A 70240-nucleotide genomic window follows, 5' to 3' on the forward strand; every position below is an offset into this window, starting at 1 on the left:
CGCCGGATCTCGTGTGTGCGGACCTTTGTAGCAATAGGTTAGTGCCCTGGTAGTTTACGTTTGGGCCGTTTGACGTCTTGGCTTCGGCGACCATGATGGCAGAGCTGAATAAAGAGGCTTCAAATCCTTCTTTGACGATGTGTTATGTTTCATGGTTGGCTATGGACTTGGTAACTAATCTGTTCAAGAAGGGATAGAGCAGCGGCGACGGCATCCTTGTGGTGGACTCGCATCCTTGGGCTCTGTCGTTGTGATGGTGTTTGCTCCAGCGCCGGTACGGAGTTTGGAAGGTAGTTCAGGAGCGGAAGCAGATTGTGGTCGGCGTCGATGGAATCTGAAAGACGGTGGATCGTGCGCTGGGTTCGTGGTTTGCAGCATGCAAGTGTGGTTTCCTCTTCCGATGTTTAGTCGAACGGGGCATCAGGTCTGGAGTTCGATGGCGTGTTCAGGGTGCTGCCCCGGCCAGATTTTTTAAATGGCAATGGCTTCACCTTTTGTAAGCCACTTTGAAGGTCTGAGAAGCTACACATTAGCGATGGAGCCGTGTCAAGGTCGGGCAAAGAGATGATTCGGCACGGTTTTCTTCGATCGTTGTTGCGGTGGTGCCGAGGGAAGGTGATGGACGTTGGCGTCAAACTCAAGGGATTTTTCGGCCCCATTGTTTTCCTTCTTGGCTGGTGGTCCTTTGTGTAAAGGATAGTGTTTTGTTGCTTTTTTAGTTTTCTCACGTCAGTGTATACGTGGTTTGTAATTTGACATTTAGTATATATAAATGAAACGCGTACTACCACGCGAAAATAAAATGACAAAGCAAAACCAATCAGCAGAAGAAGCTTCCCTGTAAATAAGAAACTGAGTCGATGTGTGCTAGTGCATAGCAATGTCCGGTTGCTCCAAAGATAACGACAAAGCAATCATCATCCCTCGAATCCTCGGTTAATTTAGGATTGGTTTGCTCTGGTCACTTGTATTGTCTCTCCTACTTAAAAGCCATTTGAAGACTTCCGTTTTCCCGGCATTTTCTTCATCGTTTGTTCTTAGAAATTGTCATAGCGAAGCTAATGTTCATTTTTGATACACAGTCACATTAATATTAGTAATAAAGTGTCAGGTAAATTATAGTACTTATAAAATATTTATGTCCCATTGCAACTCACAAACAAATATCTAATTTGTGAACAAAATTACACTCGAGTATGCACCATGTTTCCTTCTCATTTTTCCTCGATAAAGAAAAATACGGACTACTCACTTCGTCGCATAATAATATAAGAATGTCTTTAACGCTCCACTGTCTTCTACTATTATTAAATCGGAGGGAGTACATCATCACAACATAAATATACGGTATCATCAGTAGTAACGAGCAACGGTGGTCCAACATTCCTTGTACCTCCTGCCACACCGAGGAGGAGCTCACCATGGAGCTCGTCCTCTTCGCAACGTGCACCCTTCTTGTTGTCTCCTCTCTTTACGTCATCTGCCACTTCGCTGGCGCCCGCCGCAACCTGCCGCCGGGTCCTCATCATGGCCTCTCATCGGAAACCTACTCGACCTCGGCGCCCAGCCGCACCGCTCCCTCGCGCGCCTCGCGGAGCGCCACGGCCCGCTCATGACGCTCCGCCTCGGCGCCCTTACCACCGGCATCGCCTCCTCCGCGGACGTCGATGAAGAGTAGCGTAGATCGGAAGAATTCAACCTGAAAACACCTGAACGTAGACGAACTACAACCAGATCCGGCCAAATCCATCAAGGACAGATCCGCCGAAGACACACTTCCACATGCCCACCGATGATGCTAGACACACCATCGGGACGGGGGCTAGGCAGGGAGAACCTTATTCCATCTTCAGGGAGTCATGCCGTCTCATCTTTCTGAGCAGAACATGAACTCTGACAAAACTCGAAGAAACAAGTGAAAAAATAGCCCTCCCGCCGGCAAGGGCCAAAATTCACCGCGTCTCCATGGCACTAAGACCACCAAACACAAGGCGGACCGACGGCAGCGCCGGCGAGAGGCAGGGGAACCCTAGACTTTTCTTGAGGAGGAGGCAGCCCGCTTGGGTCCGTGTTGGACCGAGGACAGCTAATGTTCATTTTTTATACATAATCACATTAGTATTAGTAATAAAGTGTCAAGTAAATCACAGTACTTAATTATAAAATATCTAATTTATGAACAAAATTATACTCCAGTGGGCACCATGTTTCCTTCTCATTTTTTTTCCTTGTTAAATAAAGATACGGACTATCATCACAGCATAAATATACGGAGTAATGAGCAACGGTGGTCCAACATTCCTCGTACCTCCCGTCACACCGAGGAGGAGCTCACCATGGAGCTCGTCCTCTACGCAACGTGCATCCTTTTTGCCGTCTCCTCTCTGTACGTCATCCGCCACTTCGCCGGCGCCCGCCGCAACCTGCCGCCGGGTCCCCCATCATGGCCTCTCATCGGAAACCTACTCGACCTCGGCGCCCAGCCGCACCGCTCCCTCGCGCGCCTCGCGGAGCGCCACGGCCCGCTCATGACGCTCCGCCTCGGCGCCCTCACCACCGTCATCGCCTCGTCCGCGGACACCGCCCGCGACGTCCTCCAGCGCCACGACGCCGCCTTCTCCGCGCGCTCCGTGTCCGACGCCGCCCGCGCGTGCGCCTACGACAGCCTCTCCATGGGCTGGCTCCCGCCCAGCAGCCCCCACTGGCGCGCCCTCCGCAAGCTCTGCTCGGGGGAGCTCTTCGCGCCGCACCGCCTCGACGCGCACCAGTCCATCCGCCGCGAGAAGGTGCAGCAGCTCGTGTCCCACGTCGCTCGGCTGTCGCGAGAGGGCGCCGCCGTGGTCGTCAGCCGCGTCGTGTTCACCACCGCGCTCAACCTGCTCTCCTGCACCATATTCTCAGCCGACATCGCCGACCTCGACGACAGAGAAGGGACGGGGCAGTTCAGGGCCGTGATCGCAAGCTTCACGGAAGTCGCCGGGCTGCCCAACCTGTCGGACTTCTTCCCAGCGGTCGCGCCGCTCGACCCGCAACGGCTGAGGAAGCGCCTCGCCGCGGTGTTAAAGCGGCTGCATGCCATATTCGACGAGCAGATCGAGAGGCGCATGCGGGAGCGCACCGCCGGCGAGCCGCCCAAGGATGACTTCCTCGACGTGCTGCTGGACTACCGCGGCCTGGAAAATGGCCGGGGACTCGACCGGGGAATGCTGCGCGCATTACTTTCGGTAGTATCTTCTTTCTCTCTCAGTAATTCTCGGTGGACAATAAGCCACTTAAAATTGACACTGTCATGCCTAAAGTTGCACTGTTTGAAGTTTGCAATTACGGTCAAATGCTAACGCAATTCTGGATTTATAGTTTAGAACTTTAGATACAGTGTAACTTTGATACGATCATGGATTCATGGTTACATGAGGGATCTAAAGACTTAGAAGGTGGCTGGGATTTTTTAATGGGGCAACTTATAGATTGAAGGTTCCTCGGTCAGGCTAATTCTCAGTGCGGACCAAGAACTATCCCTGAAAATACACGCACTTACGATAAAGTTTCATTATCTGAGGTTATGTGATGTTTGTGTAATTTAACTTTACTTCATAGTTTATATACATGTGATGTGACTGCCATTAAGAAAGTAAATAGCCAATTTGCACGATAGATGATCTCTTCTTAAGTGACATGTGATGACTGGATGAGGAATTGTGAATGTTGAATTAAAAGTTTAGGCATGTGATGTGACTGCATTAAGGAAAAAATCAGCCAATCTGCAAATAGATGATCTCACCTTCTATACCCAACGTGCTCCTTAACGAGTTAAGGGCTCTTCTCAGTCTTCCAAAACATGTGCATGTTCGGATATGAATACTCATGTTTAGATTCTATTCTCCATTTTACTTGGGCGTTTGTTAATTTTGCCCTTGGTTATCTTAATGGAAGATGGAAGATGGCCCTGAACCACATGGAAGGTTCGAGGGAAGAGGGGGGGGGGGGGGGGGGCATAATCAAAGTGATGAGTAAAATGGACCAAATGACCAACAGAAAAGTAGAGCCAGAAAATATATCCCATCTCCCAATAAAAAGAAAGAATATATCACATTACTATTTTTAGACTCGATTAATCCCCTCGTTTTTATCAAACAGGATTTGTTTATAGCTGGAAGCGATACAAGCGCAACAACCTTCGAGTGGGCAATGGCTGAGTTGCTACAAAACCCATCAGCCATGGCGAAAGCTCGTGAAGAACTCGCGCAGGTCATTGGCTCCAAATCAGAAATCGAGGAATCGGACATTGGCCAGCTCGAATACATCCAGGCCATTGTGAAAGAGGTGTTCCGCCTGCACCCTGTTGCTCCATTCCTTATACCCCGCCAAGCCGAAGCGACCACGGAGTTAAGAGGTTACACAGTGCCCAAGGGCGCGCGCGTGATGGTGAACGTCTGGGCGATTGGCCGAGACAGCGAGTTGTGGTCCGAACCAGAGAGGTTCATACCGGAGAGGTTCTTGGGGAAAGACATGGATTACCGAGGCCGACACTTTGAGCTCCTTCCGTTTGGTTCTGGCCGACGGATCTGCCCGGGGATGCCGCTGGCTGTGCGCATGGTGCATCTAATGCTTGCGACACTGCTGTACCGGTTTGAGTGGAGGCTTCCAAGAGAAGTGGAGGGAAATGGGGTGGACATGAGGGAGAAGTTTGGGATTGTGCTAGCATTGGCCACCCCTCTCCAGGCCATAGCTGAACCAATGTAACTCAAACGGTGCTATTTCTGTTGGCATTCCGGTACTTTGAATTCCATGGAGCATGGAGTCCCTGCACTAAGAGAATCGAGAACCAACACATTCAACCAATCCACTACTTCCTTTCTCTTGTTGGCACATTAGAATAACTATGATATCTCAATTAGTGCAGGTTGCTAGACAATAATTTCAATCTTAAATACCTGCTCTTTTGACTATAGTGCATTATCATCTTTAGAAGGTCTAGATGGACGATATTCAGACATTTCACAGTGGATAGTATCATAGACATGTTGGAAATATGCCCTAGAGGCAATAATAAAGTGGTTATTATTATATTTCCTTAATCATGATACAAGTTTATTATTCACGCTATAATTGTATTGATCAAAAACTTAAATACATGTGTGCATCAATAAACAAATACTAAGTCCCTAGTAAGCCTCTACTAGACTAGCTCGTTGATCAAAAGATGGTTAAGGTTTCCTGACCATAGAAATGTGTTGTCATTTGATAACGGGATCACATCATTAGGAGAATGATGTGATGGACAAGACCCATCTGTTAGCATAGCATATGATCGTTCGGTTTTTGCCACTGCTTTCTTAATGTCAAATACATATTCCTTCGACCATTAGATCATGCAACTCCCGGATACGGGAGGAATACCTTGTGTGCTATCAAACGTCATTTCGTAACTAGGTGATCATAAAAGTGCTCTACAGTTATCTTTGTAGGTGCCTGTTGAGTTGACATGAATCAAGATTGAGATTTGTCACTTCGTATGACGGAGAGGTATCTCTGGGACCTCTCGGTAATACATCATCACAAGAAGTTTGCAAGCAAAATGACTAAGGAGTTAGCTACAAGATGATGTATTACGGAACGAGTAAAGAGACTTGTCGGTAACGAGATTGAACTAGGTATGGAGATACCCATGATCGAATCTCGGGCAAGTAACATACTGACGGACAAAGGGAACTACATATGTTGTCATAAAGGTTTGACCGATAAAGATCTTCGTAGAATATGTAAGGACCAATATGGGCATCCATGTCCCGCTATTGGTTGTTGACCGGAGTGAAGAAAATATGCCCTAGAGGCAATAATAAAGTTATTATTTATTTCCTTATATCATGGTAAATGTTTATTATTCATGCTAGAACTGTATTAATCGGAAACATGATACATGTGTGAATACATAGATAAACAGAGTTTCACTAGTATGCCTCTACTTGACTAGCTCATTGATCAAAGATGGTTATGTTTCCTAACCATAGACAAAGAGTTTTCATTTGATTAATGAGATCACATCATTAGGAGAATGATGTGATTGACTTGACCCATTCCGTTAGCTTAGCACTCGATCGTTTAGTATGTTGTTATTGCTTTTATCATAACTTATACATGTTCCTATGACTATGAGATTATGCAACTCCCGTTTACCGGAGGAACACTTTGTGTGCTACCAAACGTCACAACGTAACTGGGTGATTATAAAGGTGCTCTACAGGTGTCTCCGAAGGTACTTGTTGGGTTGGCATATTTCGAGATTAGGATTTGTCACCCCGATTGTCGGAGAGGTATCTCTGGGCCCTCTCGGTAATGCACATCACTTAAGCCTTGCAAGCATTGCAACTAATGAGTTAGTTGCGGGATGATGTATTACGGAACGAGTAAAGAGACTTGCCGGTAACGAGGTTGAACTAGATTTGAGATACCGACGATCGAATCTCGGGCAAGTAACATACTGATGACAAAGGGAACAACGTATGTTGTTATGCCGTCTGACCGATAAAGATCTTCGTAGAATATGTGGGAGCCAATATGAGCATCCAGGTTTCGCTAGTGGTTATTGACCGGAGACGTGTCTCGGCCATGTCTACATAGTTCTCGAACCCGTAGGGTCCGCATGCTTAACGTTTCAATGACAGTTATATTATGAGTTTATATGTTTTGATGTACCAAAGGTTGTTCGGAGTCTCGGATGTGATCACGGACATGACGAGGAGTCTCGAAATGGTCGAGACATGAAGATTGATATATTGGAAGCCTATGTTTGGATATCGGAAGTGTTCCGGGTGAAATCGGGATTTTACCGGAGTACCGGGTGGTTACCGGACCCCCCCCCCCCCCCGGAGCTTAATGGGCCATAGTGGGCCTTGTGGAGAAGAGGAGAGGCGACCAGGGCAGGGCCGCGTCCCCTTCTGATAACCCACAAGTATAGGGGATCGCAACAGTTTTCGATAAGTAAGAGTGTCGAACCCAACGAGGAGCTAAAGGTAGAACAAATATTCCCTCAAGTTCTATCGACCAGCGATACAACTCTACGCACGCTTGACGTTCGCTTTACCTAGAACAAGTATGAAACTAGAAGTACTTTGTAGGTGTTGTTGGATAGGTTTGCAAGATAATAAAGATTACGTAAATAAAAAGTAGGGACTGTTTAGATAAAGAAACAATAAAGTAAATATAGCGAGTGTGGAAAAGTGGTGGTAGGAGTTGCAAAATTGTCCCTTAAGCAATTGACTACTTTACTAGACCGATAGCAAGTATTATGTGGGAGAGGCCACTGCTAGCATGTCATCCCTTACTTGGAATTCTATGCACTTATGATTGGAACTATTAGCAAGCATCCGCAACTACTAATGTTCATTAAGGTAAAACCCAACCATAGCATTAAGATATATTGGTCCCCCTTCAACCCCGTATGCATCAATTTCTATGCTAGGTTGAAGCTTCTGTCACTCTTGCCCTCCAATACATAGTCCTATCAACATACAACTAACCCTATGGTGTGATCCACGCGCGCGCTCATATGATGGGCACCAAAGGACAGTAACATAACCACAAGCAAATTAAATCAATCATAGCAATTCATCAACCACCGATAGGACAACGAAAATCTACTCAGACATCATAGGATGGCAACACATCATTGGATAATAATATGAAGCATAAAGCACCATGTTCAAGTAGAGGGTACAGCGGGTTGCTGGAGAGTGGACCGCTGTAGATAGAGGGGGGAAGGTGATGGAGATGTTGGTGAAGATGGAGGAGGTGTTGGTGAAGATGGCGGAGGTGTTGGTGAAGATCGCGGTGATGATGATGATGGCCACGGCGGCGTTCCGGCGCCACCGGAGGAGAGGGGGAGAGGGGCCCCCTTCTTCCTCTTCTTCCTTGACCTCCTCCCTAGATGGGAGAAGGGTTTCCCCTCTGGTCCTTGGCCTCCATGGCATGGGAGGGGCGAGAGCCCCTCCGAGATTGGATCTATCTCTATGTTTCTCTCTGGTTCTGCGTTCTGTCCTGGCTCTGTTTCACCGTTTCGTATCTATATGGAGATCCGTAACTCCGATTGGCCTGAAACCTTTGCCGTGATTTTTTTTCCCGAGTATTAGCTTTCTTGCGGCAAAAGAAGAGCGTCAACCGCCTTACGGTGGGCTCACGAGGGTAGGGGGCGCGCCCTAAGGAGGGGCGCCCCCCTGCCTCGTGACCACCTCGGGCACTGGTTCGCGTTGATTTTCCTTCCGAATTTTCCATATTTTCCAAAAATAAGCTCCGTCCGTTTTTATCCCGTTTAGACTCCGTTTGATATGGATATTCTGCGAAACCAAAAACATGCAACAAACAGGAACTGGCACTGGGCACTGGATCAATATGTTAGTCCCAAAAATAATATAAAAAGTTGCCAAAAAGTATATGAAAGTTGAATAATATTGGCATGGAACAATAAAAAATTATAGATACGACGGAGACGTATCACCCTCCCCCCTAGTCTGAGTAGGACAAGGAGAGGGGGCCGACGCCCCCCCTTTCCTTACTCTCCCCCTCTTCTTTCCCCCTCCTCTCCTAGTCCAACAAGGAAAAGGGAGGGAGTCCTACTCCCGGTAGGAGTAGGACTCCTCCTTGGGTGCCCCCTCTAGGCCGGTCGCACCTCCCCCTTGCTCCTTTATATACGAGGGCAGGGGGGCACCCTAGACACAACAATTGATCATTTGATCTTTTAGCTGTGTGCGGTGCCCCCCTCCAACAATGTCCACCTCGATAATACTGTAGCGGTGCTTAGGCGAAGCCCTGCGTTGGTAGAACATTATCATCGTCACCACGCCGTCGTGCTGACGAAACTCTTCCTCAACACTCGGCTGGATCGGAGTTCGAGGGACGTCATTGGGCTGAACGTGTGCTGAACTCGGAGGTGGCGTGCGTTCGGTACTTGATCGGTCGGATCGTGAAGACGTACAACTACATCAACCGTGTTGTGCTAACGCTTCCGCTTTCGGTCTATGAGGGTACGTTGACAACACTCTCCCCTCTCGTTGCTATGCATCACCATGATCTTGAATGTGCGTAGGAATTTTTTTGAAATTACTACGTTCCCCAACACGGAGAAGCGTCTCAAACATGTCGACATCATTCTCGAGCCCATAGGGTCCGCACGCTTAACGTTCGTTGACGATATAGTATTATATGAGTTATGTATGCTGGTGACCGAATATTGTTCGGAGTCCCAGATGAGATCACGGACATGACGAGGAGCTCCAAAATGGTCCGGAGGTAAAGATTGATATATAGGATGATATGGTTGGGCCAAGAGGTAAGGCCCACGGGGCTTTAGGCCGGTGCAAAAGGAAGTTTTGCGAAGGTCAGGGACCCTGGCGTCTGGCCCTGGGCCACATGCTGAGGACCATGGCATCTGGGCCACACGCTGAGGACCGTGGCATCTGGTACTGGAATCCGAGAAGGACTCTTCCTTGCGTTCCAAACCGACTTTGGGGAGGCCCTCTCCCCAAGTAACGACCCCAGGGATCAACATATAAATAGAGGAGCAGGGCTAGCCCCTGGAACACAAGTTTTTGAGCCTCCTCTAGTTGGTCCTAGTTGACTAATTAGAGCTAGCCCTAGCTAGCTCTAATCCTCATAATTAGAAGCCCAGTGTGATTCTAATCTCCTCCCTCAAGTTCATCTTCCGCTCTAAATCCGTTGTGCTTGGCGAAGCCCTGCGGAAATAGTTTCACCACCACCGTCACCACGCCGTCGTGCTGCCAGAACTCATCTACTACTTCGTCCCTCTTGCTGGATCAACAAGGCGAGGACGTCATTGAGTTGAACGTATGCTGAACGCGGAGGTGATGTACGTTCGGTGCTTGATCGGAGAAGATTGTGAAAGTGTATGAAAGTGCGTTATATCGACTAGAGGGGGGGTGAATAGGCGATTTTTATGAAAGTCTTCAAAACGTGAGAGTTGTGAAGACAAACAGTGAAGATCATGCCTATTACTATGCAGCGGAAGTTAGATTACACTAGGCCAGCCATGGTCATGTATTCAATAGAGAGAAAGCGCAATGACAAACAACTTCAGTGTAATAAGGATCAGGTAGGAAGAAGTTATGAAGCCGAACAGATCATACATTCATGTTGTGAAGACAAAAGATAAAGCAAGCATGCAATGGCTTCACAATGAATAACTGTAAGTGAAAGGAAGTGAAGATGAAACCAGTGACACGTTGAAGACAATGATTTGTTGGACCAGTTCCAGTTGCTGTGACAACTGTACGTCTGGTTGGAGCGGCTAGGTATTTAAACCAAAGGACACACAGTCCCGGACACCCAGTCAAGGACACTTAGTTCAAGACACCCAGTCCTCACCATTTTCTCCTTGAGCTAAGGTCACACAGACCTCGCCCAATCACTCAGGTAAGTCTTCAAGGTAGACTCCCAAACCTTCACAGACTTCGTTCACTGGCAATCCACAATTTCTCTTGGATGCTCAGAACGCGACGCCTAACCGTCTGAAGGATGCACAGTCCTCAAGTGTAATAAGTCTTCAAATCACACAGACACGAAGACTTAAGTGATGCCCAATTTACTCTGGCTCTGGGTGGTTAGGGCTTTTCTCCTCACTGGGAATTTTTCTTTCAAAGGCTTCGAGGTGGGTTGCTCTCAAACGACAAAAGCCGTGCACTGAAATCTGAGCAGCCAACCGTTTATGGTTGTGGGGGTGGACTATTTATAGCCACTTGGCAACCCGACCTGATTTGTCCAAAATGACCCTGGGTCACTAAGGAACTGACACGTGTACCAACGGTCGAATTTTGAACTCACACGACAACTTTACTTGGGCTACAAGTAAAGCTGACTTGTCTGGCTCTGGACAAGATTTTCTCTCAAAGTCTTCGCTCGAAGACATAGGATTTGAATTAGGCATCACTACAGTCATTCTGACTGGTTCTTTTGGACCCCACTTAACAGTACGGTGATTCCTATGACACTACATAAATGAAATAAAACTACGAAGGATCTAAGTCTTCGAGTTCCATAAGCTTCATAGGGAGTCTTCTCATGTCATTATCTTCAATATGAATATCTTCATAAACCACCATTGTCTTCAATGTCTTCGTACATTTTTAGGGGTCATCTCTGGTAATAAAACCGAATCAATGAGGGACTTCTACCTGTGTTTCCCTGCAATTCTCACAAACACGTTAGTCCCTCAACTAGGTTTGTCGTCAATACTCCAAAACCAACTAGGGGTGGCACTAGATGCACTTACAATCTCCCCCTTTTTGGTGATTGATGACAAACTAGTTGAAGTTTTCAACGGGGAACATAATTTGTGAAATAGTAAAGGAATTTGTCTTCATAAGTTGCAAGGGCTCCCCCTGAAGATGTGCATATAAGTAATTTGCCTTTTGAATGCAAATGCACATGGCAGGTTGTACTTGTGGAGATCCACTTCAACTTATGATGACAATCCACTATGCATGTGAAAGTATATGAAGATAATGACATGCATAATGGAAAATGGACGTCTGCAGTAAGAGATGAGTGCGGAATTTATCGTCGCACATGCGGAATTTATCTTCGCATAACGGAGTGACAAGCAGGTAGCAGACGGCCATCAAGGCTAAGTGTTACAACTCAAAGAAGCAAATGTAGCAAAAACGGGAGTTGTAAGCACGAAGCAAAAATGTAGCAAAATATAGTGGCCCGCTTGAAGACTATAAACATCATTTTTCTCCCCCTTTTGTCAGTGATGACCAAAAAGGTTTGAAGACATAGAGTTTCCTACGCGTTCCCAGGCGCAGCAGGGTCGGTGGAGTTGTTTGGTGGTGGTGCAGATGAGCTTGGTGCAGATTCGACGTGTGTTGAAGCAGGTGGAGATGATGTCGCGTCGTCGTCTTCTTCAATAATCCGGGCAGACACGGTGGCAGCAGAAGAAGAGAATTCTGACTCTTCAAGTGATGGTGTGCTTCGCATCACAGCTCTTCTTGGAGGCGTGGAGTCAAATTGGAATCTCTCTCTGAAGCCATCCTCTTGCAGTTCAGCTTCATTGCTCATCATGGTGAGGCCTTTCCAAGTGCGGCGACAGGTCTCGTGTGCGACAAACGCATTCTTGGTTGCCAGATTTCTGATGCGATTGACGTCTTACATGATGCTTCTCATCTGCCGTTTGAGCCAGTCGTGATGCCTATCTTGCTTTTGGTGAAGAGCCACAAGAAGCTCTCGGTCATTAAGTGTTCGAACGCGCTTCTTGGGTCTCTTGGCAGCTGTGCTGTCAGTGGCTTCAGTTGATGCAGGGGCACGTGTGGTGCCAGCCATTGGATACACTCGGGAGACAGCTTCAACACCTTCAATATTTTGAGTGAAGCTCTGGTGTTCTGCATTTTGAAGACTTAATGGTTGCTTGCCAGGCTCTGGATATATTGCTTCAGCAGATGTGTCCACATCTGGCAAGAATATCCTATGGTTGCGGGCTGAGGGTTGATAGGAGATTGCAGAGTGAAGCTTGATTAGCCTCATAACCCAAGGAGCATAGAACTTTAATCCAAACAGTTCTGAGGCAGACGCTGCAAAGTGACGGATGAAGAGATCCTGTGCATTGAAGCATTTGCCATGAAGAATGCAGAAGATGAGAGTCTTCATTGCACCATCAATTGTAGCATATCGAGAGTGTCCCTTTACAGGCCATAGAGTCCGCCTTATGATATGATATATTGTTCTGGGCAGGTACTCTAAGTCTTCAACGAAGAATCTAGTTGGATAGGGTGCATTCGGAGGCAGTGGCTTCATCATTGAGAGCATCTGACTCATATCTGGCTCAGGACGCTGAAATATGCTCTCAATTGCTTCAGCATGGAGTTGGCACCCTTCTTCAAAGAATTCGCCAGGAGTGGGAAGGCCGGTAAGCTCAATTAGGTCGAAAGCATTGGCTTCATGATGGATATTGCCTGTCATCCACTCCAGAATCCATGCCTTCGGATCTCTGTTATAGCCTTTGATATGTACAGTGGCATAGAACTGGAGCAGAAGCTCTTCGTTCCAATGCTCTTCATCAGTGATAAATGGCAGCAAACCCACTTGCTTGAAGCAATCCAGTGCTTCTTCCAGACCAGGCAGACCAGCAACAGCTTCAACCTCAAGGCGCTTGTGAGGAAAGATGCGGCCTTGGTTGTAAAGGATGCATGAATAATAGCTGCGCTGTTGATGGCTCCAGAACCTATCTGATACAATCCGTTCCCTTGAATAAGAGTTCTTGGAGCGGTCGAAAAACATGTTATCTGCCCTGAAGCCGTTGATGTTGAAGGAACCAGGAGCTAATGCAGGACCTGGGAACCTTGGCAGTCGTGGGATCGGCTTCTGGACCTGGGGTCTGTACGCAATATGATAGTTGAATTGTGGTCCTGCAGCAGACTCAGGCACAGAATGTTCAGGAGCAGTAGCTTCATTGTCCTCTGAAGCTATTGTTGGGTTGGGCTCCACATTTGCTTCGGCGTTGTTTGTGGCAGCCTCAACATTTGCAGACTCAGGCACGTTCTCCTGGAGAACTGCTTCTTGTTGGTGTGGGGGAGTTGGAGCTTGTGGTATCTCTGCATGCTCTTCGGCTGATGCAGCCGGAATGTCGTCAGCAGCCTGAGCCCTTGGCCCTTTGCGAAGCCTACGGAATTTGGGCGACGCTTTTGGAGTTGCAGTGGGCTGTGGCTCATCTTCCTGTGGGCGAAATGCCCATGATGCTGCTTGTGTGATTGGCGTCAAGGGACGACCAATACTGATCAGTTCGCTTGTCTCAAGCTGAGGAAGGGCTGCATCACCTTGCACATTGTCTTGGAGACCAATGTCTTCAGCAGCGTAGGGTTCGTCTGCTGGAATGTCTTCAGTGTTGGGTTCATGCACAGTCAACTGATGATCTGTGTCAGGATAGCGGACGCAGAGGGGTTCAACTATCAGGGGCTCTGTGGGAGCAGCCCGAGATTTCTTGGTCTTGCGCTTCTTGATGATGGGTTCAGAAGGAGAGGCATCAGAATGTTTTCTCTTCTTAGCTTCAGCCTCTGCAGTCCGTGTCTTCTTGTGCTGTGAGGCGGTTGATCGACTCTTTGGCTTCGAGCCAGTCGTTGCAGCGGGGAAGACAATCGGAGCAGTTTCTGACCTTGGCGCTTCAGGTTCGGGCACAGCCGCCTTCTTTTTCTTCTTCGCGGCCATCCTGGGGTCAATGCCGGGACGCCCAAGTGCCTTGCACTTTTCTGCCTCATTGTAGGCTTGCACGCAGCGATCAGCCAAAGTCTTCATGCGTTCTCGCGAGCCTTGAGCTTCGGCACGCGTCTTCAGGAAGTTCTCTTTCAGCTCGTGCAACATGATCTTGAAGTTTTTCACTTCTTGCACACTGAGCTTGGCCACGTGCTTCTTGAACTGAGCCTTTTCATGATCAATTTTCTGCTTCAGTTCTACAATTCGCTGGGCTATTGCAAGTTCTGAAGCAATTGCTCCTTGAAAGACAACGCTGAGGCCTATGGGTAGCTGCAGATCATTGAAGTTTATGTCTGGTGTGTCAAACCATTCATCGATGAAGTTGTGGATGATGGCGACATCAAACAGAGGCAGATTGTTGAAGATTTCAGCCTCCTCCTTGCTCTTGATGAGCTGCTCAAGAGCATCATCTTCAAGATCTTCATCGCTTGAGAGATCAATGGCTTCGCAGCGCAGAATGTCAGCAGCTGTGAACTCTTTGCCTGTGTGTGGCTGAGGCTTCTTGGCTTCTTGGGGCTTGGACACTCGTGATAAGCCTTCTGACTCCACACTAGCTTCAGGAGGTGCAGTTGCTAAAGGCTTCACTCTTGCGATCTTGGGAGAAGCGGCTGGCTTTGAAGCTTTTGGAGCTTTTGGCTTCTTCTGCTTTGGCTTCGGAGCAGCAGGGGCGTCATCTGACTCAGTATCTGCTGGAGGGTCATTCACAGTAGTCCCTTGGACTAGGATGCGAGTGATGAGGCCTGCAAGATTGGCATACGGCCCGATGATATTGGGATCGGCGTTGCGTGTGCCATCTGCCCTTGGTGAGGAGGGACCAGGGTTGAAGTCAAGCCCAAATTTCTTCTTGTTTATCTTCGCTAATTGTTGTGCAAACTGAAAGTTGCGCTTGAAGAGATTATCATCGCGGCACCGGAGAAGTGATGACGGATGTGCTTCAGCTGGCTGTGGTCCTCTCACCATGCATGGATAGAAGCCTTGAGCAATGGCTTCGACTCTGGACCTGGGTACGAGATTTTTGTATAGTACGTCTCCCCACGGTCTCTTGATGGCGCACTTCTCCGCATATTCCTGAGTGACGAAGCGGTAGTGGAACCATTGCTCTGCCCAATATCTTCGAATCCATTGGATTCGTGTCTTGCGCTGACCATAGCTTTCTTCAGGATCAGTTTTGTACATCTCTGCCAATTCATCAGGCAGATCTTTGGACGTTTCACCACGTCGCTGTCTGCCTCCCTTCCTTGCTGCTGTTTCTGAAGCCATGAATAACTTGGAAGGCTTCAAGATGTTCAAAGGCTTCAAAGGCTTCCTTTTGCAAGAACTGGCTTCAGGAGAGTTGATGTGATGCTGCAAGTACTCTGCAAATGAATGCAGACTATGAGAACCAAAGGATTCTCCCACGGACATGTACCTGTGACAGCATTAAGGTGCGAGGGAAGGGGAAGAGGTCATATGCATTCTCAGAAGATTTTGAAGATAAATCGGTTTAGAAGACATAGACCTCATTGTGCGAAGACATTCACTCACAGATAAGAAGTTGGTTCCAGATTTGTACGAACCCACAGATCAGTACAAGTGAGGAATCTAACTACCTTATGAAGCACAAGTGAATATACTAGGCATGTCATGAGATGTAGCGAGATAACTAACTGATGTGAAGAGAAACTCCTTATGGCAGAAAGTGACTGAACTATGGGATCAAAAGAGGCTGTAAAAAGAGATTTTATTTACAACACTTGGAACTGCTAGACAAGGTGAGAGTTGAGGCCGAGCAGTTCGATCCTCCGTGCCCTAACTTGGCGACGGAAGACACCTACGGCGACGGCGGAGAGAGCGATGTCCGCTGTCGGCGTGAAAATGGCGTCGGAGAGGTTGCGGCAGTGAAGCGCTTCGTCGCCGGCGTCGTCGAGTGCTAGCGGTGGCGCTAGGGTTCGTGCGAGGGTGGAAGAAGGAGATAATGACCGCAGTGAATCGTATATTTATAGGGATAGAGGCGGCACTGCGCTATTACGCAGGTACCCCTGGCGGTTCGCATTTGTGGCACGCGTGGCCAGTTAGAGGACGATTGGGATTTGTTCCACGTCCCACGCACGCCTAAATTGTCGGGCGGTCGTTCCTGCTTCTTCGGATCTTATGTGGAGGAATGAGCATTAAAAACGGACTTTTATGGTTGTCACTATGTCTTCAGCTGACAAGGACACAGTGAAGACATTTGACAGTTACAACAGAATGCATATGACTTGGAGAGATAGAGTTTGAGATAGAAAGCATAGATAGGTTAGGGTCCGATCACATTCACTTAGTTCAAAAGATTCAACCAAGAAGACATAGCTATAAGTGAATGCTGTAGAGGACAGAACATCAGTACATATATATCCATATAATCAACGCAGTGAAGATAATCATGAAGACATATTGAGAATGAAACCAAACCAATTGTGAAGACATTGAGAGGTAACGCCATGAGAGAAACACTTCAAAATGGAACGTTTGGTGGTGGCGTTACCCACCGTATAGGAAGTATTAGACCCAGACACGACGCACAATTATCGTGGCGCTCCGAAGTCAAATTCCACATTAATGTATTCACACTTAGAATGTATGTATTCATTGTTTGAAGATATACGCTACTTCTTGTGTTGCACATCTAAGTCATCAATATGCTTAAGTGTTAGGATGTGTGCCTGATCACAGGACATTTGAGGATTCCAAGATATTTAGCTCACACCGTAACTTGCAAAATCTCTTCTCATCCAAGGGCTTTGTGAAGATATCTGCCAATTGCTCTTCAGTGTTGACGTGTATGATAACAATGTCTTCCTTCACAACATGATCTCTGAGAAAGTGATGACGAATTTCAATGTGCTTTGTCTTCGAGTGCTGAACTGGGTTGTTGGCAATCTTGATGGCGCTTTCGTTGTCGCAGTAAAGTGGCACTTGCTTCAGATGAATGCCATAATCCTTGAGTGTTTACTTCATCCACAGAAGCTGAGCGCAGCAAGATCCAGCAGCAATGTATTTAGATTCAGCAGTGGAAAGTGATACACAGTTCTGCTTCTTTGAAGACCAACATACAAGTGATCGTTCCAGAAAGTGACATGTGCCTGATGTAGACTTGCGATCAACTTTGTCACCAGCATAATCAGCATCCGAAAATCCAACTAAATCAAACTCTGAGCCCTTTGGATACCATAATCCTAGAGTTGGGGTGTGAGCCAAATATCGAAGAATTCGCTTCACAGCTAAGTGATGCGACTCCTTTGGTGTCGCTTGAAATCGAGCACACATGCAAACACTAAGCATGACATCTGGCCTAGATGCACATAAATAAAGCAAAGACCCAATCATGAAGCGGTATACCTTTTGATCGAACTCTTTACCATTGTCGTCGGGACCCAGATGATGCTTGGCTGGCATTGGTGTTGTGAAGCCTTTGCAGTCTTGCATACCGAACTTCTTCAGGCACTCTTTAAGATATTTCTCTTGAGATATGAAGATGCCGTTGCGTTGTTGCCGTATTTGAAGACCGAGAAAGAACTTCAGCTCCCCCATCATGGACATCTGATATTGCTCTTGCATCATATATCCAAACTCTTCACTATACTTCTGATTGGTGCAGCCGAAGATAATGTCATCCACATATATTTGGCACACAAACAGTTCACCATCATATGTCTTCGTGAAAAGAGTGGGATCCAGGGAACCAGGTATGAAGCCTTTGCTTTTCAGAAAGTACTTGAGTGTATCATACCAGGCCCTAGGGGCTTGTTTGAGGCCATACAGTGCCTTGTTGAGCTTGTATACCATATCAGGATGTTTTGGATTTTCAAAGCCAGGTGGTTGTGCAACATACACTTCTTCTTCAATCTTGCCATTGAGAAAGGCACTTTTCACATCCATCTGATAGAGAAGTATGTTATGATGATTTGCATAGGCCAGCAGTATGCGTATGGCTTCAAGCCTAGCCACAGGAGCAAATGTTTCATCGAAGTCAATGCCCTCCACTTGAGTATATCCTTGAGCAACGAGACGAGCTTTGTTTCTGACAACTAGACCATGCTCATCTTGCTTGTTGCGGTATATCCATTTGGTGCCTATTATGTTGTGCTTCCGTGGATCAGGACGCTTAACCAGTTCCCATACATTATTCAGCTCAAACTGTTGAAGCTCTTCTTGCATAGCTTGAATCCATTCAGGTTCCATGAAGGCTTCTTCAACTTTCTTGGGTTCTGATATTGAGACGAATGCGAAACGCCCACAGAAGTTTGTTAGCTGAGTTGCCCTTGAACGAGTGAGTGGACCAGGTGCATTGATGCTGTCCAGTATTTTGTCAATTTGTACTTCATTTGCAACACGAGGGTGTGTGGGGCGAAGACTTTGCTCTTGCTGATCTATGTGGTCATTTGAAGGTATATCGTCAGGCTGAGCATTGTCTTCATGTGGATCAGGTGCTGAGATGATAAGTTCTTCTTCAGGATGAGCTTCAGAAGGTACAATTTCTCCAGTTCCCATAAGCTTGATTGATTCATTTGCTGGAACTTTATCTAGCACATTTGGCAATTGCTCTCTTTGTGATCCATTGGTTTCATCAAATCGCACATCCACTGTTTCAACCACTTTGTAGTGGAAGAGATTGAAGACTCTGTAGGAGTGCGAATCCTTTCCATATCCAAGCATGAAGCCTTCATGTGCTTTTGGTGCAAACTTTGAGGTGTGGTGTGGGTCCTTGATCCAGCATTTTGCGCCAAATACTCTGAAATAACTGACATTTGGCTTCTTGCCAGTTAGGAGTTCATAGGATGTCTTGTTCAGAAGCTTGTGAAGATAAACACGATTGATTGTATGGCATGCAGTATCAATGGCTTCAGTCCAGAACTTTCTTGGAGTCTTGTATTCATCTAGCATTGTTCTGGCCATCTCAATGAGTGTTCTGTTCTTGCGTTCGACGACGCCATTCTGCTGTGGCGTGTATGGAGCTGAGAATTCATGTGTGATGCCCAAGGTATCCAGATATGTATCAAGGCCAGTGTTCTTGAATTCAGTGCCATTGTCACTTCTGATGTGCTTTATCTTGGCGCCAAAATTGTTCATAGCTCGATTTGCGAAGCGTCTGAAGACATCCTGCACTTCAGTCTTGTAAAGGATTATGTGCACCCAAGTATATCTAGAATAATCATCAACAATTACGAATCCATAGAGGCATGCAGAAGTAGTAAAAGTTGAGTAGTGAGTGGGACCGAAAAGATCCATGTGGAGCAGTTCGAAGGGTTGAGTAGTGGTCATGATTGTCTTCGAAGGATGTTTTGCCCTTGTCATCTTCCCTGCTTCACAGGCACCGCATAAGTGATCTTTCTTGAACTTGACGCCCTCGATGCCTATGACGTGCTTTTTCTTCGCAAGGGTGTGGAGATTCCTCATGCCAGCATGCCCAAGCCTTCGATGCCAAAGCCAGCATTCTGAAGCTTTTGCAAGAAGACATACTGCAAGTTGTGGTCCTGCTGAGAAATCTACCACATATAAATCACCTTTCCTATACCCTTCAAACACTAGAGATTTTTCAGATTCCATTAGCACCAGGCAGCGATATTTGCCAAACATTACAATCATATTCAAATCGCAAAGCATTGAGACAGACATTAAGTTGAAGCCAAGGGATTCAACAAGCATGACTTTATCCATGTGTTGATCCTTTGAGATTGCAACTCTACCTAGACCCAATACCTTACTTTTACCAGTGTCAGCGAATGTAATGTGGCTCTTGTCGGATGGACGTAAAGTTGAGTCCATAAGAAGGCTTCTTCTGCCAGTCATGTGATTTGTACACCCACTGTCAATAATCCATTCTGAAGACTTTGAAGTCGCTGGTGTCGTACCCTACAGTGCAGTTAGGGGGATAGGCTTCACGAAGAGTGTTGTGAAGCATAAACATTTGACGAACCAGTGGGTTATGAAAACTTAGATCCAGATTAGGACTAATGGGGAGAATAGCATGCGATTCAGGAACAAAGTACATAATGATGCCATTTGGGCAGTTTATCTTGCGCCCCACAAGATTTTTATGGTCCCCAGCAATAGCATCAGACGATTTTGTTTTTGTGTTGGAGACCTTTCCCTGCAAAAGAGAGTTAAGCTTTCTTAACCACCCACATCTTCAAGGGTGGCTTAGAAGCTATGAGTCTAAGTGCAGCATCTGAGAATTTTGGCTTTGAAGCCTTAGCAAACAGTCTAGCAGGGGGACAATAATACTCATAGGCATAAGCAGAATAATTTTTGGTCATATGAACATAACGGTTCGATGAACCGCTCTCATATTCATATGCCTGAGTGTGGTTTCCCTGCAAAACATTTGCGTTAGTGTGACTCAGGTGAGTCCTTTGTCTGTATGAAGCCTTTGGACCGAGGTTTGTCTTCTTCAAGTGAGGTGTCATGAAGACATTCACAGGAAGATTTTCCAGACATGTTTTCGGAACCCAGATCTTCTTCATAGGCGGTCCATTCCTGCAGTTAGTACCAATGTACCTGGCAAACACTTCACCATTCTGATTCTTAAACAGTTTATAGTTTGCATCAAAGGATTCATCAATGATAATTGGGTTAGCACAAGTGAAGCCAGATAAATTGGATGGATCTGCTGAAAGTTCCTTTGCAGCAACCCATGTAGTTTTGGGGTACTGCTCAGGTTTCCAGTAAGAGCCATCTGCATTGATTTTCCTCACGAACCCAACACCCTCTTTCCTAGGGTTTCGGTTCAGAATCTGCTTCTTAAGGACATCACATAATGTTTGATGCCCTTTCAGACTTTTGTACATCCCTGTTTCAAGCAATGTCTTCAACCTAGCATTCTCATCAGCAATAGCAGTGGTATCCTCAGCAGAGGGGTTAGTTGCCACATCAACAGTTGAAGATATTGGAACAGTAGTAGCAGTGGAACATTCAGCAACAGAATTAGCATTATTACGCTCAATGCATTTAAGACATGGTGGTTCAAATCCTTCCTGAGCGGAACTGATCTGTTCGGCGCGAAGTGACTCGTTTTCCTTTTGAAGATCTTCATGAGCCACCCTCAATTTCTTAAGTTCTTGCTTCCTTTGAAGATAGTCATAGGAAAACTTTTCATGAGTTGTTGAGAGAGTATCATGACGATCTTCAAGTTCCTGATACTTAACGTGAAGGTTTTTTATGTCTTCAATTAAGGATTCAGATCGAGTCATTTCAGCACCCAACAGATCATCGCTTCTGTCTAACAGTTTTTGAATGTGTTCCATAGCTTTCTGTTGTTCAGTTGCAATTTTAGCAAGTGTTTTGTAGCTAGGTTTTGAATCACATTCAGAGTCATCGTCACTGGATGTTTCATAGCGAGTGGTGCGTGTGTTTACCTTGGCACCGCGTGCCATGAAGCAGTAGGTAGGAGTGGAGTCGTTCTTGTCATTTGCGTCGGTGTCGGTGATGCAATTATTGACTTCAGTGTTGAAGATGGACTTGGCGACGTATGCTGTAGCCAGACTCGCAATGCCAGAATCAGACTCCTCCTCAGATTCCACCTCTGACTCCTCAGATGCGGATTCCTCCTCTGAATCCATTTCCTTGCCTACAAACGCACGCGCCTTGCCAGATGAGCTCTTCTTGTGTGATGAAGACTTTGATGAAGATTTGGAAGAAGACTTTGAGTTTTTCTTCTTTTTCTTGTCGTCAGAATCATATTCCTTGCTCTTCTTCTTCCTTCTATTCTCATTGTCCCACTGTGGACACTCAGAGATGAAGTGCCCAGTTTTCTTGCACTTGTGACATGTTTTTCTTCTTGTAGTCATGAGCAGAAGCTTCATCATTCCTTGAGCTTGATCGTGAAGATTTTCTGAAGCCTTTCTTCTTGGTGAATTTTTGAAACTTCTTCACTAGCATTGCAAGTTCTCTTCCAATGTCTTCAGGATCATCAGAACTGCAGTCAGATTCTTCTTCAGATGAGGAGACAGCTTTTGCCTTCAAGGCACGAATTCGCCCATAGTTTGGACCGTAGATATCTCTTTTCTCAGAAAGCTGAAACTCATGTGTGTTGAGCCTCTCAAGTATGTCAGACGGATCGAGTGTCTTGAAATCAGGACGTTCTTGAATCATCAGGGCCAGAATGTCAAACGAACTATCAAGTGATCTCAGCAGCGTCTTGACGATTTCATGTTTGGTGATCTCAGTAGCGCCGAGGGCTTGAAGCTCATTTGTGATGTCAGTGAGCCGATCAAAGGTGTGCTGGACATTCTCATTGTCATTTCGTTTGAAGCGGTTGAAGAGATTGCGAAGGACACTGATTCTTTGATCTCTCTGGGTTGATATGCCTTCATTAACTTTGGAGAGCCAATCCCAGACCAGTTTGGATGTCTTCAAGGAACTCACACGGCCATACTGTCCTTTGGTCAGATGACCACAGATGATATTCTTGGCAGTAGAGTCCAGTTGAACGAACTTCTTGACATCAGCAGCAGTGACACCTTCTCCAGCCTTGGGAACGCCGTTTTCGACGACATACCATAGGTCGACGTCAATGGCTTCAAGATGCATGCGCATCTTATTCTTCCAGTAGGGATATTCAGTTCCATCGAAGACGGGACAAGCAGCGGAGACTTTGATTATCCCTGCAGTCGACATAGCTAAAACTCTAGGTGGTTAAACCGAATCACACAGAATAAGGGAGCACCAAGCTCTGATACCAATTGAAAGTGCGTTATATCGACTAGAGGGGGTGAATAGGCGATTTTATGAAAGTCCTCAAAACTGAGAGTTGTGAAGACAAACAGTGAAGATCATGTCTATTACTATGCAGCGGAAGTTAGATTACACTAGGCCAGCCATGGTCATGTATTCAATAGAGAGAAAGCGCAATGACAAACAGCTTCAGTGTAATAAGGATCAGGTAGGAAGAAGTTATGAAGCCGAACAGATCATACATTCATGTTGTGAAGACAAAAGATAAAGCAAGCATGCAATGGCTTCACAATGAATAACTGTAAGTGAAAAGAAGTGAAGATGAAACCAGTGACACGTTGAAGACAATGATTTGTTGGACCAGTTCCAGTTGCTGTGACAACTGTACGTCTGGTTGGAGCGGCTAGGTATTTAAACCAAAGGACACACAGTCCCGGACACCCAGTCAAGGACACTTAGTCCAAGACACCCAGTCCTCACCGTTTTCTCCTTGAGCTAAGGTCACACAGACCTCGCCCAATCACTCAGGTAAGTCTTCAAGGTAGACTCCCAAACCTTCACAGACTTCGTTCACTGGCAATCCACAATTTCTCTTGGATGCTCAGAACTCGACGCCTAACCGTCTGAAGGATGCACAGTCCTCAAGTGTAATAAGTCTTCAAATCACACAGACACGAAGACTTAAGTGATGCCCAATTTACTCTGGCTCTGGGTGGTTAGGGCTTTTCTCCTCACTGGGAATTTTTCTTTCAAAGGCTTCGAGGTGGGTTGCTCTCAAACGACAAAAGCCGTGCACTGAAATCTGAGCAGCCAACCGTTTATGGTTGTGGGGGTGGACTATTTATAGCCACTTGGCAACCCGACCTGATTTGTCCAAAATGACCCTGGGTCACTAAGGAACTGACACGTGTACCAACGGTCGAATTTTGAACTCACACGGCAACTTTACTTGGGCTACAAGTAAAGCTGACTTGTCTGGCTCTGGACAAGATTTTCTCTCAAAGTCTTCGCTCGAAGACATAGGATTTGAATTAGGCATCACTACATTCATTCTGACTGGTTCTTTTGGACCCCACTTAACAGTACGGTGATTCCTATGACACTACATAAATGAAATAAAACTACGAAGGATCTAAGTCTTTGAGTTCCATAAGCTTCATAGGGAGTCTTCTCATGTCATTATCTTCAATATGAATATCTTCATAAACCACCATTGTCTTCAATGTCTTCGTACATTTTTAGGGGTCATCTCTGGTAATAAAACCGAATCAATGAGGGACTTCTACCTGTGTTTCCCTGCAATTCTCACAAACACGTTAGTCCCTCAACTAGGTTTGTCGTCAATACTCCAAAACCAACTAGGGGTGGCACTAGATGCACTTACAGTGTACGACTACATCAACCGCATTGATAGACGCTTCCGCTTAGTGATCTACAAGGGTATTTAGATACTCTTCCCCTCTAGTAGCTATGCATCTCCATGGATAGATCTTGCGTGTGCATAGAATTTTTTTATTTTCCATGCAACATTTTCCAACAAGACCAGTATTATAATGCATTATACCACTTTAATTGCTACTCTTTTTTGAACGAGGGAGAGGTCTAGTAGGACCTAAATCTGTGTTAATATTGAAACAATGGTACACGACGGTTTACAAAAGGACTCTGAGTTAAACCTAAATAACAAACATGCCCCAAATTTTACATAGTGGACCTAACAACTAGTGGAAAACGCAATCAGGTCCCTAGCATCTTACTCACGGATGTAATCTCGTCCGCTCGTTGTCGCCGGGGACGACACGACGAAGTCTCCATGAAACCTAGTCGCACGCTCCATAGTGAAGATGTAGTGCCTCCCTTTTAGTTTCTTGGTCGGGACTCCGGGAACATGAAGAATGGCTATCCTTTGACCATCAGATTCGATGGTGTGATGAAGCCGTCTCGCAGCCAATCGTCATGGTTAGCATCATAGCCACTCCAAAGCAGCCACTATATTTTAGAGGAATTACCATATGTTCATTATTAAACAAACAAATTACAATGAATACATATGTGGTCACTTCATGAGACGAACAGAGGGCCCGGTGTCTTGGAGATTCATATGTCCAATCTAACCACCCCCTATCGTTGATTACCGCTGCCACCATGGCACCACGGGAGAAAGACGTGAGCAACCTTCACACCAAGACCTAGAAGAACTCCATTGCAGACCACACTGCTTTGTAAACCAATTAAACGGCCTGCCGGAGGTGATGGAATCGAGTCTTTGTGGCACGTCGGTCGAGGATCATCCTCAAGTCTACCAGATCCTGACGGCGTCGTCTTCATCCAAAGTGATCGAAGAAGAAGAACGTCACCGCCAACCGCCATCCGCACATCACACTCCAAGATACACGCATACTCAACACTACCCGAAGTTGTCGCCCGAGAAGACGCCAATCACTAGCCACCACAACCTAACATCGTCAAAACCAAAGTCCGACGAGATACAGAGGCTACCTGCTTCCCGGCGTTCCTGATTGAAGCATCAACAGGGTGGAGAAGAAGCGGAGCCAATTTATTTGCGTCGTTGATTCCACTACCAATGCAACACCTCCCAGGAAAAAATTAAGCTTACTATCTAGTTGCTAGGGTCCCCAGCCCGTCGGCCCGCCAGAGTGGCAGCCGAAGGGGCCTAGGACCCGCAGCCACGCTAGCGAAGAAAGGAGGCAGAAAAGGTTTACCTCCGGATCTCCCCTGCTACATCAGCCAAAAAAATGTTTCAATGCTCCAAACCATATCCCAAGCTAAATTCATTTCATTTCATTTCAGCCCCGTTCGCTTCATAGGATTTGTGGAGGAATTTTAAAGGAGTACCGTTCATAGAGGTTTTCTTCCCTTTGTAGCGTTCGGAATACAGGAAAAGTGTACAGTAAAGTAGAGGAAATATGCTCTTACAATGCCGATTCCAAAGGAATCCAAACATCCACCTCGAGCTCATATTTCTCGCCGAAGACCGAGGTGAGGCACTCTGTCCATCATCGTCGGCTGATTTAAAAAGTGAATGTGTGACATGATAATGTGAGAGATAGAGATAAAGCTGCGTTGCTTCATTTAAAAAAAGGCTGAATACTACTGTTTGCACAATGCTGTGCTGCCCCATGGTTTTTACGATGCTCTAAGGGCTCTTTTGATTCAAAGGATTTTTATAGGATTTCTGAAGGATTGAAATCCTTAGGATTTTTTTGCTATATTGGTCCTTTGATCCACATGATTAGATCTAATACGAATTTTTTCTATGAAATCTTTTGTACTACATTTGGTAGGAAATCTAACATCCACTCCAACCGCTTTTCACAATTTTTTTGTGTTTCCTGTGACATCAACACACTCATTGTCAATCCTATAGAATTCAAGTGGACATGCCACTCCAGCCCTATACTTTTCCTATCCCCGCGTTTTCAAAATCCCATGAATCACAGAGGCCCTAAGAATTTCCCTGTGTTTTTTGTTCCGCCGTCTTGCACATGCGTTCCTTTTTGTTTTTGGTTCCTACGTTTTCTCTTGCTCTTGTGTTTCGTGTTCCTTTGAACCGAACGGGGCCTTCATTTTAATTCACGAGAACCCTGCTTCTGCCCCGTACCACGGCGTAACTTCTTCCACGGCCTCACGTAAGGCGCAGCGCTGCTAGTGACAGAAGGAACAAACGACGCCCGAGTACGATCACCCGATCACACACACAGTCACAGTCACGGTCACGCGACGCGCCGCTCGACCGGGACCGGGACCGGGACCAGACCGGGCGGGCTGGCTGGGCTGACCGAAACCCTCGCCGCGTCACGCCCCCGTCTCCCGAAATTTCAAACGCGGGCCAGCCACGCGGCCCCCGCCGCGACGCCATAACGTGCACTGACGCCGCGGGCCCCGCCGCCAGTCACTCACCCCACCGCAAAATCCCCGCCTCCGTCCGTCCCCGCACCGCACGCACGCACGGGCTAGTACGCGTCCCCAGCCAGCTCACTGCCTCCGCCACCCCCACCCCTCGCCTAAAACCCTCGCACCGCCCCTCCCCTCCCCCCAGCGCCGCCGCTCGCCGGCGGTGAGGCCCGGGCCCCCGCCATGGCCTCCTCGTCCGGCGCGCTGCCGCCGACCCGCCGCCCGCGCCCCGGCCCCTGGCCCCCGGCGCCGCCGCCGCAGCCGCAGGCGCAGCCCCTCTCCTGGGCCAAGCGCACCGGCTTCCAGCCCCGCGTCTCCGGCGAGTCCAGCGCCACCGCCTCCGCCCCGAGCTCCGGGCAGGCCCCGCTCCCCCGCCCGCCCGGCGCCCCCGCCGATCTGGAGTGCGGCCCGCCGGCCCGGCCCAGCCCCGCCCTGCCGCCCCCTCCCGCCGCCGCGGCGACCAATGCCAAGCAGCAGCAGCCGCCGCCGCCGCCACAGCAGCGACAGCAACCGCCCGCAGCGCCTCCCGCGAGGACGCGCAGGAGGGATTCGGATGGAGGGAGGCCGAACGGGCAGCCGGCCGCGGCGCCGCTGCCGCAGCTGCAGGAGGAAGAGGATGTGCCGGAGCGGCCGGCGCACGTGAAGTACGAGCTTCGTGACTCTCCTGGAATATGTAAGTGCCCGAAGGAGGAAAGCCGAAACATCCACGGTTCCGATGAGAGTTATACAGCTTGCTAATGTGTGGATTTTTGAGCTGTGCTGCAGTTCCAGTAGTGATATACGGATTCCAGCATTACATCTCCATGCTCGGGTCGATCATCCTGGTCCCGCTCGTGATGGTTCCTGCAATGGGTGGCTCAGCCGTGAGTTCATCATTGAATTTTTACTAGTATTTCATTTTCATATAGCATGGTTGTTCAGTTGGTGTGTTGCTTAATAGGTGCTGTTTGGATGCATATCTTTTAGGATGACACGGCAGCGGTGGTATCGACGGTGTTGCTAGTTTCGGGATTAACCACATTGTTGCACACATTGTTCGGAACGAGGTTGCCACTTGTGCAGGGGCCATCCTTTGTGTACCTTGCCCCCGCTCTTGCAATTATCAACTCCCCTGAATTCTTTGGGCTCAATGACAATGTATGCATTTCTTTCTGTTTATGTTATAGTGACACAACGCGGTCTCTATAACATGCTCGTGGCACATCTTGTAATGCAGGGCCTGTGAAATAAGTTATCTAAGATTAACTCAAATTATATCACTGCAGAACTTTAAACACATTATGAAGCACCTGCAGGGAGCTATCATAATAGGAGGTGTATTTCAAGTGCTGCTGGGATATACAGGCCTCATGTCACTATTTCTAAGGTTTCGTCCCCTTGCTTCTAATAAGATACATTTCATTTTCATCTTAGCTGTCTGCTGCCGCTCTGACATGTCCATATGCTAATAGGATTTCGCCATGGACCTGATTGACCTAGGTAGTGAATAAATCGAGATTTGAACGATGCATGATCATAGGTAGCGAAATTTACTCTGGTAGTTTTGTGTTGCCGGCTTACCGCAAAGTAATTTATATTTCCAATATGAAGACGCAACTTTCACATAGCTCTACTGCGTAAAGAGTAATTTTAGCATTGTGTGATATCAACATAAATAAACATTTTAATGATCATTTCCCACTTTTGAGTACCATATTTATGGATTTGTATCTGAGTTAACTTTGTTTACAACTGCTGAAGCATGAGTATAGGATCGGCCTTTCCTTACCAACTTAGGCTTTTGGGCTAACTGGTTGGTGCATGCAAGTATGCAACTCAATACGGTATCAGAGCCAAGTTGTCACAACTTCAAAAGCAGTCTTTCAATTTTTTTAGAAAATATCTGTAACCCACTATAGTCCACGTCATAGGCTTGAGGGGGAGCCTAGATATATCCCAGTATCATAAACATCTTTCTGTATGATGAATTCATTTGCTGGTGAAATAGATTGGCTTGGCATTGTGACCATGACCAAGCTAATATCGTTCTTTTGTTCTACAATTCAATATCTGTTTATTTCAGGTTGATAAATCCAGTTGTCGTCTCACCAACGGTTGCAGCTGTTGGACTTTCGTTTTTCAGTTATGGGTTCACTAAAGTAGGGTCATGTATAGAGATGGGCCTCTTGCAATTAATGATGGTCATTATCTTTGCACTAGTGAGTACACTAGAAATCTTGTTAAATGTTGTAATGTCTTCTGCACTACTAATAGTTTATGCTGATATTTTTGTATTTCCCTTGGTGCAGTACTTTCGGAAAATAAAGTTATTTGGCTACCGGGTTTTTTTAATTTATGCGGTAAGATGGGCTAAAAGTATTGACCTGTTGTCTTCATTTATGCTGCATTACGGTTACTGTGATTGCATGAGATACTAACCTTTGAACTACTGATGTGCTGCCCCCTTAGGTTCCTCTTGGTCTAGGAATCACATGGGCTGTTGCTTTCGCTTTGACAGCAAGTGGAGTTTACAGCTACAAAGGTTGTGATGCAAATATTCCTGCTTCAAACAATATATCAGCCTTTTGCCGGAAGCATGTATTGAGGATGAAATCTTGCCGTGTAGACACTTCACATGCCTTGAGAGTTTCTCCTTGGTTCAGATTTCCGTATCCGTTGCAATGGGGCACTCCAGTTTTCAATTGGAAAATGGGCCTTGTGATGTGTCTTGTATCAGTTATTGCATCAGTTGATTCTGTAAGTTGGGATTTGTTTCAAATCTTCATCATATTGGCTTTACTTTATTTTATATGTTCTTCAAATAAGCTTGCAATGTAATCACAATTTTAGTGATCTAAAACGTCTTATGTTTGTCTACTGAGGGAGTATTACACTGTGTCTGTAGACATAGTTAACTTACTTGAAATGATCTACACTATAAAGAGTCTTTGTTAACCATCAACTCGAAATAAGCTTCCTTCCCAGACACATGTCTTACTATTGTTCTGATTACCTGAAATTGGATCTTTATGTAGATAGTATACTGATGGAACCATTGAACGCTCATCATAATCAAAAATCCTATCTTCTAACAATTCTGCTGTGTTCACTTGACTTAAGGTTGGTTCCTACCATGCGTCATCTTTGTTTGTGGCCACAAGACCACCAACAGTTGGAATTGTTAGCAGGGGTATAGGCGTTGAGGGTATCTCCACAGTCTTGGCTGGCCTGTGGGGAACAGGAGTTGGATCAGCAACAATAACAGAAAATGTACACACGATCGCTGTGACTAAAATGGGTAGCCGCAAGGCAGTTGGATTTGGTGCTATTGTACTTATACTTCTCTCTGTTGTTGGTAAGTAACTACGTGCATTTGTCTTGAGTCTTGACATAAAATGCTCTTACACAATATTGTAAGAGCAAACATCATTTAGTCAGGTGATAGCATGCATGGTTCTTGCTGACAACTATTTCTCTATCTCATTTGTAGGAAAAGTTGGTGGTTTCATTGCTTCCATCCCTGATGTTATGGTTGCTGCCCTCCTTTGTTTCATGTGGGCCATGCTCTGTGCTCTTGGCTTGTCCAATCTTCGTTATGGTGCCACAGGAAGCTCGAGAAACAGTATTGTAGTTGGGCTAGCATTGTTTTTATCCCTATCAGTTCCTTCATACTTCCAACAGTACGGATTACTTCCGAACACAAACTCATCAGTTCCAACCTACTTTCAGCCATATAATGTTGCATCACATGGGCCTGTAGACACTGGATTTGTTGGGGTATGTACTGAACTTTCCATCTTTTGCATCAGTATGTTTTACTCTCTACTGTTTAAATGACAATTGCATGGTTATATCTTCATACTATAGTTTAAATGATGATTGCATGATTGTGTTTTGTTGATAAAAATGCACAAATTCTATTGTCAATTAGAACTCTTCATGCCGTTTGACTAGTAGAAAAGAAGATATTTGGTTTGGACCAAGCATATGCTAGGGTACTGGGATTGTCCTATGGATCACTTGATATATTTGGAATTGCTACTAAAGAACTACTACCATTTTGACAAACAATCTTATGTACAACTTTTTTTTGATAATTTGCTACTCAAAGTCACGCTTCAACTGAAAACTGATCCAGCCTATGTTGTCTCAACATAGCCATAGCCGGTCCCAAGCCTAGGTAGGAGGGTTGTGATAGACTTGGTGAGCCAACGTCATAACTCAACCACTCTTATGGATGTGAAACCTAGAAGAACATCCTTGGGGCGTAACTGTAAAGCCCCGGCCAAACCCACTCGTTCCTTGTCGTTGTGCCTGGCTACCACCTAGGATCTAGACTGGCCCCACTGACCAACACTAGTCTTTCCTGCGCACTTTGTCCTAAGTCCTAACTCGTGCGCACCCGGAATCAACTTCCCAGTCGGTCACCCATCCTTTCGGATGGGCTCCCAGAAAAGAAGGTGCACTTTGTTGATATGAGTGGTCTATCATTCCTATTAAGCCAGGATGCCACATACACCCCCACTCAAAGGAACCAACGTCCTCATTAGCGCAGCAGGAGCACATGTATCATGGCGTGTGCCATGATGGGCCACACGCGCCATGCGCCACATGCCCACAAACCTGACCCGCACACGCTCCTGTAACCATGAGGGGCGGCTCTGATACCAATTGTAACGCCCCGGCCAAACTCACTGATTCACTGACCGGTTCCTGGTCGTTGCTCCTGGCTACCACCTAGGATTTAGACTAGCCCCACCGACCAATACTAGTCTTTTCTGCGCACTTTGTCCTCACTCGTGCTCACCCGAGATTAACTTCCCAGTCGGTCACCCATTCTCAAATTGCTCCAAGCCAAGCACTCGTAACTTTGAGGTTCCTTTCGGATGAGCTCCAGGAAAAGGTGCACCTTCTTGATATGAGTAGTCTATCATTCCTATTAAGCTGGGATGGTCATAATAACCCTCTTAGTGGCGCCATATTGGAACCCAGGTGGGTCTTAAATGGGCAAGGGCTGGGCCGTCACCCCCTTGTCGCGCCGTATCTTGATCTAGATACAGTGATAAGTGAGCAAGGATCGGTCATCGCATCCTTAGTGGCACGCTACATTGATGCTCGGGTGTAGTGAAAAATGAGCAAGGCTCTAGTAGGACGCATGGGTAGCTGGAAAGTAGGGTCCCTAATGGGTAAGTTACGGGAGTTAGTTGATACAATGGAGGAGAGACGTTGATATCCTATGCATCCAAGAAACCAAATGGAAAGGGACAAAATGCTATAGGACGGCAATTTGACCTCCGATGTTGTATGGTGTTGAACGTTGGCCAACTAAAAGGCAACATGTCCAATAGTTAGGTGTAGCGGAGATGCGCATGTTGAGATGGATATGTGGTCACACAAGAAAGAATCAAGTCCGGAATGATGAGATACGTGTTAGAGTTGGGGTAGCACCAATTGAAGAGAAGCTTGTCCAACATCGTCTGAGATGGTTTGGGCATATAACACATGCCCCTAGAAGCGCCAGTGCATAGCGGACAGTTAAATGTGCTGATAATGTCAAGAGAGGTCGGGGTAGACCAAACTGACACGTGAGGAGTCTGTAAAGAGAGACCCAAAGAACTGGAATATCACCAAGAACAAGCCATGGACAGGGGTGCATGGACGCTAGCTACCCAGAACTGTGACTTGGTTTCGAGATCTTACGGGTTTTAACTTTGGCCTACCCCAACTTGTTTGGGACGTATGGCTTTTTTATTGCTGTTGTTGTTGAGTGTGTTTTTACTTTGTAGTGAATTTAAATACTTGTAAGGTAAATGTTCACTATTGTGGATTGTCGAGTGACATCTAGTGAAGTGTAGTTTGTGACCTGTATGCTTGGGTTGAGGCCCAAAATGCTAATTTAGTTGTGCTTTCGTGTGAAAAAGGCATTTGGCGGACGGGCTCCAGGTTGCACTTTATTCATTTTTCTCAAAAGCTTTATTTCCAGAGCGCAAAAAAATCTGAAAAGTGTGCATAAGCATATTACATGTATTAGTATTTACGTAGGAAGTTTAATCGTGATTCTCTATTTACCCGCATCTCAGGTAAACTACGTCCTCAATACGGTACTGTCACTCAATATGGTGATTGCATTTCTGGTTGCTGTCATACTCGACAATACAGTCCCTGGTGGGCGCCAAGAGCGGGGCTTGTATGTATGGTCAGAAGCAGAGGAGGCGACAAGAGAACCATCCTTCTTGAAAGACTATGAACTTCCTTTCAAGATAGGGCGGGCGTTCAGGTGGGTCAAATGCATGGGCCTATAGCATGTGTGTGACTCTCCGGAGTTTGAATGGGTCTACTTGCGACATCACACGCGAAAGAAATGGAGCCCGTCATGTTCCATGACGGACCGTTTCCCCAGCAGAGGTACTGAGTGTATATTCCGAAGAATTGCTCCTTAGGTTAGTTCTCCTGTCCTGACGCATGACGCATGGGACGAATTTTCCTAGTATTATTATCTTGACTAGTGTGTATTATAATTGAGGGATTTTGCTCTTTCTATATTAGTAGCTTTAGGGGGTAATCATATGTATATGTGGATGCGGTAAGTGGTCTGAACTAAGCATGGATACAGGAATCAAATATCTGACTTCCAACTTGGTCAAATCGGAGGTCTCTTTGCATACAATATTCTGTGCTGAATTTGGAGTGTAGGTGTATGGTCTTACTGGCATTTGAATCAACTCTTTAAGTCTCTTTTCCAATCTCTCAGCTAGGGATGCAAAGTTGTGACCCCCACGGCACCCTCTGTTGAACTAAAATTTCAAAAGTTATGCGACTTTGGAAAATTCAGTTCATTTATTTGAACTAAAGAGGTTCAGAGAATACCCTAAAGTTCCAGCGAAGGCAGACTGGAGGGGCAGCTGCAGCGCACAGCTCGAGCGTAGCACTTGAAGCGACACGCCATGATGGCTGTTGCAACTGGAGGCAACACACGTGAGATGCATCCACCACGGCGAGATTGCTCCAGAAGCAAAGGTCACGCACTTGGCTGTCCTGTCATCATGAGTGTTGTGGATGCCTTTAGGCCAACTCCACCGCGTGACCGTATCCTGTCCGCCCCCGTCCGTTTGGAGTAAAACGGACGAATAGCGCAACCCAGCGCACGGCCTTAAACGGACAAATGTCTGGATTCCGTCCGTTTTCGACTCATCCTCGGCCCAAACTTGCGCTCGGTTTGGGGTGAAACGGACGCGCGCGGACGGCTTGGACGCACGCCCTTGTCCCTCCCTGGCCCGCCTGTCGGGGACACTAACAGTCCCTCCGCTCCCAACGCTTCCACCCTCTCTTTCGCCCCGCCCCGCCGCCGCTATTCTCTGGCCGCCTTCTCACCGCGCAGTCTTCGGCCGTCCCTACCAAACCACTTCTCGACATGGCCGTCACCACGCCCGTGCTGTGACCGTAGTTTTGGCCGTCGATCGAAGGTTTGGCCTTCGACGTTTTGCTGGCCGCAGAGGGGACAAGACCGTCGGCGGCGCAGCACGGCGTCCTCGGCAGCTCCCGACGAGAGCTCCACAACGGCCAGTAGCCGGCTGGCAACCACCCCTGCTGCGTCGAGGTGATCATCGCGGCCTCTTCGCCACCACGCCCGCAAGGTATTCGGCATTTTGCCCACAAAGGTATGGACAGTGGAGACGAGTTTTTCTTCCATCACTTTCTTTGTTCATCGGACGATTCGTCATCAGATGATGAAGATATTGTGGTGGCTGCACTGGTCGTTCACGACCACATTCAACGGCAGCTTCCTCGGTACAGGGGGTCACTCCCTGGCCGTGCTCCCAACCTGAACCGCAACAGGGAGAGAGGGCACGCCCTGCTCTATGCCGATTACTTTGCCAACACCCCGCTCTTCAAGCCGGATAAATTTCGTTGCCGTTTTCGAATGTCAAGTCATGTGTTCAATCGTATCCGAGAGGGAGTGGTTGCTCATGACCCATACTTCGAGTGCAAGATGGATGCTCTTGGCAAGTTTGGATTCTCCTCTTACCAAAAATGCACCGCGGCCATCCACATGCTTGCATATGGAATTCCAGGCGATCTGGTGGATGAGTATGTGCGTATGAGTGAGACAACATGTCTGATGTCAATGTACAAGTTTTGCCAGGCTGTGATCGAGGTGTTTGGCCCAGAGTACTTGAGGCAGCCAACTGTCGCTGATACAGAGAGATTGTTGGCGACCAACGCAGCTAGAGGCTTTCCAGGCATGCTTGGCAGCATAGATTGTATGCACTGGGAGTGGAAGAACTGTACATTTGCTTGGCAGGGCCAGTACAAAGTGCATGTCAAGGCGTGCACTGTCATATTAGAAGCGGTGGCATCACATGATCTTTGGATATGGCATTCTTTCTTCGGCATGGCAGGTTCTCACAATGATATCAACGCGCTGCAGCGTTCTCCAGTCTTCGCGAGGCTTGCAGAAGGCCACTCCCCACCCGTCAACTTTGAGATCAACGGCCACCATTACAACAAGGGATACTATCTAGCAGATGGTATATATCCTTAGTGGTCAACTTTTGTGAAGACAATCTCGAAACCCCAAGGTGAGAAGAGAAAGAGATTTGCCCAAATGCAAGAGAGTGTTAGAAAGGATGTGGAACGTGCTTTTGGTGTGCTTCAATCCCGGTGGGGTATCGTTCGAAACCCTGCACTGTTATAGGATGAAAAGAAGCTTTGGGAGGTGATGACTGCTTGTGTGATCATGCATAACATGATCGTCGAGGACGAGCATGATGAGAGTATCTTCGACCAAGGATTTGACTATCAAGGTGAAAATATTGAGCCCCTGCATCAAGACCCGGCCACATTTGAACAGTTTGCTCAATTTCATCGTGAAATGCGTGATTGACACTCTCATTTGAATCTTTAAAATGACTTGGTTGAGCACGTGTGGGATCACATTGGCAACCAATAGATGTATTGGTCCATTTTATTTTAGTCATGACAATTTTGATTTGGTTGTAAAAATATTTTATTAAAGACAATTTCAATTGGGTTGTAAAATTATTTTAATTTTTAGACAAATATTTGGGTTGTAAACTAGTTTTGATGAAAATTTGGGTATTTTTGGCCCTGACGGACAGGATAGGGCAAAAGAATGCGTCCGCGCTGTGGGCGCACGGCCACCACATCTCAGGACACGCCCGGACACGACCCCAAATTACTACTCAAACGGACAGAATCTGAACAAAACGAACGTCCGTTTGGAGTCACGCGGTGGAGTTGGCCTTACAAACGCCGAGAGAGGATGGGCCAAGGGCCGGAAATGGAGCAGGCACGCCAGGATGAGTGCGTCGCCGGCAGCCTGCCGGAGACGACCGGCCAGACGACAGCACTCAAACTGGCCGTTTCAGTTTCAGTCACCTGCAGGCTGCCTGCAGGGTCGCACTAACGCATGCAACCGGCCAAAAGCGACGCAACTTTTCCTGTCTTGCCTTGGGCGAGGTTAGCACGGATGTCAAGCAAGCAATGGCATCTTTACATCCACTGCCGGTGATTCCGGTGAACAAACTGGCTGTGCTTGCTTGACAACGCTGCTGCAGATCATAGCATACACGCCACTGTCTGTCATCGGACCACAAGAAAAAGCCGACCAACACACGCTACAGACAAACAATCAACGGCAAACACACGCTACAGCATCAACTTGTTAGAAATGGTGCACCCGCAGCCGCGGCTGCATGAGCAGGTCCGCGTCCCCGAGAGGGCCTCCTCCTTTTCTCGGATCCTCCGGGAGTCCTGGGATCCCGGAGAGGAAGCCTGAGCCCGGTGGAACATTGCACCTACCAGAAGTAGGAGGATCATACAACTGCTTCGCTGAAGCTGAAACCCCAGCACCATCATCATCTCTGTATGTGTCGTGTCGAGCAGCCACAACCTCAATCGACCTGAGCTCTGCATCGTGCCCGTTACTAATTGCTGGCAGCGTCTCGTCCTTTGGGAATGAGTCTGTCGGCAGCCGGAACAGGCCCGGACTGCCGACGGGGACCTTCACCTCGTCCTCTCCGTCGCCATCGTCGTCGCCCGGGGCCGGGAGAGCCAGGATCTCCTGCTGAGGTGGGCTCGGGTTCTCCGTGAGTGCAGTATCGGCGCCATCGGTCGAGCAGTTTGCGCTTCCATGGTCATGGTAACCATGGTAGTCCTCCGGCGCTGGGAGGGCCAGTATTTCCTGCCGAGACGGGCTCGACCCAACGTGTCCATCCCTGTACGAACTGCTGCCGTCGTCGTCGTCGTTGTAGAGGTCGGTACGGCACTCATCACCCGGCGCCGGGAGCGCCAGCGTCACCTGGCTGGGCGGGAGCGGCCTGTCCAGCTTCTGCCTCAGGGAGATCCTGGCGCGCTGCAGGGCCTGGAGAACGCTCTCCACATCGATGTTGCCCTGCTGATCGTCGGCGTGGTCGTGGAAGCGTGACGAGCTCCAGTCCGAGACCTTGCTGACCGACGGGCTCGACTCCGATGGCGCCTTGACGGCGCCGAGCCCGGACGATGACGCGGAGGTCGTGTATCGGCTCGAGCAGCCGTCTGAGTTCGCGTCTCCTTGCTGGTCTTGGCTTCGTCTTGTGGCCGTGCTATAGCTGGAGCTTCCTTGTGCTGATATGGCAGGGGTCGGCGCCATTTCTTCTGATGAATTCTTGGGTGGTCTGGAAACGACGAGTTTTTCACCACCTGATTTGGTCTGTAAATGGCAATCTGCCTCGACATCACCCTGCAGTTTGGAAAGCAAAAGGTATGGGTCAAATCGGTGTAAGAACTGTCGGCAACATTCATCATGTCAAATCTCCAATGCTCGACGAAAAAACATCAAGGCCACATCCATATCATTCATGATGCTAATAGCTCTGCGATATTTTGACAGAATAAATGAATTTGTTGCTAATCTCATTCTCAATTTCCATGCACGATCGGTAGTAGCAGTAGTAGTGGTACCTTGTTGGGTGAGCTCCGGGTGTCGTTGAATTTCTTCTCCCAGTCGGTCTGAGCCTTCTCCTCGGCCTCGTACTGCCCGATCAGCTCGGCCTGCTTCTCCAGCACCCTCTCCATCTCCCCGTCACCATCGTCGCGCCTCATCACGTACTGACCACCACCGTCCCCCGAGCTCCGCCGGTCGTCTCCGCCCACCTCGCCGTCAAACTCGGTCCGGCCATCATCATCGGCGCAACGCGGTCCGTCTCGCTGTTCCTTCCGACTCTCCGCGACCACGGCAGCAACGCTACTGCCATCGTTGAGCATAACAGAAGTGCACGGTGTCAAATTTTTTGACAAGAATGGCATTGTAGAGTTCAATCTTTAATTGCTCATCTACGAACGAGACGAGAAGGAGAGTCAATGGCGGGACCTGAGCTCCTTGCGCTTGTTCTTCCGGCAGGACTGGCCCATCCGGTACTTGGGCGAGGGGTCCGACTGCGAGGCCAGGAAGTAGACGTAGCTCCGGCGGTGCCGCTGCTTGAGCTGCCTGGCCCTCCGCGGGCTGGCGCACCGCCCTTTCCACGACAGCCCGCCGGGCTGCAGCGCCGTCCCGGAAGTCGCGTCCTCCTCCTCCTTCCTTTCGCCCTTCGCTGGCGGCTGCTCCTGCTCCTGCTCCGGTCCCTCCTCGCCGTGGGAGCGGGGCGCAGGATCGCCGCCGGTGACCGTGGCGTCGCATGGCTCGTCCCGCTCCTCCTCCTCGGCGTCGTCGGAGCCCGAGTCGAGCACGTCCGAGAGGCTGCCGCAGAAGCCCCGGGACTCCAGGACTGCCAGCACCTCCGCGGCCTCCCGCTCGGCTTGCCGCCGCTGCGCCGTCACCGCCCGCACCTGCTCCTCCAGCTCCGCGACCTGAACGAAACGCACGAATCAATGGCACTGCCACAGCGACACTGATATTGACAAGAATGCGCGCGCAGCATGCGTACCCTGGCGGCGAGCTGGTCGGCGCGCTCCTTGGATGCGCGGGAGACGGAGCGCTCGGAGAGCAGGCGCGCCCGGAGGAAGTCGATGGTCATGGGCGCCGCCGCCGCCGCAGGGTCCGCCATCCGCACGCTCAAAGCCTCAGCATGCACACGCCAAAGCTGCAGCACCAGCACAGCCCGCTGTCGCCGGCCCGGTGGTCGCCTGCCGCACTGGACGAGAGCTACCCGAGCCGCACGTACGACGTGCTACTGAAGTGGACTTCCGAACTCACTCCCGGGGAGCGGGGCGTGGGGCAAGAATACAATACAATTGACAACAACTCCACGCTCCTCGACGCTGTACGGTCTACACCAACACGGCACCCACCGGCCACCGTCACGCCACGGCTTGGTCCTCTCGCGCCGGTGCTCGTGCTCGTACGTATTAAAAAAGTGGCATGTCTTTCTGCGAGGAGGCGCACGCGGTCGCCCCCACGCGCGCGCGCACCGACAGCGCGTAGCGGTCGTTCCACGAGGGCCATGGGATCGAGCCCCAAGCTAGCGCAACGGTATCGCTGGCTGTTCCGTCAATTCACAGTGGCGAATGGCGATGCCTCACCTGTCGCCCCTGCCGTGCTGTGGACAAACGATTTTCTGGCTGGACGGAGGTCCTCCCTCCCTCCTTGCATTGGGGTCCGTAGTTTATATCATGTCGTGCGCGGTACAGCGGAACTGCTGTGCTGTCCAACTGGCTGGGCTGCAAAATCCAAAATGTCGCTGGGATCACGCACGATTGTCATGCCCCGCCTGGAATCTTTTTGTGCCTGGATTGGATCCAGCGCCTCACCAACCAGCCTCCCTCATATATACGGCCGCACGGAAAACCTCCAACGACTTGCTATGACCTCATTTAAATCAAGCTCGCCGTTTCCAACAACAAGACGAAAATCAAGGTCAGCTCCGCGTACCACACCAAACAAAGAGGCCAGGACGAAATTGCAGTGCACCGAGTAAATAATAATATCAAGCACGCACGTTTCTATTAAGCCATTATAAATGCACACCCGCACTTCTTCTCTCATACAGTACTAGATCTGTGCGCAACTTCAGGCCTTCCTAGGATGATAATGATGAAGCAATGGATAAAAACTGGATGAACGATTGTGTACAGACTACAGCCGCAACAGATATCTGCCAAGTGCTTACATTACAGGACGACTGTTCTTTACTAAAGAACACGATTAAGAAATAACCAGAGTGCTCACTTTAGAACCATAGATTCGACGACACATAATGAATGCACATAACTAGTCAGTTAGTCGCCGCTGGCACATCCCTTGCAGCCACAGTGGACACATTCGATCACCTGCTCCTCCCTCAGGTGCTTGGGGACCCGGCACACGCACGTAGTCGCAAAGTTGTGGTCTCGGGTCTGGATGCAGCGAAGGCAGCACAGGCGCTCGTAACCCGGCTGCACGCACACAAAAAGGAAGCAACGAGTAAGAATACCTAACGGATCACAGCAACTAAACACACAACAGAGCAATAAGTGATTGTTAGGAACAGAAGGAAAACTATGAAGAACGAAGTACGAAGGGAGTTTTGTATTCAGAGGTTGTGAAACATTTCTAGCTACATGTCAAGTGCTACAATTAGAAAAGGTCTGTCGTGGCAGGAAGAGCATGGCTACAATTAGAAAAAGTCTGTTGTTATATTTAAATGCCATGATCACCTAATCAGTACATGGCTATGAAAGATTGATAATGACGGTGTCTGTTAGGAGCTGGTTAGGACTAGGCAACTGCACTTTCGCACAATGTAGTACTAGGCCTACACAGGGTCACATTTTCTGCCTGGTTTTAATGAAGGTGAAAGACCTCTTTCTTCAGTTCTGTATGGAACTATGGAAGAAGTGGGTGTTCGTACCAGGACAACTTCTGGGAGGGTTTGTGGGTGTCTGATGTTGTCAGTCTTTTTTAAAAGCCAGACAGGTTGTTTGGACTTACAAAAGATTTTGGCTAGTTAAGGTCCCTCTCAAAGTTAGAAGACTTTTGTAGTTAGCATTTAGGAATAGCATTTTAAACAAGGATAATTTGCTAAGAGGTTGGTGGCAGTGCAATAGAACATCCCTTCATCCTTTGTGCAGTAGCCTTGTTATGTATGGGAAGTAGCGGAATTCACTTTTGGTATTAAGACTATACCTGCATTGTTTAGTGAAGTACGTGAATGGATTAATAGATGCTCTGTAAAGCATATACAGTTCATGGCGGCAGCGGTTTCATGTGTGGTTTGCTTTGCTCCATATGGAAAACCAGGGACAGCAGACTGTTTAAATATTTCTTCTTCAGGACCCTGCTAATGTATGTTTCAGATTTCGCATTGGTTATCCTAACGGGCTGGCGAAGCCACCAAGCACAACTGCTGTTGCAAGTGACATCTGAAGTTTTCAGTCAACACTAGGGTAGAGGCCTCTGGTGCATAGGAATGAAGATTGCTGATAACAAAGATAAGAACAGGAAACTGGAGTTTTGTTGCCCGTCTCTGTTTCTGTATTTGTCCTTGTTATGGTCAGAGTGCTAGAGTGTGGCTTGGCAAAGTTATCATAAGTACCCTGGAGTCTGGGATGCTGGTAATGTAAGATTCCGGAGGATATTGGTAGGAAGGGTGGATGCACAAGCATGCCATGTATGGATGAGATCAATCTGGTGCATTATCAGTTTTATGAAATGGAATGGGAGCACCGAGCTACATTATAAAGTATGACCATAAGATATATAAGTTCCCAGCATTTGTTCTTTAACTTTAAATCAGTATTGCATTAAAACAGGGAATGAATAGAACATATAGCATGGGAAGCATGATCAGGAACTCAATTTTATTGCACTACTACGGGTCTACAGCATGGTTAGACGAAATAAATAACATGTGGACCATGCCACCATCAAACTCCCTCCGTCCCATAATGTAAGACGTTTTACATTATGGGACGGAGGGAATACGAGATTATAAATAATAATACTCCCTCCCATCCAAATTACTTGTCGCAGCTTTAGTACAACTTTAAGATTGTTATCCACAGTTCATCTAGGTAAAGACTGACAAACGCTATAGAAGCAAATTCATGCTATGAATGAATTTCACATGTCACAGTTTTAGCCAGAAAAAACATCTTATATATGCAATGAGCATGGCCTACTTTACTAAGCAATTATAATTCTTTACTTCAGATGTCCAGAACACATACATTAAACTAAAGAATTGTTGAGCCTATTTGCTTATTTATAAAGGTGGCCGTATGCATCGTTCTGATGCAGAGGCCGGGGAGTCCCCCCTTTTCGAAAAAAAATTAATTAAACTAAAGAATACCATGGGTGATAAAAGCATACCCATGACGAACTCAGCTGCTAGTTTGACATCACAATTACAAAATATAAAGACAGGGTAATTTATTCAAGGTACATTTTGAGAAATACTATTGAGGCAGTTACTGTCAAGTGCGAATGAAAAAGATTAAGAGAGTGAAAACTTGATGGTGTGCTTGTTCATACATTTGAACTAACTTTGTACACTCATTAGTTAGTTAAAGAGTATCTAAGGTGAGAAGAAGTGAAGAATGCCACTCTAAGGTAATAAAAAAAATGTGTGCACGTGGAAATGATATGAAGCTTAGGAGACTAACCTTTTTCCACTTTGCAATCAGATTACGGTCTGCATAACCCTGGTCCAGGCAGAACTCATACAGCTCCTTTGATATTTCCTTCCTTTTATAGAAAAGATCATATATGTAACGGCTTCTTTGATGAGAAATGCGGAAAATTGGCCAGAGTGCTTCACACTTCCTCTTCCCGTCATGTGTATCGTTTTCAGCTGTGCGTGCAGATTGTATTAGTACTCACCCTATAGTACTCACCCTATAGTACGAAATACCAATGGACATCTGAAAAGGTCGCATCAATAGATAGTATGCTTAATAACATGCATACCTTCTCTCATTTTGGCATCCAGCTCACGGATTGTGGGCTCGATAAGCACCCATCCTTCGGGGTATTCCACACGGCTTGTCTTTATCTTAGGCATACTGTCACAAGAGGTGTCCTAGGGCTGGCTTGGAATGCACAAACCTGAGAAGACACAGATAAAAAGGGTAAGATTCAAATAGCATATGCTTAAGCCACTAAACTCATCCAGATATGTGTGCATTTTTTAAAATAAAAGCAGGAAATGACAAACTGAATAAGGGTCCATTCTGATTCTAGCGCTAACACCTAAGTATTTCAAGCGATACTAGTAGCAAAAACAAATTCATCTCTCTCAAGAACAGGGGCGGATCTAGATGCTGCGCGGGGCGTGCACCGGCACGCCCAAAATTTGTCCACATTAGTTGGGGTTAAACTAAATCGTGGATGATGGAATGTTCACACCTCAGAAACGATGACCGAAATCGCCGGACGGGGTTGGGACGGCAGGGCGACGCGGTGGGGTTGAACGGGAACGGCGGTGGCGGCGACTCGCGTGAAAGGCGGAGGGGTCCGGGCGGCGACGGGTTGGGAGCCGCGGAGGAGAGGTTAGGGCACGGCGGCGGCACTGGAGCCGCGTTGGGTCGGATCGGATTAGGGTAGGGCGAGGGGGCGGGATGTCGGGAGGGTGAGGGCAAAAGACGGTGCCGCACCGGCATGTACAGCGAGGATGAATTTTGACTCTGGACATAATCAGATTTGATCGAAAAGAAAAGAAAAACTAAATTTACCAACCTCTATTTTGAGTTATACCCTTTTCCTTCTGTTTTCTGAAGAACATTCTTTCTTTCTTATTAGACTAGATTCTAGACTAAAGTAGTGACCTAACGTCGTATATTATTATAGAGAAAGAATTATATTAAGTTAGCATGTGGTTCATTTGTTCATATTAGCTGGAAAAATCCAAAAAATGGAAAATAAATAAAAGGCGGGGCACTTGGTTTTCAGCGTAAACGGGCGAAAAAAATAAAGTATGGAGAGAGAGAGAGAGGAGGAGAATATACGCTGGGTTGAAAGAAGGAGAAGCTGATGACAAAATATTACATTCTTTTTAATTAGTATAGATAAAATAAATAAGATTTATATATTTGATAAACACTTCTTTGATAACAACTTATTAACGTATCAAAGAAAACAAAAAATAGTTGATAGACACGTAGAAAGTGGGCAGTTGGTTTTCATGAAACCCCGTGCAAAGAACAAGTGTGAATAAAAGAAAAACATAAAGAGAAAGGGATGAGAATATAGATAAGTTTGGACGAAGGAGTAGCGGACAACAAAACCTTACTCAAAACAATTTGTTCTACACAAAAGTAAGGTTATTCAAGGAAAAGGAAAAGACAAAACAGTCTTGGCTGATTTTGCATGGCACAAGTGCTTTTTCGCTAGAAGAAAGTGCAACAAATTAGCTCATGAGATTGCGGCTACTGACAGGCGGACATATGACATCTTCATTACTGACGTGCTTGAAAGTCTCAATCCCCTGATGTCGTTGGAGTGTAAACATCCCATTGAGTAAATTTACTCATGTTTTTTTAAAGACAAAATGGAGGGTGACAACAACATTTTTTGATATGGCGCCAGAAGCTCATAACCCTCGACATGTAAAGAGAAAGAGAGAGATGAGAAGGAGGGGGGTGATGGTTCATTTTGATTAATTCGGTGCTCTTCTCTAGGCAAATCCCTAGTATAAAATTGGCTTTGTGTATTATCTTTGCTGAATTATATCCCCTCTCCTATTAATGGAAGTCACCGAGCTCCTGTTAATTTTTTGAAAGAAAAAATATCTGTTTTGAAAGGAGTAATTGTTGGTTCATTTTGATACAATTGGTTCTTTCATGAAAGACTCAATTAGTTGATAAAATAAATATCAATGAGAATTAAAAAAACAAAAAAAAACAGAATGATTCTTCATTACTACAAAAGTTGCACTTGAAGCTCTCTCGTCAGATCCAATTATATGAAACAAGTGAAAGAAATTTTGTTTCGGACACAAATTCAATGGTACGTCCTTTGTCCGGAATTATTTATCGCTCAAATAGATGTATCTACGTAAGTAGATTTCTAGGACACATCACTCATACAATCATACTCTTGATTTTATTTATTTTTGATTAAAAACAATGCGGTGATAGGTAAATACTTTCTCTGTTTCTTAAATATTTGTCTTTCTAGAGATTTTAACAAGTGATTACATACAGAATAAAATGAGTAATTTTATACTTTAGAATATGTTTATCCGTATGTGATAGTTTATTTGAAATCTCTGAAAAAGACAGATATTTTGAAACGGATGGAGTACTTCACTAATAAGTATCCAACGGTTGAAACTGCTTCAGGAGAAGCAGGGCCTTCGCCCGGCCGGAAGAGGCCAGTCATTAGTCCATGGTATGCGCCGGAATCTCGCGCTCCTCGCCGCCGCCGCCGGTGGTGGCGGCGCGCTCCCTCTCCCGTGGACGAAGCAGTCTCACGCGCGCCTTATCGTCGCCTCCCCTCGCATCCCCGACGACCTCCGTCTCCGCCTTCTTCGATCCTACGCTGCGCACGGCGAGTTCGCGTCGGCGCACCGCCTGCTCGACGAAGCACCCCGCCCGGCCTCGCCGCTCCTCTACAACGCTGTCATACGCGCCCACTCCCGCCGCCTAGACCTCCCCACCGCTCTCGCGTTCTTCGCCAGCATGCGACGCTCCGCCACCTCGCCCGACGCCCACACCTTCGCCTGCGTCCTCCGCGCATGCGCCGACTGTGATCGGCCAGCCGCCGCCAAGGTCCTCCATGGCATCGCGTCATCTTCCGGCTGGTCCTCCCATCCAATCGTCGGCAGCGCGCTCGTCAGCGCGTATTCAAAGTTCTTGCTCGTGGACAGTGCTCGCCATGTGTTTGATGGTTTGCGTGAGCCGGACCTGGTTCTCTGGAACTCAATGATGTCCGGGTATGGGTATAGGGAAATGTGGCTTGAGGGGCTTCAACTGTTTTCTGCGATGCGCAGGGCTGGGGAGGAACCAGACGGCTACTCGATGGTCAGCTTGCTCTCATCCTTCTGGGATCCAGAAGCGCTTGCTTTTGGTCAAGCAGTTCATGGAGTGTGTATCAAGGGCGGTTATGATTCTGGCCACCATGTGAGAAGCACACTTGTTACCATGTACTTCAGGTGCGGCTGCGTGGAATCGGGTCAAACCTTGTTTGGTAGTTTGCTGGATGTGGACTTGGTTACATGTTCTTCACTAATTACAGGGCAATTGCAGACTGGCAAGTATGATGAGTCATTTGATTTGTTCAGAGAAATGTGCTACTCTGGCAGGAGGCCTGACGGCATCTTGATTGCTAGTCTTCTTTCGGCATGTGCTTCTACAGCCACTATCAGCTACAGCAAGGAGATCCACTGTTATGCAGTCAGGGTTGGCGCTGATAAAGACATCAAAGTCTCATCTTCGCTGATGGATGCTTATGCAAAATGTGGTTTTGCCGAGCTGGGATATTTGGTATTCCGCCAAATTCGTAAAAAGAACTCAGTCATGTACAATATGGTCATATCAAACCTTGGTTCTCATGGATTTGCGATGAAGGCCATTGAAGTCCATGATGAGATGGTCCGTGATAAGCTCAGGCCTGATGGTGCTACCTTCTCAGCTTTACTTGCTGCTTGTTGTCATGCAGGACTCCTAGACGAAGGATGGAAGTTGTTTAGGAGAATGAGGGATGAGTTCCACATAGTAGTTGAAATGCAGCATTATGTCTACATGGTGAGGCTTCTTGCAACGTATAACCAGCTGAAGGAGGCCTATGATCTTATACAGACAATGCCAATGCCACCAGATTGTGGCGTGTGGGGTGCATTACTTTGGGGGTGTTGTCTCCACCGTGATTCCAGCCTTGGTAGGGCAGTTGCTGAAAAGCTCTGTGAGTTGTATCCAGACAAGGCTTCTTACAAGATTATGCTTTCAAACTTGTATGCATCAGAGGAGATGTGGTGGGATGCTGAGGAGGTCAGGACCGAGATGTTGAAAGAAGATATGCACAAGAACACAGGGATAAGTTGGGTTGGGGATACAAGGAAATGATGGTTGGATTTGCATCATTGAGAAATATGCCGAACGTCAAGTACAATTGAACTCTGTATTGTTCTGGTTTTAGAGAAATGAAATATCTGAAATTGCTTGAAACTTCCTATTTTTTACCTTACCATTTGACAAAAAAATATTTTCTTGCTTTTTATTATTTGTGTAGAATTATTTCTGCTGTTTCTGAGTACAAAAATAAATTTTAGTATATATCCATGGAACTTTGTGTTGCTAATTTCTTAGTTGTTGATGTCGTGGAGTAATATAAGGTCGGAACGTAATATCTGAAGACTCTTTCTAGTGGAGTCCTGCATTTTTCTTACTTGGTTCACTTGCCTGTATCCCCCTGTTAGCTATATATAGGTGTCATGTTAGCAATTCTGTAGTATTATATAAAGATCACTGCTTTGCAAAAAGTATTGTATGGTGCTTAATCTTGTATCACTTCTGTTTATTTCTTCTATAAAACCCTGTGAAAGACATATTAACCCTTTATTCCAGTCTAGCAATTTGCTACACAGATTTATTGAGTATTTCTAGATTGGCAACAAATTATTGTGACACATCATTTTAGTAGTTAAGTAGGCTGCCCTCACACAGAATAGATAATCTCTTACAATATTTTTTGAAAGAAAGTAGATCTCACATGTCAAAATGATATAATCAGCACAACTTTATCATTTTATGGCTCTGTGGCGATATTTAACGTATATATCTTCACTTCTTAGTGCTTGATGATGAAGTTGAGGCTTAGTCAAGTAGTCAACTATAGTTGTGCTGGTGCAATGAGATCTTTTAAAGAAAGCCAAAGAGAGAGAAAATGGATTTTTTTTTTAATTGGTCAACATATCCTAAAGGCTGCAGCAAGCGGTGGTAGAAGCAAGGTTGGAATTTACCTTAGGTGTCAGAACTGTACTATTGTTTTGGTAGAAGATACTTGTTACTCTCATGTGCTAGCTTTATAAGAGTAGTACTCTTAGCTAGGTCGGTTTGATCAAGTCCTATATAAGGACGTGCACCTCCTGGATATTGATTGCCAAGGAAAAGATAGGGCATCTGTTGCCCAGAACAAGAACTCCCTTATGTTGTGTGTGTGTGTGTGTGTGTGTCCAGCAAGGAGGAGGAGATGTTCAGGCCAACACATTATCTATTAGAATTAGATCAGGTCTTACAATTAGTAGTTTCCTTTTTTCTGCAGTTGTAGAGTTGTCGTAGTTTTCTTTGGTGAGGGAATACCTTCTTGACAGCTTTATAATATATTAGTATCTTTCTTTATAGTATATTTTTAATACTTTTACTCCCTGTAGCTTCAGTGACAATTCTGCTAGAAACTTTTATTGTTTATTTGTGTCTGACAGTGTCAAATTAATATATCAATAGCCAAAATGCTGTCTCAGAGCGAGCAGTCCATGTCATGCTGTCCTTTTCGGTGCTATATATTTTCAAATTTGGATACTTGCAATCCAGCTCCGACCCAGCAAAATAGGCCAAATGTTGGAAGCCAAAAGCAAGCTTGACTTCTGAGTCCATGAGGGGTTTCCAGCTAGCTGGACTACTTTTTGAATGTGAGAAGCACCCTGGCCTGAATCTCTCATACCCTGATGAAATTTTCCTATATCCCAAACCATGTGGAGCTTCAGGGAAGCGGAGTAAACTAGGAACAACCGAACAAGCTTGCTTCATCACGGCCGGCCTTGCCTGGCAATTGGCATCTTGGCCTTCTTGGAAGTACCGCACCGTACAAATATACCTGGAGCGCCAGAAGCCAAATTCTGGAGTGCCAGATAAATTACCCTCTGCAACCGAATCCCAGTTGCCTCTCCAGTTGCTAGTTCCCCATGGCCAGACATTCCTTCTTCTTCTTCCTCCTCGCCTTGTTTCTGCAGCACCTCCACATTAGTGTAGGTTTATCTGGAAGGAGTTTAGCAGCAGCAACAGAGCAATGGCAGCCCATGCAGTGCGACACTGCATCGCTCAACCCATCGTGCAGCTCGTACCTTTATGTGACTCCTCAAGGGCGCAGCCTGTCCGAGATAGCCTCCCTCTTCAATGGCAGCGCATCTCTCACCCAGCCCATCAAGCGGCGCTCTGGTTCAGAGGACTTGCTGCTCCGTGTGCCGTGCGTATGTGATGCAATCAATGACACCATGAGCGGTCTCTTCCATGATACTGAATACAAGGTGAGTCCAGACGACACGGCTGACAGCATCAACGGTAACTTCAGTGGGCTTGCGTGGAACATTATTCCTACAGCAAACAAGACAATCACGGTTCACCTTCTGTGCGGTTGTTCCTCCACGGCATCGGAGGGGGTGGTTTCTTACACAGTCCAGCCTAAAGATACACTGAGCAACATCGCAACCTTGTTCAGATCAGGCTCGAGGGAGATCCTAAGCTTGAATGCGGGGGTCACGGATCCTGATTTTCTTAAGGAAGGTTGGGTCTTGTTCATCCCGATGGGAGTTGCCGAAACTTCTAAAAGAAGTGAGTCATTCCTACTTTTCAACTATGTATGTTGCATCATAGGAAATTTGTAAACTACTAAACCGACTGCAAATTCTAAAGTTTGTTGATACCATTGGCATGGTACTAATTTGCTAAAATGGAATAAGCAGTATATTTTTCTGGAATACGGTTTATGTTTTTCCATCTAATATTGTTTCTCTCTTCCTCTTTTTCTTTTTCTTTTTTCACATCTTAGGATTTCTGATAATCACAGAATGGTGTTTTTATTGTTTGGAATCTCCAAATGGTGTTGTGTTCCTTATGTTCTTTTAGCCTTTTGGTAACTGATAAACTGACTGCTCAACTTTTTCGTGTTTCCTCCTGCTTGATTCGAACACTTTCAGAGTTTGGCGGTTTACCGATCATAATCACAGTATCAATATCAGCTGCAATTATGCTCCTTTTCGCCCTCACCATTGTACTTCGCCTGAGAAGGAGATCTCTGGTGCCCAATGTTGAAGTACCAAAGAAAGAGATGGAGAGAGTTCCCAGCAACACAAGCATAGCTATCCTAGAGAGCCGTTACTTTCCATCCAAGAGGATTGATGGTCTCGTTATGCTCCCTATGCTACATGTAAATATTTTGGATACACACATCGTATAACTCTCGGTCAATTGGTTGCAGATATTGATCCATTCCAAACGGAGAGGCCTGTGATTTTCAGCCTGAAAGCGGTTGGAGAGGCCACAGCTAACTTTGATGAGAAGAGGAAGATTGGTGAGGGTGGATATGGCATGGTCTACCTAGGTTTCATAGGAACACATGTAAGAAGTTTATGTAGTATCTTCTCAGGTAACTATAATCTTGAAGCAACATCAAATCCTTATATTTGACCTTGGTCGCAGGAGATTGCAGTTAAGATGATGAAAGACAGCAAATCAAAGGAGTTCTTTGCTGAGCTGAAAGTGCTGTGCAAAGTACATCACATAAATGTGGTACGTACTTAGATTGTAGAATCTACCAGGAAATGAACATCCATGCTACGATGTTGTCATAAACTTGCGCAATTCTGTATAGGTTGAGTTGATTGGCTATGCTTCTGGAGAGGATCACCTGTACCTTGTTTATGAGTATGTTCAGAATGGATCACTGAGTGAGCATCTCCATGATCCTTTGCTGAAAGGTACGTGAAAGAAAGATAATTATGCATGCTGATGTTTGCTTGCTTCTGTCAACGAAACTAGATTTATCGTTTACCGAAATTTCTGAAAGTTTGAATGAGGTACTTCTTGATTCTTAGGTCATCAACCTCTCTCATGGACTGCAAGAACACAGATAGCAACGGATGCTGCACGCGGTATCGAGTACATCCATGACCATACAAAGGCCTGCTATGTGCACCGTGACATCAAAACCAGCAATATTCTGCTAGATGAGGGACTAAGAGCTAAAGTGAGCCACTCAAAGCCACAAAGTTTTTAAGTGTTGTCCGCTCAGGTATTGATTGCAATCTGATTATTTTCTGGATAACAGGTTGCGGATTTTGGGCTGGTAAAGCTAGTTGAGCGCAGTGATGAACAAGATTGCCTGGCAACTCGTTTGGTTGGAACGCCAGGCTACCTTCCACCAGAGTTAGTTTTTAACTTGGATATGATTTACATTTTTTCAGCTGATGAAGCTTCAAATGTAATAGTAATGCCAAGCATCACCCCTGCAGGTCAGTTCGCGAGCTTCACATGACCACGAAGTCCGACGTCTATGCATTTGGAGTAGTTCTTGCAGAACTGATCACTGGTCTCCGTGCACTTGTACGGGACAATAAGGAAGCTAATAAGACAAAGTCACTTATCTCAACTGTAAGAGCAATGAGAAACACGCTGTTTCGATTTTTATAGTTTGCCGATCTGTTTTTGAGAATGTTTGCATCATGATTCTTGTCATGTTCTGAACAGATGAGGAAAGCTTTCAAAGCAGAAGATGTGGAGAGCTCACTGGAGGGAATCATAGATCCCTCCTTGAAGGACAACTACCCCATAGAAGAAGTGTGTAAGGTTAGTAGTAAAACTGTTCATCACCACTGACACCCTGAAACATCTCAGTTAGCCTAATCCTGCATTTCTACCGCGTATAGCTGGCAAACATTTCGATGTGGTGCTTGAGTGAGGATCCATTGGACAGGCCTGAGATGAGGGAGATTATGCCAATGCTGTCTCGAATTCATTTGACCTCCATAGAGTGGGAGGCATCGCTCGGAGGCGACTGCGAGGTCTTTAGTGGTGTTTTCAATGGTAGATGATCAAAACGGCATGTATGCTATCATGTAGATACGAGAAGTGAAGTGTGCTCCTGTTGATTTTCATTGGAGGAGAATAGTTCTTGGTTTGAAGTTTCTGATATATTTTTACTTGCGATCATGTGGCTCTCTTTGCAAGATTTGACTGAGTGAAGTCTGTTATATCCATCTTGCTCGCAGAATTGTATGTACACTAGAAGGATTGGGCCTTCGGCTTACTCCAGTGCTTGTAGTCACCGCTAGATGGTCCACGAACCTGATTGTAATTTTTATTACCTTTAGTGGTCATTGTACTGTCATGATCGAAGATAAATAGATTGAAAGTTTTTAAAAGAAAAGAGGATGGACGCGCTTCGCTGCGTATTTGGTGTTGTTGGGATTTCATAAAAAAGAATGGTTTGGTTATGGGGGAGATGATGAAGTTTTTTTTATAAAGCGGTATTTTTGATGGTCTCTTTTTAGGGTATAATTATGTGTTGTCTATAAATTATCCCACATATATGCAAGGAAGTTTCTTGCAGTGGTGATCACATTTATAATACAACGCTGCTACACGGACGATAATTTTGTGCCCGATGCCTGCACGATACTACGTGGCAGCACCAACGCTGCTACACGGACGATAATTTTGTGCCCGGCGCCTGCACGATACTACGTGGCAGCACCAACAGCGTTTAGGCAATTGTTTTTTATTCAAAAGCTGAAGCTAGCGCAGTTGGGAAGGAAATATCGGCTGCAGATCGTGTATGGTGTCGTTCGTGAAGCAATTTCGTTTATAATATTGGTGCTACCGTGTCGCATGTCGGCATTTTTTTTAACACAGTACAGACTCAAGCGCTCATATACACGCGCATACACTCACTCCTATGAACACACACACGCACACCCTACCCCTATGAGCACCTCCGAAAGACTGAGCCGGCATATCATCTTGAAATTTACGAAGTCATCGTAGGCACCTCGTCGTCGACGGGAACGTCTCCTCCCATTGAATGCGCATCGCCGAAAATCTAGAAATAAATGCGAGCATCAGGATTTGAACCCTGGTGGGCTGGGGATTTGTCAGGTGATGAGAGGGTGCGAGGCTAATGTTTTTTATGTTGGTTATTGTGGATTGATATGAAAAATTATTGACATGTCGAAATCGTGAACTGAATTCAAAATTGAACACCTCACCTAAAGAGAGCTCCTTAAGAAATTGTTAATCAAGTCAAAAATTAAGAACTCAATCCAAAATCATATTGGTTCTATAGTGTTGTATGTTGGCATTTATTTTTTGTCAGATGGGAGACTGATATATTTTTATAAGCTGGTTGCTACCGGTTGATTGAACCAAATTTAAAAATGAACAACTCACTTGAAGGAGAGAGCTCCTTAAAAAATCATTGACCAAGTCAAAATTAAGAACCCATTCCAAAACCAATGTCCTCAATTGAATGAGAGGCATTCACCGGTAGAGAGCTTCGTGATATAGTAGATACATGCGACTTCTTCAGGTTTATCTGCAACAATATCTTAAACAGAGTGGAAGATCAAATGTTGTGAATGCTCCCGTTAAACCATTTAAAAGTGTCAGTACATGAACTAGTATTGAAAATACTACTAATATTAATGCATTTCAGATTTAATCTTATTATATTAAGTGTCAGTACTACTAATTTTAATATAATAAGATTAAACCTGAAATGTTGGGCTGATTGCCGCTTAATTAGGAGGCGACACCTGTAGATAGGGGGTGGTCGTGGGGTAACTTTTTGGTGTGGGTCTTAGGGCAACTCCAACATGGATCATTAAATTAGCCGCAAATGTCCGGACCGTCTGAGTCTTAGGGTAACTCCAGCATGGATAATCAAATCACCCACAAATGTCCGGACTAGATGGTTCAGACACTTTTGGCAATCCAACAGACAGTCATCAAATTTTTTCGGACCGGTTTGAACGTCCGAAATCCCTACCCCAAATAGACACCAAATTGAGGGGAGATTTGCGGGCGCTCGGACGTACCCCCTGCATGACTCTGACAACGCGGGCCCATCCCAAAACCCCACCCGGCACCCGCGTTTTCCCTGGTCCGTCCATCCTCCTGTATTCTGTATACACACTCCCGGACTCTGACGCCGTCGATGTACTACCCGGACGCCGCACAATCCTTGTCGAACCTCTGTCGCTCCACCCAGGCGCCCGCTTGGCTTTGCCTACACCGTTGATCCATCGAGAACCTCCCTCAGCCGAGGCATCCTCCGCTCCTACCGACGCCGCATGTGGTGGATACCATGCCTAACAAGTGTTCAGCCAAATGTCATTGCCAACTTTTTTTACGTTCTCGTTGTTTACTTTGAAGCAAAACATGATGGATTCAGACAAGGATTACTTTTACATCGAGTTCATGAATTCGTCTTCGTTAGACGAGGATGAAGATGATGGTGAAGATGTGGAGCGTGCAGAGGAGGATGGTCTCAACTACAAGGGTTCAAAAAAGGGACATTGTGTGTTGAATCGAGAGAAGGCATGTGGCCATATGATGTTGTACAATGACTATTTTGCCCCGACCCGCTATTTGAACCCTATTTTGCCGCCGATTTCAGATGTGGCGAATGTGTTCGAACACGTCTACCAACGTGTCAGGGCCTATAATGACTTTTTTCAAGCTAAAGAGGGGTGTCGTTGGAAACATTGGGTTCTCTGGTTATTATAAGTGCACGGCTGCTATGAGGATGCTTGCCTATGGCATGGCCGCAGATTCGTGGGATGAGTAACTCTGGATGGCTAAAAGCACATGCCTCGAAGCTACGGTTAGATTTTCTACTACAATGGTCAAAGTGTTTGGACCGGAGTACTATAGAGAACCAAATGTTGCAGACACAACAAAGCTCATGGCACTTGGAGAATCAATTTCCAGAGATGCTCGCATCCTTGGATTGCATGCACTCAAAATGGAAGAAGTGCCCATATGCTCAACAAGGGCAGTACCAGGGCCATTGCAAAAAATCCCACCATCATTTTTGAAGCAGTTGCATCGCAAGACCTGTATATTTGACATTCTTTCTTTGGCATGCCTGGGTCTCACAATGACATCAACGTGTTGCAGTGATTTTCATTGTTTGCAAGGTTGTGTGTGGACGAAGCTCCTACGTGCAACTATGCCATCAATGGTCATGATTACAACATGGGGTACTATTTTTGTGTAGCCTCTCTGGACCTAGACAAAGCCACACAAAAATATCCATCATTTGGGGTTATAACTATATTCATGGAATTAAATCCATTTAAATTAATATTTGGGGTTGAAATGTAAGTGTATGGTAAATTATTCTAGAAATCAAAACAATTGTGGGAGCCTCCCAATATTAGTGGAAGGTAATATCTAGGGTTTCAAGAGATTTCATCATGATAAAGTCCCTCAATTTTAAATATATCAAAATATACTCATATTACTAAATTGCATTTTAATTAGGTTTTTCATTTAAATAATATATTGAGGGTTTAATTTGACCTAATTTCAAGTTTAAGGCATGATGTCATGATGAAAAAGAAAATAACAATCAAATCTAAATCTGTCATTACTCGGGGTTGTTACAATAGACACCACTCAAATGAAATCTTGCCGGTAAGGTAAAAGGGAAAGGATTGGGCTACAAATCCACCGCAAAAAGAAAAACAAATATTCTCATTTCATGTTTCTCTCCTCGAGGAGGTTGTCGGTGTCAAAACCGGCGGATCTTGGGTAGGGGGTCCCGAATTGTGCGTCTAAGGTCGATGGTAACAGGAGACAGGGGACACAATGTTTGACCCAGGTTCGGGCCCTCTCTATGGAGGTAATACCCTACGTCCTGCTTGATTGATCTTGATGAATATGAGTATTACAAGAGTTGATCTACCATGAGATCGTAATGACTAAACCCTGGAGGTCTAGCTTGTATGGCTATGATAATGTATCTCCTCCGGACTAAGTCCTCCGGTTTATATAGACACCGGGAGGATCTAGGGTTACAAAAGGCCGGTTACAAAGAAAGGAATCTACATATTTAGTCGCCAAGCTTGCCTTCCACGCCAAGGAGAGTCCCATCTGGACACGGGTGAAGTCTTCGGTCTTCGTATCTTCACAGCCCATCAGTCCAACCCATGGCTAACAGGCCGGACGCCCGAGGACCCCTTAGTCCAGGACTCCCTAAGTAGCCCCTGAACCTGGCTTCAATGACAAGGTATCCGGCGCGTAGGCCTGTCTTCGGCATTGCAAGGCGGGTTCCTCCTTCCGAACTCCAAAATAGTCTTTGGACGTATCGACGTGTCCGGACCTGTAACACACACCACACACAACCGCAGAAAGAATATAATTTTACACGAGTCCAATCTGCTGACAACTTTTTGTAACATGACATCACATCTGTCTGGTCATAATTTCGAATCGTTTTTCGTCTGTCGCTCCATGTTTCGAGACGCGGTTGCCATTGGCACGTCTTGTCAAAGCAGAGATCGTGTCCCCTTATTACGGGGTTCTCATTAACACGGGCGTGGGTAACCCAACCATGCCGTTTACACAACCCTTGGGAATAGGCGAGTTTTAAGGTGAGTAGGAAGGCGTTTGACATTCGCGGCCTTTATAAGGGGATAAGGATTCGTCCTCACTCACCCCTTCCTTCTCCTTCCTCTGCCCATCCATTCTTGAGCTCCAGTGCCCAAGCTCTAGCTTCCCCCGCCGGAGAAAGCACTCCAACCATGTCCGGATCCGGAGCTGGTGGCAAGTGGATGGCCTCCTCTGTTAAGAAGAAAGACATCAAGGAGCTCCGAGAGGCCGGATACCTGGCCAAGGAGATCGTTCACCGTCTCCCGGCTGAGGGACAGATCATCCCTACCCAGAGCCCCATGAGAGGTTTGTGTTTATCACACATTTCGTCCGCGGGCTAGGATTCCCTCTCCACCCGTTTGTCCGCGGACTGATGTTTTACTACGGGCTGGACTTTCATGATCTATCCCCCAACTTTATCCTCAACATCTCGGCATTTATAGTCATTTGCGAGGCCTTTCTCCGTATCCCACCTCACTTCGGCCTATGGCTGAAGACCTTCAATGTAAAGCCGAAGGTGGTGAGAGGCCAACAAGCAGAGTGCGGAGGTGCCATGGTGGGCAAGATGCCCAACGTCACATGGCCCGAAGGCTCCTTTGTGGAGACGGTGAAGGGGTGGCAGTCGGGGTGGTTCTACATCACCGAGCTGCGTGACACCAACTGGGTGGCGGCCCCCGAATTTCGATCCGGAGCTCCGCTGTGGCTCATCTCCTGGCAAGAGAAGGGCCTAACCTGGGGCTCTTCGAACGAGCTAACTGGGATCCGGACATGCATCCAGAACATGATAACCAAGAGAATCAAACTTGTCAACGTGATCCAGGTTATGCTCATTCGCTGGATCCTTCCGTGCCAATGCTGGACTTGCTATTTGTGGGAGTTCGATCTGACCAAGCACCAGACGCTGCTAGAGCTCTTCGGCACGACGCACGAAGATATCTGGAAAGTGCTTTTCAAGGCCGGCGAGACACCACCGCCTACGACCGAGGATCGCGGGCTCAGCTTAAAACGTCAGGCTAATTCGGTAAGTTCTTTCATGTTTTCAAGGTATAACCCTTACTGACATATTCTGAGAAGGAGTCTAAGCCTTCCTATCAATTCTTTTAGGCCTGGATCGATATAGAGGGGCAGATTAACTGTCCGGCTTCGCTGCCCAAAGACCAAGAGACCCTGGTTCTGACGAAGATGTTGTTCCCGGCGCCTTATGATGTGCTGGAGAAGAAGGCCAAGAAAACGGCCAAGGGGGCCCGGAGTGGCCTTCGCCGAAAAGGCGCTTCAGACGTGACGTCCGAAGACGGGACTCGCTCTTCGGCCGCTGAAGATAACGACGAGGAGGAGGAAGAAAGCGACTCCCCTCCTAGGGAGGAGGAAGAAAAGGGGGGCCTCCCCAAATTTGGAGGCGAAGGCGCCCAAGAGGGGGAAGGGCTCCCTTGCAGATGACTCCGCGTGGGATGTCGATAGCAGTCCGGAGCGGATGCCCCGGACCAAGCCTCGGGCCGCCTCGTAAGTACCAAAAACCTTATGGACATCCAAATGCCTAGCCTTTCCATTTTGTAATATTAATATGTTTAAATTATGCCATCACAGTCCAGCCCGCGATAGCTCCCTGCGATCCTCGACAGAGGGTTCGCTAGATTCAAAGGAGATGGCCAGCGTGTCACCGCCGCCCGCTTACTCCCCCAAGGCCAAGGACGACATGGAGATGTTATCCCGAAGGACTTTCCCGGGCCGGGGAGAGGCTCATGAGGCGCCAAAAGGCGATGCCTCCATCGCTAGACACCAGCGGGAGCCGATCCCTAGGGAGACTGGTGGTGAGGAGGGCCGTGTTCAGTCCGGCCCTCAGCCGGCCTCGATTTCGGAGACCAATGCGGCTCCCGAATCCGGCACGCAATCTCCTTCGAAAGGAGGGGTATGCGTATTCCGCTGGTGACCCCTGTCCAACCTGGTGAGGGAGTCCTGGATTAGGGGGTCCTCGGACTGTCGAACTATATACTTTGGCCGGACTGTTGGACTATGAAGATACAAGATTGCGTGGAAGGCAAGCTTGGCAATTCGGATATGTAGATCTCCTCCCTTGTAACCGACTCTATGTAATCTTAGCCCCCTCCGGTGTCTATATAAACCGGAGGGTTTAGTCCGTAGGACAACAACAATCATAATCATAGGCTAGCTTCTAGGGTTTAGCCTCTACGATCTCGTGGTAGATCAACTCTTGTAATACTCATATCATCAAGATCAATCAAGCAGGAAGTAGGGTATTACCTCCATCGAGAGGGCCCGAACCTGGGTAAACATTGTGTCCCCCGCCTCCTGTTACCATCCGCCTTAGACGCACAGTTCGGGACCCCCTACCCGAGATCCGCCGGTTTTGACACCGACATTGGTGCTTTCATTGAGAGTTCCACTGTGTCATCACCATAAGGCTTGATGTCTCCTTCGATCATCGGCAACGATGCGATCCAGGGTGAGGTTTTTCTCCCCGAACAGATCTTCGTATTCGGCGGCTTCGCACTGCGGGCCAACTCGCTTGTCCATCTGCAGCAGATCGAGAGCTGCACCCCTGGCCGTCAGGTCAGGTTTGGAAACTTAAACTATACTGCCGACATCCGCGGAGACTTGATCTTCGACGGATTCGAGCCCATGTCAGGTGCGCTGCACAGCCACGACGAGCATGACTTAGCTCTGTCGCCGGACAGTGTTCGGGAGATCACACCTGTGGCAACTCCGGCCCTCGATCCGGAACAGGTCGCGCCGTCCGAGGACGGGTGGATGGACCCCGCCACGGAGGCCGCACACTCAGTGGCGATAGAGCCGAATACTGACTTCACCTCCTACGAGACATGTGTTGCCAGATCCTTGGATTCATCCCCGGCCACGGGCTCTGAACCGCATGCGTCCATGCCTATCGAATCTGATTGGGCGCCGATCATGGAGTTTTCCTCCGCGGATATCTTTCAGCACTCGCCCTTGGGCGATGTGCTAAATTCATTAAGGTCTCTCTCCTTGTCGGGAGGCCCTTGGCCGAACTGTGTCCGGCTTGAGTGGGAAGCGGACGACGAAGAAATTCGTCCCCCACCCACCACCCACTTAATAGCCACTGTCGACGACTTAACCGACATGCTTGATTTCGGCTCCGAAGACATCGATGGTATGGACGACGATGTAGGAGAAGAACAGGAACCACCGCCCACAGGGCGCTGGACTGTCACCTCATCATATGATATATACATGGTGGACACCCCCAAAGAAAGCGATGGCAATAAGGCAACAGAGGATAACCCCCCCCCCCCCCCGAGAAGCAATCTAAGCACCGGCGTCAACGGCGCCGCTCTAAGCCCCGCCATAGCAAAAACGGCGATACCGGCACAAGAGACAATAACGCTATGGATAGCGCCGAAGACAAAGACAATCCCCTCTAGCCAGGCCTCGAGCGGGAGGATGGGCAAGCCAGCCCTAAGGAACAGGCAGCAGATGGAGAATCAGAGGATGACATTACATGCCTCTCTCCGAAGGCGAGGTGATCCTCGGCGACGAAGAATTTATCATGCCTGAGGATCCCGCTGAACAAGAGCGCTTCAAGCGCTGGCTTATAGCCACAGCAAAAAGCCTAAAGAAAAAGCAACAACAGCTTCAAGCTGACCAAGATCTGCTAGCGGATAGATGGACTGAGGTCCTGGCGGCCGAGGAATATGAACTCGAGCGCCCAACCAAAAGTTACCCAAAACACAGGTTGCTACCCCAACTCGAGGAGGAAGCATTAAAGCCTATGCTCCCAGTGTATGATGCGGCTGACCGACCACCTCGTGGCCGAGATAAAGCGGCATATCAGGCCGAAGTCCAGCCCGCACCCCATCACCGGTTAAACAAAAATACCAAGGCCCGGGGTAACACGCAGGACCTGCGAGACATATTGGAAAACAAGGCATGACATGCAAGATCGATCTACGGATCACGGGGGCGCGCCCCAACGCGTTACGAGGACCGTCACGCCGGATATACTAAAAGCAAATCCGGCCGGGCCGAATACAACAGACAAGACTCGTATGAACTGTGTCGTGATATAGCCCGGCACAGAGGCGCCGCACACCCCCTATGCTTCACTGATGAAGTAATGGACCACGAATTCCCAGAAGGTTTTAAACCCGTGAACATTGAATCATATGATGGTACAACAGACCCCGCGGTATGGATCGAAGATTTCCTCCTCCACATCCACATGGCCTGTGGCGACGATCTACATGCCATCAAGTACCTCCCATTAAAACTCAGAGGGCCTGCTCGGCATTGGCTCAATAGCCTGCCGGCAAACTCCATTGGCAGTTGGGAGAATTTGGAAGACGCATTCCTTGACAACTTCCAGGGCACTTATGTGCGACCACCGGATGCCGATGACTTGAGTCACATAACCCAACATCCAGGGGAATCAGCCAGGAAATTCTGGACTTGGTTCCTAACTAAAAAGAACCAAATTTTCGACTGTCCGGATGCCGAGGCCTTAGCGGCATTTAAGCATAATATCCGCGACGAGTGGCTCGCCCGACACCTCGGCCAAGAAAAAGCCGAAATCCATGGCAGCCCTCATGACACTCATGACCCGCTTTTGTGCTGGCGAGGATAGCTGGCTGGCTCATAGCAACAACACATCAAGAAACCCTGGCAATTCAGACGCCAAAGATAGCAACGGTAGGCCACGTCGCAACAGACACAAGCGCTGCAACAACGGCGACAACGCCGAAGACACGGCAGTTAATGCCGGATTCAGTGGCTCTAAATCCGGTCAGCGGAAAAAGCCGTTCAAAAGAAGCAATCCAGGACCGTCCAGCTTGGACCGCATACTCGATTGTTCGTGTCAAATTCACGGCACCCCCGATAAATCAGCCAACCACACCAACAGAGAATGCTGGGTGTTCAAACAGGCCAGCAAGTTGAATGCCGAAAACAAGGAAAAGGGGCTGCATAGAAACGACGAGGAGGAGCCCCGGCCGCTGAACACAGGAGGACAAAAGAAATCCCCCCCAAGTGAAAACGGTAAACATGATATACACAACACATATTCCCAAGCGGGAACGGAAGCGTGCACTGAGGGATGTCTAGCGATGGAGCCAGTCGCCCCAAAGTTCAACCCATGGTCTTCTTGTCCGATCACCTTCGATCGCAGGGACCACCCCACCAGTATCCCTCATGGCGGTTCTGCCGCATTGGTCCTTGACCCCATCATTGACGGATTTCACCTCACTCGAGTCCTTATGGACGGTGGCAGCAGCCTGAACCTGCTCTATCAGGATAAAGTGCGCAAAATGGGTATAGACCCCTCGAGGATCAAACCCACCAAAATCACCTTTAAAGGTGTCATCCCAGGTGTAGAGGCCCGTTGTACGAGCTCAATCACACTGGAAGTGGTCTTCGGATCTCCAGACAACTTCCGAAGCGAGGAGTTAATCTTCGATATCGTCCCCTTCCGCAGTGGCTATCACGCACTGCTCAGACGAACCGCATTTGCCAGATTCAATGCGGTACCGCATTATGCATACCTCAAGCTCAAAATGCCAGGACCTCGCGGGGTTATAACAGTTAATGGAAACACAGAGCGCTCGCTCTGCACGAAGGAGCACACTGCGGCCCTCGCAGCAGAAGCGCAAAGCAGCCTTATGAGGCAAACCGCCAATTCGATGAAAAAGACCCCGGACACCTTCAAGCGAGTCCGGAGTACCCTGCAAGAGGATCGCCAGGCACGTTTAGATCTTGCCTAGCAATTAGGCCTCCGTCCTAGTCCCAGTCAAGCGTCGAAATTTGCGCCGCGCGTACATAATTATGCACTCAAGATACCATGGGAATAGGCGGAGGCACAGCCATGGCACGGCCCACAATGCGGCTCAACCACTTCAGGACATGTATACCTTTAACATTTTCTTCCTTTCAGGCCCCTATTCTCTGAAGTCCCTCTCCGATCGTCTGATTATCGGACCCGTCACGGGAAGGAAACACCAAGGAAGCAAGAAGCTTTGACGTACAAGGGAATCCCCAGGTGGTCTCTGATAACGATCGCTATACCTGTTTTACATACCCACACGCAGCTTGCCCTTGGATAGGACATGTCAAATAGTCCTATTTTTTGCTTATTGCACTACTTGTATACATACGCTTTGATGTATCATTTAAATAACAATGTACAATGTTAGCTTATTATTGCATTTCTTCATCTTTTTTCCCTATCTGCTTATTTACGACAAATTGCACCCGTACATTCTGGTACGTCCAGTGCGCCAGGGGCTTCAGTGTACCCCATAACACGGCAAGAAAAGTCCGAACACTTTTGACAGTGCGGCACCCCGAACTTATAGCATTATATGCATCATCTCCGAATCATGTCTTGGGTCAATAGTTGGGTTTGCCCGGCTCCCATGTTTTGGTACCTTACGTTCTGCTATATCGGCTAAGGTAGCACTGGGAGAACTACTGCGATTGTGTCCCGGTTCTTCCGGACGAGCACCTCAGTAGAGAAAGCCGAAAACTGACTGCCATGATGCGGCGAGAGCTGGTCGCTGTTCGAGAGGTCTCAAATCCTTAAAGATTTTTTCCGCTTCGGGCGAGGAGTCGGCCTTGTCCGATTTAGGCATACATAGCGCCCCAAGTTCAGCCTTCCGAATACTAGGGGCTTCACCGAAATTTAAAATTGTAGACTTCTGTGGCTAAGTGAGAGTGATAAAGCTTTATAGTCCGATTGCCTGGTTCGTTGTGTTGAACACCTCCTTCGAAGGACCCAAAACTGGGATAAAGAGTGGTCAGGTTTATCTCGAACACCCCAGTACTAGTTACATGGGGGCAGAAGCCGATGAATGGCCAACTCTCAAATTTTATAAACAGCCGCACAGAAGGTAACATTTTAAATTAACAAGCGTTACATAGCGCACATGAACTCGTTCCACATTACAGGATCACATGAGTACATTCATTCAAATATTACATCCTTAGCACATTCCTCTGCCACAAGGCGAGCACCCTTCAGGACACTGTCATAATACTTTTCGGGGTGGCGATGCTCCTTGCCCTCTGGCGGCCCCTCCTTCACCAGCTTTTCGGCGTCCATCTTCGCCCAATGCACTTTCGCCCGGGAAAAAGCCCTGCGCGCACCCTCAATGCAGACGGACCGCTTTATGACTTCAAACCGTGGGCAGGCGTTCACAAGCCGCCTTACCATGCCGAAATAGCTGCCAGGCACGGGCTCGCCAGGCCACATCCGGACTATGAGGTCCTTCATGGCCAGTTCGCCCGCCTTGTGAAGCTCGACCAGTTGCTTCAACTGGTCGCTCAAGGGCATCGGATGTTCGGTCCCAGTATACTGAGACCAGAACAACTTCTCCATCGAGCTCCCTTCCTCAGCCCGGTAGAACTCCGCGGCATCCGACACACTGCTGGGTAGATCTGCGAACGCTCTTGGAGAACTCTGAATTCGGGTAAGTAAAAGGAAAGTTTCCTTCACATGCTTGCTTTGTATAATGAATGCCTTACCCGCCGCTATCTTCTTGACCGCCTCAATTTCCTGGAGGGCCTTTTGGGCTTCGGCCTTGGCATTTTGTGCATTCTCGAGGGCCTTCGCAAGCTCGGACCCTTGCGTCTTAGAGTCACGCTCCAAGGACTCGTACTTTTTGACAAACTCCCGGAGCTCTTGCTGAACCTCGTCGACTCGGGCCTCTTGCTTCTCGCGCTCGGCGCGCTCCTTGGCCGCTTTGCCTCCGGCCTCGGACAACTCCTTCTTCAGGGCTGCCACTTCGGTCGTGGCCCCTAGCAAAATTCATGACGATCCTGTGATCTAACAACCACTTTCCTTTTTCTTTATCAATAAACAGACGAGGTATTACTTACATTTGTTCTCTTCGAGATGCCTCTTGGTAAGGCCGAGCTCTTCCTCGGACCGCTCAAGGTCCCGCTTCAGTGCGGAGACGTCCGCCGTGCGAGCGGCACGGCCAGCAGTGAAGCCTGCTTATTCACATAGACATATCCTGATTAGACTCCTGGGATTATTATTTGATCCTCTGTTCGGCCTTTCTTTGCGAACACCAAACAGAGCATCAGGGGCTACTGTCTATGCTGTAACATTTTCTCATAATTTGATTACTTACCTCAAAGCCTGTTAGGAGGCTGGCACAGGCTTCAGTCAGTCCGCTTTTGGCGGACCGAACCTTCTCGACCACCACACTCATGATAGTGCGGTGCTCTTCGTCAATGGAAGCGCCGCGAAGCGCTTCCAGCAAATTGTCCGATGCCTCTGGATGGACAGAGGCCATCAGCACGGACGGCTTGCCCCCCTTGGCAAGGGGTCGCCTGACAGAATCTGGAACCACTGGAGATTCCGACACAGTATTTGGTTGGGGGCTAGACTTGCTGCCCCCGGCATTAGAGCCCATGGGAGTCTTGCCCCTCGTGCGCCCAGCGTCCGGAATATCGCCTCGGGGCGCCTCCGGAACTGTCTCCCCTTGGTTCAATACCCTTTGAGACAACACCTCGACGTCATCCGTAGGGCGGGGGGAGGAGGCGGTCGGGAGTGAATCGTCGTTCATCTCCGACAGGACCAAAGACTCCTCCGAAGAGGATACGTCGATATGGGCTTTGGATGGGCTGCATGATCATGTTCGGCATGATAAGAAGTAATACAATAAAACATACTAAGAACTATTATTGTATCCGGATACTTACGACTTCGCCAGGGGCTTGTCCCTGGGTAACCACTCCTCATCACTAAAAGCGGCCGCCGTGGAGCAATCCGAAAGGAGAGTCCTTCCCTTCTTGGACCCTTCGGCCTCCCCTGACGGGGTGGCCTTCCTTTTCTTGTCTCCCCCGGCTGGGGGGAGAACTTTCCTCTTCCTCCTCCTTTTCATGGGAGGAGGGCACCTCGGTGTTATCGGACGATGAGTCCGATACGACCTTGCATCAGAGACATTTCCTAGTCCCCGTGGCCTTCTTCTCTGGCGCCTCATAGGGTGACGGAACCAGCATCTCCGTTAAGAGAGCCCTTGCTCGATCTTCGGGCAGTGGGGCCAGACAATCGATCCGCTCCGCTATCGCGACCCATTCTTATTAAATGGCGTGGAGGCTTAGATCCCCCACATGATTATACTGGGGAAAGAAACATCTCACGAGATATAAGGAGCTCACCGGATTGGCAGGGCGCTTTGCGCTGAGTCTGCGATCCTCGGTAAGGGGAGGAGGTACCTTGGCGGACTTGAACAACACCTTCTAGATGTCCTGGTGCGTCGTGTCGAAGAGCTCTCACAGCATCTGGTGCTTAGCCGGGTCGAACTCCCACATATTGAATGCCCGTCTTTGACACGGGAGGATCCGGCGGAAGAGCATGACCTGGACCACGTTGACAAGCTTGATTTTCTTGCTTATCATGTTTTTAACACGGTTCTGGAGTCCGGTCAGCTCCACCGATGAACCCCAGGATAGGCCTTTCTCTTTCCAGGAGGTGAGTCGCATGGGGATGCCGGATCGAAATTCGGGGGCCGCCACCCAGTTGGTGTCACGCGGCTCGATGATGTAGAACCACCCCGATTGCCACCCCTTCATGGTCTCCACATAGGAGCCTTCGAGCCAGGTGACGTTGGGCATTTTGCCCACCATGGCACCTCCCCACTCCGCTTGCTGGCCGACCACCACCTTCGGTTTAACGTTGAAGGTCTTCAGCCACAGGCCGAAGTGGGGCTTGATGCGGAGGAAGGCCTCGCACACGACGATAAACGCCAAGATGTTGAGGATGAAATTGGGGGCCAGATCGTGGAAGTCCAGCCGTAGTAGAACATGAGCCCGCGGACAAATGGGTGGAGGGGAAATCCCAGCCCGCGGATGAAATGGGTAAGGAATACAACCCTTTCGTGGGTTCGGGGGTAGGGACAATCTGCCCCGCGTCTGGGAGCCGCTGCGCGATATCTGCGGCCAGGTATCCGGGCTCCCGGAGCTTCGTAATGTTCTCCTCCGTAACAGAGGAGACCATCCACTTGCCTCCCGCTCCGGACATGTTTGGAGTGGCTTTGCGAAGAAAATGCGAACTTGGGCACTGGAGCTCGAGTGCGCAAGAATGGATGGGCAGGGAAGAAGAAGGCGTGGGTGAAAAGGAGGAGTCCTTGTCCCTTTATAAGGGCAGAAGAAACTATGCGCCTCCCCATCTGCCTGGTAAACTCGCTTATTCCCCAAGCGCCATGATTGATGGCGCGGTTGGGTTGCCCACACCCGTATTGATCAGAATCCCGTGATAAGGGGACACGATCTCTGGTTCGACAAGACGTGCCAAGAAAACCGCCTCATAATATGTGCAGTAGCTGGTTGAGAAAAACGGTTTGAATAATGACCGTGCCATGGCGTGATGTCACGTTATGAAAAGTTGTCAGCAGATTAGATTTGTGGAAATATTATACTCTCTACGGTGGTATGTGGAATTTGTTTTGCAGAGCCAGACACTATCCTTGTGTTCGAAATCTTCTATGGAGTATTCGGTGGAGGAACCTGCCTTGCAATGACGAAGACAATCCGCGCGCCAGACTCATCGTCATTGAAGCCTGGTTCAGGGGCTACTGAGGGAGTCCTGGATTAGGGGGTCCTCGGACTGCGGACTATATACTTTGGCCAGACTGTTGGACTATGAAGATACAAGATTGAAGACTTCGTCCCGTGTCCGGTTGGGACTCTCCTTTGCATGGAAGGCAAGCTTGGCAATTCGGATATGTAGATCTCCTCCCCTGTAACCGACTCTGTGTAACCCTAGCCCCCTCCAGTGTCTATATAAACCGGAGGGTTTAGTCCGTAGGACAACAACAATCATAATCATAGGCTAGCTTCTAGGGTTTAGCCTCTACGATCTCGTGGTAGATAAACTCTTGTAATACTCATATCATCAAGATCAATCAAGCAGGAAGTAGGGTATTACCTCCATCGAGAGGGCCCGAACCTGGGTAAACATTGTGTCCCCCGCCTCCTGTTACCATCCGCCTTAGACGCACAGTTCGGGACCCCCTACCCGAGATCCACCGGTTTTGACACCGACACCCGGGGCACCGGATAATCTGCTGGAAGCGTTGCGAGGCGCTTCCATTGTGGATGAGCACTGTGTCCTTATGGGCACGGTAATCGATAAGGTTCAGTCCACCAAAAGCGGACTAACCGAAGCCTGTGCTAGCCTTTTAACAGGCTTTGAGGTAAGTAATGTAATTGTAGAAAGGATATCACAGTGTAGACAGTAGCCCCTGATGCTCTGTTCGATGTTCGGAAATAAAAAGCCGAACATAGGATCAAAATAATTTTCGCATGAGTCTAACATAAGATGTCTATGTGAACAAGCAGGCGTCGCTGCTGGCTGCTGCCGCTCATACTGCGGAGGTCTCCGGCCTGAAGCAGAGCCTGGAGCGGGCCGAAGAAGAGCTCGGCCTCATGAAGAAGCAGCTGGAGGACAACCAAGTAATGCAGTGGCCTGCACGTGAATTGAGGAAGTATGAATGTTTCATGCTGACTAAAGTGTCATGAGTTTTATTAGGGTCCACGACCGAGGTGGCGGCCCTCAAGAAGGCGTTAGCCGAGGCCAAGGATAAAGCGTCCAAGGAGCACGCCACGTGCGAGAAACACGAGGCCCGTGCCGGTGTCAAAACCGGCGGATCTCGGGTAGGGGGTCCCGAACTGTGCGTCTAAGGCGGATGGTAACATGAGGTGGGGGACACAATGTTTACCCAGGTTCGGGCCCTCTCGATGGAGGTAATACCCTACTTCCTGCTTGATTGATCTTGATGATATGAGTATTACAAGAGTTGATCTACCACGAGATCGTAGAGGCTAAACCCTAGAAGCTAGCCTATGATTATGATTGTTGTTGTCCTACGAACTAAACCCTCCGGTTTATATAGACACCGGAGGGGGCTAGGGTTACATAGAGTCGGTTACAAGGGAGGAGATCTACATATCCGAATTGCCAAGCTTGCCTTCCACACAAAGGAGAGCCCCACCCGGACACGGGACGAAGTCTTCACTCTTGTATCTTCATAGTCCAACAGTCCGGCCAAAGGATATAGTCCGGCTGTCCGGGGACCCCCTAATCCAGGACTCCCTCAGTAGCCCCCGAACCAGGCTTCAATGACGATGAGTCCGGCGCGCAGATTGTCTTCAGCATTGCAAGGCGGGTTCTTCTCCAAATTCCGAATACCAGTCGAGTAGTGTTCGGCTTCCCATGAATGTTGCACTCCTTGGCTTCTGCGCCTAATAATGGCTATCCTCCACGTGTTGAGCGAACGCGAGAACTCGGAGCATTTTTACACTTGCCACCCTAACCATGTGAGTACATCGTCTATTTAAAGAGACGGGGATCCTCAGATCTAGATCACACCAACCTCCCACAACGAGTATCCATCGGAGCGCGCCCGGAAAAGTCCATCCCATCATGGCCGGCCATCGCAGCTCCTCCTCTCGCTCCCGTAGCCCTAAGCCAAGCAATTGGAAGAAGTGTCCCGTCCCCCATAGCCAATTAGTAGAGTTACAGACCCAGGGGTTTCTCCCTCCAGCGTATATGGTCCCCGTTCGAGCCGGACTTGCCACTTACAACGGCGGGGAGAAAGCGGAGAGCTTTCCCAACCCATCCATGGGGGAACGGGTATGCCTTGTCCCTCACTTATTAAGGGGGCTTGGATTTCCAATACATCCGTTCCTCCGCGGGCTCCTGGAGTTCTACGGCCTCCAGCTACATAACTTTACTCCCGCCTCCATATTACACATCGCTGGCTACGTCGCCCATTGCGAGTTGTTCTTGGGCTGCGAAGCTCATTTCGAGCTATGGAAGAGGCTATTCTGCCTCATACCCCGTACACAGGAGGGGTCAATATATCAAGTGGGCGGAGCTGAGATATGGCGCATCGCCGGGACCGGATACCTGTCTGGTACTCCGAAGAAGACATCCGAAGACTGGCCTTTGGAGTGGTTTTATATGGAGGACGTCCCCCTTCCGAACCCTATTCGGATGGGCCTTCCTGAGTTCAATAACGCCTGTAAGGGCATATTTATCCCTAAGGTGTTTTGGTGATTGATGACAATGCTTTTGCGGACTAATCGTGTACCTTAAGTTTCCCAAATGTTTCATCGCTAGGCACAAGACGGTTTGGTGCCCCTCGAAGACTATTGAAGACGGTGTTTTTTCTACGTTTCTTTTTGGTGGATTTGAGTCGTAGGAAAGCCGTACTATTAAGAGGGGGTCCGCGTAGGAAAGGTTTGGGTGAAATCATCACATACATGTTTTCTTCCTTGTCTCCTCCTTTCCCCTGCACTTTAGAGCATCCTCCGTTTATCCTCTTTACCTTGTCCTGGCTGCTGTTGATGGGCTTGCAGTAGTACTGCTCCTTCTTGAGCGGTAGTACCGCATGTTGGGTTTCGTAGTAATTTCAAAAAAATTCCTACGCTCATGCAAGATCATGGTGATGCATAGAAACGAGAGGGGAGAGTATGATCTACGTACCCTTGTAGATCAACAACGAAAGCGTTTGGTTGATGTAGTCATACGTCTCCACGGCCCGACCGATCAAGCACCGAAACTACGACACCTCCGAGTTCTAGCACACGTTCAGCTCGATGACGACCCCCGGACTCCGATCCAGCAAAGTGTCGGGGAAGAGTTCCGTTAGCACGACGGCGTGGTGACGATCTTGATGTACTACCGTCGCAGGGCTTCGCCTAAGCACCGCTACAATATTATCGAGGACTATGGTGGAAGGGGGCACCGCACACGGCTAAGAATATGATCACGTGGATCAACTTGTGTCTCTAGGGGTGCCACACGGCTAAGTATTATGTTTCCGGATAATACAATTCTAGCATGAATAATAAACATTTATCATGATATAAGGAAATAAAATAATAACATTATTATTGCCTCTAGGGCATATTTCCTTCAGTCTCCCACTTGCACTAGAGTCAATAATCTAGATTACACAGTAATGATTCTAACACCCATGGAGCCTTGGTGCTGATCATGTTTTGCTCGTGGAAGAGGCTTAGTCAACGGGTCTGCAACATTCAGATCCGTATGTATCTTGCAAATCTCTATGTCTCCCACCTGGACTAGATCCCGGATGGAATTGAAGCGTCTCTTGATGTGCTT

At 47.7% G+C, this 70240-nt stretch overlaps 5 protein-coding genes and 1 pseudogene across 7 annotated transcripts; 4 read left to right on the forward strand and 2 right to left on the reverse strand.

The window, feature by feature from the left end:
* The first annotated feature begins 2336 nt into the window (after positions 1 to 2336).
* LOC125548838 (geraniol 8-hydroxylase-like) lies at positions 2337 to 4743 on the forward strand. 2 transcript variants are annotated; one of them, XM_087516945.1, is made up of 3 exons: positions 2337 to 2386; positions 2696 to 3224; positions 4138 to 4743. In XM_087516945.1, the coding sequence occupies exons 1-3, from the start codon at positions 2337 to 2339 to the stop codon at positions 4741 to 4743; spliced, it is 1185 nt and encodes a 394-aa protein (XP_087373071.1). The 2 variants fall into 2 exon arrangements, with proteins under 2 accessions (XP_087373071.1, XP_048568327.2); XM_048712370.2 differs by having other exon boundaries at positions 2337 to 3224.
* Positions 4744 to 26937: 22194 nt separating this feature from the next.
* NAT12 (nucleobase-ascorbate transporter 12) lies at positions 26938 to 33483 on the forward strand. The gene is made up of 10 exons (XM_048709246.2): positions 26938 to 27532; positions 27625 to 27722; positions 27826 to 27996; positions 28125 to 28225; positions 28922 to 29057; positions 29148 to 29198; positions 29308 to 29595; positions 29959 to 30193; positions 30329 to 30615; positions 32919 to 33483. Exons 1-10 carry the CDS (start codon positions 27043 to 27045, stop codon positions 33138 to 33140), a joined length of 2079 nt encoding a protein of 692 aa, XP_048565203.1. The 5' UTR covers positions 26938 to 27042; the 3' UTR covers positions 33141 to 33483.
* Positions 33484 to 36331: 2848 nt separating this feature from the next.
* Positions 36332 to 39635, reverse strand: LOC125545335 (uncharacterized; annotated as a pseudogene). The gene is made up of 4 exons (XR_015598653.1): positions 38763 to 39635; positions 38210 to 38685; positions 37801 to 38086; positions 36332 to 37579 (listed from the first exon to the last, which is right to left on the reverse strand). The product of XR_015598653.1 is annotated as an uncharacterized LOC125545335 (transcript).
* A 220-nt stretch (positions 39636 to 39855) lies between these two features.
* Positions 39856 to 43419, reverse strand: LOC125545336 (protein BUD31 homolog 1). Its single transcript, XM_048709247.2, has 4 exons — positions 43160 to 43419; positions 42722 to 42859; positions 42418 to 42605; positions 39856 to 40209 (listed from the first exon to the last, which is right to left on the reverse strand). The coding sequence occupies exons 2-4, from the start codon at positions 42813 to 42815 to the stop codon at positions 40054 to 40056; spliced, it is 438 nt and encodes a 145-aa protein (XP_048565204.1). The 5' UTR covers positions 42816 to 42859; positions 43160 to 43419; the 3' UTR covers positions 39856 to 40053.
* A 1680-nt stretch (positions 43420 to 45099) lies between these two features.
* Positions 45100 to 46969, forward strand: LOC125545339 (putative pentatricopeptide repeat-containing protein At1g64310). Its single transcript, XM_048709252.2, has one exon. It carries the CDS (start codon positions 45145 to 45147, stop codon positions 46813 to 46815), a length of 1671 nt encoding a protein of 556 aa, XP_048565209.2. The 5' UTR covers positions 45100 to 45144; the 3' UTR covers positions 46816 to 46969.
* Positions 46970 to 47114: 145 nt separating this feature from the next.
* On the forward strand, positions 47115 to 51668 carry LOC125545338 (lysM domain receptor-like kinase 3). Its single transcript, XM_048709251.2, has 10 exons — positions 47115 to 49299; positions 49665 to 49868; positions 49946 to 50085; positions 50167 to 50256; positions 50339 to 50444; positions 50562 to 50713; positions 50795 to 50892; positions 50979 to 51117; positions 51214 to 51312; positions 51393 to 51668. Exons 1-10 carry the CDS (start codon positions 48654 to 48656, stop codon positions 51555 to 51557), a joined length of 1839 nt encoding a protein of 612 aa, XP_048565208.2. The 5' UTR covers positions 47115 to 48653; the 3' UTR covers positions 51558 to 51668.
* The last annotated feature ends 18572 nt before the right edge of the window (positions 51669 to 70240 follow it).

Source organism: Triticum urartu, chromosome 3A (genome assembly GCF_056163025.1).
Source record: "Triticum urartu cultivar PI428250 chromosome 3A, HENAU_Tu73, whole genome shotgun sequence".
NCBI classification, from domain to species: Eukaryota; Viridiplantae; Streptophyta; class Magnoliopsida; order Poales; family Poaceae; genus Triticum; species Triticum urartu.

What these genes read in the sequence shown, in the direction of transcription:
- LOC125545336 (XM_048709247.2), bottom strand. Translation starts at nt 42,815, where the DNA reads ATGCCTAAGATAAAGACAAGCCGTGTGGAATACCCCGAAGGATGGGTG. An exon ending in GGATGCCAAAATGAGAGAAG is followed by an intron (nt 42,606 to 42,721) that starts GTATGCATGTTA and finishes CTGCACGCACAG; the next exon opens with CTGAAAACGATACACATGAC. An exon ending in TGATTGCAAAGTGGAAAAAG is followed by an intron (nt 40,210 to 42,417) that starts GTTAGTCTCCTA and finishes GTGTGCGTGCAG; the next exon opens with CCGGGTTACGAGCGCCTGTG.
- LOC125548838 (XM_048712370.2), top strand. Translation starts at nt 2,337, where the DNA reads ATGGAGCTCGTCCTCTACGCAACGTGCATCCTTTTTGCCGTCTCCTCT. An exon ending in TGCTGCGCGCATTACTTTCG is followed by an intron (nt 3,225 to 4,137) that starts GTAGTATCTTCT and finishes TTTATCAAACAG; the next exon opens with GATTTGTTTATAGCTGGAAG.
- LOC125545339 (XM_048709252.2), top strand. Translation starts at nt 45,145, where the DNA reads ATGCGCCGGAATCTCGCGCTCCTCGCCGCCGCCGCCGGTGGTGGCGGC.
- LOC125545338 (XM_048709251.2), top strand. Translation starts at nt 48,654, where the DNA reads ATGGCCAGACATTCCTTCTTCTTCTTCCTCCTCGCCTTGTTTCTGCAG. An exon ending in AAGTACATCACATAAATGTG is followed by an intron (nt 50,257 to 50,338) that starts GTACGTACTTAG and finishes AATTCTGTATAG; the next exon opens with GTTGAGTTGATTGGCTATGC. An exon ending in ATGAGGGACTAAGAGCTAAA is followed by an intron (nt 50,714 to 50,794) that starts GTGAGCCACTCA and finishes TCTGGATAACAG; the next exon opens with GTTGCGGATTTTGGGCTGGT.
- NAT12 (XM_048709246.2), top strand. Translation starts at nt 27,043, where the DNA reads ATGGCCTCCTCGTCCGGCGCGCTGCCGCCGACCCGCCGCCCGCGCCCC. An exon ending in CTGCAATGGGTGGCTCAGCC is followed by an intron (nt 27,723 to 27,825) that starts GTGAGTTCATCA and finishes CATATCTTTTAG; the next exon opens with GATGACACGGCAGCGGTGGT. An exon ending in TTATTGCATCAGTTGATTCT is followed by an intron (nt 29,596 to 29,958) that starts GTAAGTTGGGAT and finishes ACTTGACTTAAG; the next exon opens with GTTGGTTCCTACCATGCGTC.